The sequence below is a fragment of the Populus nigra genome, chromosome 2 (assembly GCF_951802175.1).
Source record: "Populus nigra chromosome 2, ddPopNigr1.1, whole genome shotgun sequence".
Taxonomy (NCBI): domain Eukaryota; kingdom Viridiplantae; phylum Streptophyta; class Magnoliopsida; order Malpighiales; family Salicaceae; genus Populus; species Populus nigra.
Genome location: NC_084853.1, coordinates 42010757 through 42080307, shown reverse-complemented (window position 1 = coordinate 42080307; position 69551 = coordinate 42010757). Strand labels below are relative to the sequence as shown.

The 69551-nt window shown below is 33.4% G+C and overlaps 8 protein-coding genes and 3 long non-coding RNA genes across 18 annotated transcripts in view; 6 read left to right on the top strand and 5 right to left on the bottom strand.

Moving 5' to 3' along the window:
• LOC133682409 (CDPK-related kinase 3-like) overlaps window positions 1–5501 on the bottom strand; it is a 7598-nt gene extending 2097 nt beyond the window's left edge. The window contains exons 1-7 of one of the 2 annotated variants that reach the window (XM_062105748.1): window positions 4682–5501; window positions 2232–2362; window positions 1977–2018; window positions 1654–1762; window positions 1476–1554; window positions 699–995; window positions 76–185 (exon numbers count right to left, since the gene is read on the bottom strand). In XM_062105748.1, the coding sequence (XP_061961732.1) occupies window positions 76–185; window positions 699–995; window positions 1476–1554; window positions 1654–1762; window positions 1977–2018; window positions 2232–2362; window positions 4682–5263 (1350 nt within the window). In that variant the 5' untranslated portion in view covers window positions 5264–5501. Of the gene's footprint in view, window positions 1–75; window positions 186–698; window positions 996–1475; window positions 1555–1653; window positions 1763–1976; window positions 2019–2231; window positions 2376–4681 lie in introns of both variants that reach the window. The other variant, XM_062105749.1, reaches the window with a different exon arrangement.
• Window positions 5502–17134: 11633 nt separating this feature from the next.
• Window positions 17135–18688, top strand: LOC133682467 (uncharacterized). The gene is made up of 2 exons (XR_009836692.1): window positions 17135–17462; window positions 18215–18688. It is a non-coding gene; the product is annotated as an uncharacterized LOC133682467 (long non-coding RNA).
• Window positions 18689–18811: 123 nt separating this feature from the next.
• LOC133682466 (uncharacterized) lies at window positions 18812–20264 on the bottom strand. Of its 2 annotated transcripts, none has more exons than XR_009836690.1 (3): window positions 19944–20160; window positions 19539–19684; window positions 18812–19167 (listed from the first exon to the last, which is right to left on the bottom strand). It is a non-coding gene; the product is annotated as an uncharacterized LOC133682466 (long non-coding RNA). The 2 variants fall into 2 exon arrangements; XR_009836691.1 differs by lacking the exon at window positions 18812–19167 and having other exon boundaries at window positions 19475–19684; window positions 19944–20021; window positions 20110–20264.
• An 88-nt stretch (window positions 20265–20352) lies between these two features.
• LOC133682465 (rho GTPase-activating protein 3-like) lies at window positions 20353–24456 on the top strand. 4 transcript variants are annotated; one of them, XM_062105809.1, is made up of 6 exons: window positions 20353–21015; window positions 21990–22182; window positions 22337–22456; window positions 22699–22929; window positions 23309–23543; window positions 24130–24456. In XM_062105809.1, the coding sequence occupies exons 1-6, from the start codon at window positions 20564–20566 to the stop codon at window positions 24150–24152; spliced, it is 1254 nt and encodes a 417-aa protein (XP_061961793.1). In that variant the 5' UTR covers window positions 20353–20563; the 3' UTR covers window positions 24153–24456. The 4 variants fall into 4 exon arrangements, with proteins under 4 accessions (XP_061961793.1, XP_061961792.1, XP_061961790.1 ...); XM_062105808.1 differs by lacking the exon at window positions 24130–24456 and having other exon boundaries at window positions 20353–20919; window positions 22062–22182; window positions 23309–24048; XM_062105806.1 differs by lacking the exon at window positions 24130–24456 and having other exon boundaries at window positions 23309–24048.
• Window positions 24457–33823: 9367 nt separating this feature from the next.
• On the top strand, window positions 33824–35930 carry LOC133681828 (transcription factor MYC2-like). Of its 3 annotated transcripts, none has more exons than XM_062104981.1 (2): window positions 33824–35448; window positions 35534–35930. In XM_062104981.1, the coding sequence occupies exons 1-2, from the start codon at window positions 33971–33973 to the stop codon at window positions 35628–35630; spliced, it is 1575 nt and encodes a 524-aa protein (XP_061960965.1). In that variant the 5' UTR covers window positions 33824–33970; the 3' UTR covers window positions 35631–35930. The 3 variants fall into 3 exon arrangements, 2 of the variants coding, with proteins under 2 accessions (XP_061960965.1, XP_061960966.1); XR_009836566.1 differs by having other exon boundaries at window positions 33825–35505; window positions 35609–35930; XM_062104982.1 differs by having other exon boundaries at window positions 33825–35448; window positions 35609–35930.
• Window positions 35931–39301: 3371 nt separating this feature from the next.
• Window positions 39302–40714, bottom strand: LOC133681414 (uncharacterized). Its single transcript, XM_062104456.1, has one exon. The coding sequence runs from the start codon at window positions 40435–40437 to the stop codon at window positions 39499–39501; it is 939 nt and encodes a 312-aa protein (XP_061960440.1). The 5' UTR covers window positions 40438–40714; the 3' UTR covers window positions 39302–39498.
• Window positions 40715–41524: 810 nt separating this feature from the next.
• Window positions 41525–44963, bottom strand: LOC133681507 (GRF1-interacting factor 3). Its single transcript, XM_062104558.1, has 5 exons — window positions 44823–44963; window positions 44585–44698; window positions 43426–43502; window positions 42309–42393; window positions 41525–42229 (listed from the first exon to the last, which is right to left on the bottom strand). Exons 2-5 carry the CDS (start codon window positions 44660–44662, stop codon window positions 41843–41845), a joined length of 627 nt encoding a protein of 208 aa, XP_061960542.1. The 5' UTR covers window positions 44663–44698; window positions 44823–44963; the 3' UTR covers window positions 41525–41842.
• Window positions 44964–49077: 4114 nt separating this feature from the next.
• Window positions 49078–52611, top strand: LOC133683145 (probable protein S-acyltransferase 12). Its single transcript, XM_062106677.1, has 7 exons — window positions 49078–49563; window positions 49659–49878; window positions 50077–50168; window positions 51000–51126; window positions 51226–51311; window positions 51650–51715; window positions 52069–52611. Exons 1-7 carry the CDS (start codon window positions 49375–49377, stop codon window positions 52183–52185), a joined length of 897 nt encoding a protein of 298 aa, XP_061962661.1. The 5' UTR covers window positions 49078–49374; the 3' UTR covers window positions 52186–52611.
• Window positions 52612–53515: 904 nt separating this feature from the next.
• LOC133681463 (uncharacterized) lies at window positions 53516–54376 on the bottom strand. The gene is made up of 2 exons (XR_009836522.1): window positions 54094–54376; window positions 53516–54014 (listed from the first exon to the last, which is right to left on the bottom strand). It is a non-coding gene; the product is annotated as an uncharacterized LOC133681463 (long non-coding RNA).
• A 5052-nt stretch (window positions 54377–59428) lies between these two features.
• On the top strand, window positions 59429–64782 carry LOC133682648 (CBL-interacting serine/threonine-protein kinase 9-like). The gene is made up of 15 exons (XM_062106082.1): window positions 59429–59813; window positions 59977–60039; window positions 60136–60207; window positions 60382–60489; window positions 60626–60706; window positions 60998–61051; window positions 61141–61266; window positions 61353–61442; window positions 61636–61758; window positions 62012–62119; window positions 62458–62574; window positions 62733–62789; window positions 63579–63653; window positions 63816–63886; window positions 63967–64782. Exons 1-15 carry the CDS (start codon window positions 59637–59639, stop codon window positions 63971–63973), a joined length of 1329 nt encoding a protein of 442 aa, XP_061962066.1. The 5' UTR covers window positions 59429–59636; the 3' UTR covers window positions 63974–64782.
• A 2756-nt stretch (window positions 64783–67538) lies between these two features.
• On the top strand, window positions 67539–69336 carry LOC133681438 (3-ketoacyl-CoA synthase 1-like). The gene has a single exon (XM_062104487.1). It carries the CDS (start codon window positions 67569–67571, stop codon window positions 69144–69146), a length of 1578 nt encoding a protein of 525 aa, XP_061960471.1. The 5' UTR covers window positions 67539–67568; the 3' UTR covers window positions 69147–69336.
• Window positions 69337–69551: the final 215 nt, after the last annotated feature.

Below are 69551 nucleotides of genomic sequence, written 5' to 3'. Positions count from 1 at the left end.
GATTAAGATGCAATACAAAATTCTTAAAAGAAGGCGCACACACGCATGTCCTCTTGTTAATAAGGGAGGGTGTACCTTTAGCGCTGCACGTTTAAAAGGTGTAGCATGTAGGTATGCCTTGACTAGCTTGTAGATTAATATGTCTAAATTTATAGGTCGGCTATCATCCCTCAACCATGGGTGAGCTGCAATTACCAAGGTTTTCGTTAGCTAAAAGAAATCAAGAAATAAGAAGCGTTAGATGTAAATTTCTCAAGATCATCAAATTGTCAATGAGAAAATAAGATGCAACATGCAATATAGGTATAGACTAAATTTCATACGCATGTCAAACATCCAACTATTGCAAGTGATGTACAAAAATATTTAAGTCACTTCCACCTCAACCACCTTTAAGCAGCATGGACACAACCAAATAGCTCCTGGAATAGTCCTTTTTGTTTAACTTCACAAGTGAGGATTGCTTCCAAAGGGGACCATTTAACATCCATCATCAATTAAAAAATACAATCCAGGATCCTTCTGATCTAACATACTGCAACTCATCCACTTTGGTTCTCCCAAAGACACTTTCTCAGCACAGGAAAGAATGCCATAACCTTGTAGAAAGACTTGCAAAACCATCTAGGTATATCCATTGTTTTGTCAATGTTATGGGCATTTGTTTTAATAAAATAATACAGGAATTACAAACTTACTTAGAGCTTGGACAGCAGTCATTCTTTTCCTGTAATCCTTGTTCAGAAGTCTCTTCACAAAGTCCTTGGCCTCTGGGGTGACAGAAGGCCAGGGTAGATCTTCAAAGTTGGGATCAGATCTCAGCACAGCACGGAAAATTCCTGATTCAGTCCGTGCCCAGAAAGGCCGGCTTCCACATATCAAGATATAAGTAATAACACCAATGCTCCATATATCTGCTTCAAGACTGTAAGATCTATGCAAGACTTCAGGTGCAACATAGTATGCACTTCCAACGATATCATTTAACCTTTCATCTGCAAATATCACACAGAATAAATCATTAAAAACTCTCCAGTATCAACTAATAAGTAAGAAAGTTATAAATATTATAAAAGCCTTATAGTTTAAACTAGAAAATCATGTGCACAAATAACATAGAAATCAAAAAATTGGCAGGCATGCTCATGCTCTTATATTATCAAGGCTACCAGCCTGCATCAATTTAGCTTAATAATGTAATTAGCACAATCAAGTCTAAATCGTTGTCACAACACTTGTTGCATCAGTCAATAATGCATATAGATGTCTAGTTAACAGGCAAGGAACAAGTAAAGATAGCTATGGCAGAGAAAATAACCAGAGTAATCAGGCAAAAACATAAAATCTCATCTCTGATTTAGGGACCCAACCCATTCAGTTAAATAAAACTAAATCAATCTACTTGTGGCATGGTGGAGGCAAGGATAGTATTTTCTGTGAGTTGACCCAAAAACATAGGAAGCTCTGCTTATTACCTGGCCTAATAAAGTCAGAGAGGCCAAAATCAATAAGCTTCATATCAGCATCTTCGCCGCCTGAAGTGAAAAGGAAGTTCTGTAACAAAAGAGGATCAGTTATGAGCAAGCATGGAATGAAAATTCCCCATAAACACTGTCAGCCCCCACAAAACATCAAGTTTATGAGGAAAAAAACCTCTGGTTTTAAATCACGGTGTACGACGCCTTGAAGGTGACAAAATGCAACCACACACAAGATTTGCACAATTATAGCTTTTGCATCTTCCTCTGTGTATCTTCCTCCTCTGCAGCAGAGGAAAATGTTATGTTTATATCAGTAAATAACACCTCAACCATGCAAGAACCATTCAACAGAACATACAATTTAGATCGGTTCTGCTCAGGGTAGGTAGATGATAATTTCACACGCAACATCCATCATGGTTATAATCCAAGGCCAAGGCAAGTAGTCAAAAAAAAAAATTATAGTTAATCACCCGTGCAAAGATATTGCATTACCTTGCCAAAATTCTGTCTAGAAGCTCCCCTCCCTCACACAATCTGATAAGCAAACAGTAATCCACCAAACATCAGAGATAAAAGTTCAAAATTGCACAACACAAACAAAAGTCAAGACTTCTAGCCAAGCAAAACATTCCAAAAGGTGCCATTTACAAATACTGCAGGAGAGAAGCTAAAGAAAAAGACGCAATGTTGACAAAGCTCAATTATATTTCATGCAGAACTTAGAACAGAAAGTAAGAAAAGACATACTCCATCACTATGTACACATTATTGGCATCCTCGCATGCATCATAAAATTTGACCAGATGCCTATGTCCCGATAGACCTTTCAGTATTTTTACCTCCCTACGAACATCTTCGATTGATATAGCGGTTGTCATCTGCCAAACAAGTCTTGTGAAATTTTAGATATTACACAATCCATAAGGCAATTAATCCTAATTAAGAAAAGAATTCAGAATTTCATAAATCTGATCACTGCAAATAAAAGAAAAGAGTAATAACTGAAGCGATTAAGGAAAACAACCAAGGATCAGGATTAGAAGATACAGGTTTAAGAGGAAAACTTTGATCATCAGCATATACAGACACATTTGATGAAGGAAAAGGCCACAGAATGTCTGTCATACACTGGCACGAGCAATTGGCATTGCCCAGGGGGGTAGATTGCCTTGAGTGTTCAAATGCACCCATGAGCACACATTCAAGAACATGTGTGTTACTATGCATTTGTACTGTGTCAAGTGAATGACAAGTTGGCAATTGAACCTCTTTTAAAGGGTTCAGGGGGGTTATAAAACAGTATTTAAAAGAAGAATGTAAATGTAAGAAAAGCAGGAACAATAAATTGAATTTCCAATGTAAAAGAAATACAGCAAGAAATTCATTTCAAGGCGCAGTGTGCAATTAAAGAGGGTTGAATGATCACTTTGCACGAAAAGAAAGTAATTACAGGTTTAACTACCGACCATGTAAACAAATTCAAGATGTAACAGAAGATTAGAAAGGACCTTGAAATAGAACATTTATAATTCTGAGTGTGTATGTGCATACTCGCATCTGTAAATGTCTTCAATACAAAATGACAGATTAAGAAAACTATTACAAGTACATATTTGATAGTCCGAAAGTAGGATGCCTAAGACCTATGAAGCATAATACATTATACATTTCCATGAAGATATTAAAGATATCTGAATTCTTTCTATGAATATCCGTATTGGATAGTTTTCACAAAAACAACACATTTCCAATGAGATTCAGTTTTAGCTAGTGAACCATTGATCTGGTTAATAGAACTTGTGTCATGAAACTAATTCCACTCACATATTGCCTGCATTTTCACAGAAGAATCGAAGAATTTGAGAGTTAGTTATTGTCTAATGCATGGCAATATAAACAAGATCACGCCATATCAAGTCCTATTTATCTTTCCAGGTCATCCTCACTGGAGTTTCATCTTTGATGACACAATTAAAGCTGAGAATGCTGTTTGTAAGTGAACTACCCTTTGTTTTATGCTTTCAGTATTTGAATGCTTATATGCTGCAATAATACAAGTGAACTCAATAAGTATCATCAAATTTGCAAACTCTGGCAGGGAAATATTCTCGTTACTGTTTCTCTCTTCAGATACAAAAGGCTAGGCAAAGACATGAATCACCATAAGGACTAAGAAAGTTTGTGTTGCAATACTGTCACAGCTCATAAGCTCATACAATGCTTTTATATCAGTATCAGATGCTGATAACCATATCCATGTGTGTCATCCTCATCAATATACAATTAACATCCTTAAAAGTAAATATATTTAGAGACAGCTAACATCAAATTAAAACTCGGACTGATCTTTATCCCTTTTCTTAAGGTCTAAATGATACACAATTACCTTAGGTGCTTAGTTATTTTGCAGAATTTTTTTACCGCTACGGATATTCCCTAAACAAGGAAAGCTCGAGCATCAAACATTTTTCAATGCCAACTTCCAGGTCTGCAAATGGCAAAAAATCAGCATGACCACAATCACATTTCATTTATTGAACTGCATATCCTTACTCAAATATCTCGTCCATTCACCCAACAATCTTCATTAAAACCCGTGTAATATATCCTCTTTGATCTTCCAAATAATGCTTATGAAGTAGTTTCTTCTCCTAGTGCCTTCAGTTACATTTCAGTTTCTGATACAAACTGTTCCAACCAGATACCTCGAATCATTATCAGATACTGACTAACACGCCTATGTCCCTTCCATTCTTCCCAAGATATTCACATCCATATTTTCAGTCACAAAACAAGCTAAGTTTGACTTAAGTAATCCATACCGCCTTTCAAAATTCTTGCAACACATGGCAGGAATACATTGCTGGTAAACTATACCTAAAAATTCTCATTGTATTTTCCACTTCCACGTTGACAAGTATTCAAACCCCTAAAAAAACGAATATGCTTCCATTCAAGTAAGCAGCACAGCCAAACCAAGCCCGAGAGTTGCGGCATATTGCCAGTATCTTGAATAACTGACAAAAATTAGCCCTAACGCATCAACAAGTTAAGCACAACATCTATTAATCTAATTACAAAAACAAACCCCTCGTTAATCAAATTGAAAAAATAGAAATATATATTAATCTAATTACAGAAACAAACCCCTCGTTAATCAGATTGAAAAAATAGAAATGAGAGCATTGAATTAGTACCTTAGCTTTGGATATAATCTTGACAGCAACAGTCTGATCTTTAAGTTCACCTTTCTTAACCGTAGCAGAGCAAGTATGACCAAAATGCCCTCTCCCTATTTCCTTCCCTAGCTCGTACTTAGCTCCGAAATTCTTGCTATATCCAAAACTCTTATCAAGCGACTGCTGTTGCTGTTGCTGCTGCTCCGCCTCCACTCCACCGTGCTCCGGAATCGGTCCCTCCTTCGGTTTCCCTCCACCACCAAGCCTCTTAACCAACGACGCCGCTATATGCTTCGCCGGAGACGGCGGAGGAAACGGCCTCCTAAAAAATCTCCTCGGCGTCGACGCCCTCGCCGGGGACGGCGACACTCCACCGGGAAGCGGACTTGCGGCCACACCATGCGGATACGTACTCGGCCAGGGGCTCGGATGCGTAGAGGAGGACCTCGCCGGAGTGTTTTTCACCGAGAGCACGCCGTTACGCGAGGTGGAGGAAGGTAACGACGTCGGTTGGTTGTGATCGGTGGAGGAAGCAACGATTGTGACGGTTGTTGCGTCATTTTCGTTAGCTGGACTGGTTTTACCGTAACACTGCCCCATCAAAAGAAATCTTACAGTCTCAGTTAAAGTCCACGCATCGGACGGTTAGTGAGATATTTCTCCTCCGGATCTGATCTGATCATCACCGGAGAGAAAATAAAGAGAGGGAGAGAGGGAGTTAGGGGCAGAGAGAGATCTGAGTTAAGAAAACGATAAAAGAAGAGAATGAAAAGAGAGTTTTTAAGTCAGAGAGAGAGAGAGGAAGAAAGACAAAGGGTTAGTTAGTTTTTGCAAGAAACAAAAGAAACTGACACATGTAGATATGTTATTTTATAAAGTGTTTTTTATTTAAAATAATATTTTTTTATTTGAAATATTAATACATTAAAATAAAACGAGTAAAAAATATAATAATGTAAAAATTTTATAAAAATATAAATGTTTAAGAAAATCCAGTGCGCCGTAGCTAGCACGCAAGTGAAGCAACAGTAGAAGTAGAAGAAGCAAAGAAAGGAAACTATCTGAAGGAATTAAATAAATTCTCGCTTAAAAATGCAAAAAGTTAAGGATTAATAATCTGCCGTTGGATTTGTAGAATCAACTGTATTTATACTCATGGAGAGAAACGAGTAGAGTCTTTCTCTCTGTTTTTTTTTTTTTGAGCCTGGTTGATAATGTTATAAATATTATTTTTTAAAATGTTTAATTTGAAAATATATTAAAATAATATTTTAAAAATTTTATAAAAATATATTAAATTTTATAAAAAATTTCAAAAATACACTTTAATAACACTAAGAGCGTGTTTGGCAGTGTGGTTGCGGGTGCTTTTCAAATAACTTTTCGTGCCAAAATACATGTCAACGATGTTTTTTTATTTTTTAAAAATTATTTTTGACATTAGCACATCAAAACGATCCAAAATATACAAACTATATTAAATTTTAAAAAAAAAAATTTCAAATTTTTTTGGGAACGGTGCCTAAGAATCACACCCTTGCCTTCAAATAGAGAGAATATTAGAAGTTGGATAAAGTAATGTACTTCGTACCAGTACTAATCACTTTTTTATATATTTGTAAACAAGTTGTCTGTCTCTCCCTCTCTGACTGCCAGTTTCTTTCTCTCTTTTTAAACGGATTATGGTCCAAATCTACTTATCTTGATTTTGAGCTTATTCTTCAGATATGGAGAAAACGGATTTTCTGTCTAATTAGCCATTTAGAGCATGTAAAAAATTTGAATTTTTTTTTTTTACTAAAATTTAATATATTTTATACGTTTTGGATCGTTTTGATGTGCTAATGTTAAAAATAATTTTTAAAAAATAAAAAAATATTATTGGCATGCACTTTTGCACGAAAAGTTATTTGAAAAGCAGCCGCAACTATACTGTCATATAAGCTCTTAACCCGCTCTGCCGTGGGCCATAATTTTGTTTTTTTCAAAAAAGTAATGGTTATGGAGGTTGTTTTAATGTATTTTTTTAATATAAAAAATTCAGATTAAAAATTAAAAAGTTTTGTAAGTATTTCATTAAATAAATTAATAATTATCAATGTAAAAAAACAAAAAACAAAATGTTAAGAATAACTAGAAGAGAAATTGATAAAATTAGAAGATGAATGTAAATTAAGATATTCAACCATATAAAATGAGATATTCACTTGATTGTATTTACTGGACATGTTTATTAAAATCAATAAAAGATAAATCTACAATTTAAAAATCTCATGACTTAAAAAATAAATACAATGAAAATGATTAAATAAATGTCATAAACTTTGTTTTAAATATTGAATTGAATACTAATAAAATTTTAATAAAAAAATCTAGGAATTAAAAAGATAAATCAAAAAAATAAGGACCGAATTTAAAAAAAAGTAATATATGATAAATTGTAATTTAAAAACCGAATTGAAAACAAAATTCTAAAAAAGCCAGAATGAAAATAAACAACAAATAATAGAATAATTTTTAACTATACAAAATAATTTAGAAAAACAATAATTTATCTGTTCATTCTTTAAATATCAATTTATCAGTACAAAACATCAAAATACCTCATATCTCAGCTTTCAAACTTCTCCATTGAAAAACATTAAAAAAATATATTATTATATGAATCCACCATAAATTATATCTAATTACGACGTGTTTTAGAGTTATTTTAAATTACACTCACGGAAAGATACCGAAGACTAATCATGAGATTTTGTAAATTTGTTATTTCACAAGTTTTTCCACTCAACGAGCTCCGGTGGTTGCTTCCCTGTTTTCGTCTCTTGCTACTTTTTTTTTTTTACGTTATTTCTATTTTTTAATTAGAAAGCAATTTTATGGATAAATGAGATTTTTATTATCCAGTGATTTCAGAACTACGTGTGAAACCGTGCCACCATTAATTACAACTCGTTCTTTTTTCAGGCTTAGAAATATCCCCCTCGTGGCTTACAAATATGCCCATTCAATGAAACGTGGCTCTGTTTCGGAGGTGTAGAGTATAAGAGATGATGGTGTGGATGGTACCGAATAAAGGCCAGTGTTAGAGGATTTCAGAAAATCTGAGCCGAGGAATGTTGACAGCTAAACCTGGTCCGAAGGTTCCAAATAAACGAGAATTCGCCACTTCGGCGATGCTCACGGGCGGGGTTGGTATGAGGTGGCATGATATTATCAGTTGAAAACTGAAATAAAATTTCCATAAGTCTTTGAGAAGTTAGGTAATTTTTTTTTTAGGTTTATTGTGGGTATCTGGACTAGCTTACATGTATCTTGATTAATTCTACAGGTCTTGAAGTTAACAATCATGTAAGTCTCTAGTGATCATCATATAAGCAATCACAGGGCTCGAGCTTAAAATCACAAAAAAAACAAACTTTTTGATCCCAAATTTTTATCACTGGACCACCATCTAAATAGTTAGAAGTGAGGTAATTTTAATTAAAAGAAAAGGTGTGTTTTGATATGACGGTGTCGTTTGAGTTTGTGTTCTTTGTTTTTGTTCATTGTTAGAATTTAAATTTTCAAAGTTATTATTTAAATAAATATAAATAAAAAAAATATCAACTTGACATGAGATTGTGGCCCAAGATATAAAGGATTGTGACTGAAACATTATATTTATATTTCCTGTTCTTCTCTGCAATACATAATGGCCTAGCTGATGGGGTAAGATTGTTTTTTCAAAAAAAATCATTGGTCATTAGCTAATTAATTAAAAACAAATTGGTCTATACACTTCTATTTAGCACAGTAAAATAACACTATCACCTGTTAAAATCAAATAACATATATAGGCTTTTTTTATATTTTTTATTTTTTTTTTGCACCGTAGAATAATATTACTAGCCTTGGAAGCCAACAAATATTATTCTGGTTTTTTTTTTATCTTTTTATATTTTTAGCATAATACAAGGACATATTTACCTTTAATATATATATATATAAATATAAATATAAAGTAAGGTTGTGTGAAAGGACGTTGTCATCTTTTCATTATATGTTTTTATATAATATAAAACTGCACTTGGTGGGTAATTTAACAAATATTAAAACTAATAAAAAAAATGGTAGTTGTGTGGAAGCCCCTTACACCTTTTTAGCGACGCATGATGGGCTACTTGGCAACCATATGCTGGCTTTTATGATGATGTTTTAATTGTCTCCACAGCTTCTCTATATTGCAGGCTTTTCCCTTCATTCTAATTTTGGAGCTCTTACTTGCCATGTTGTCATTAACGAAAAGCTGAAAAGAAGTGGCGGAGTGGCCCTTGCATATATCTTTGTCTGCCAAGTTATTATTATTAATTTTTTTTTTTTTTAACTTAAGTTATCTTGGCTCAGCTTATTTAATCCGTGATATAATTATTAAACTAGATCAGTCATCAGATCAAATTTCAAAACTATAATTACAATAGCTCGAATGGCCATCAAGTCTCGAGTTTTGCTCTAGTGTTTTTTTTTATGGCTCTTTCTTCACTTTAAATTTCTTTTAAATTTTCATGTTTTCAATTGTTTTTTCCTTTATATTTTATTTCTAGTTTTTTTATTTGTTCTATATAAAAATATTTTTTTATTTTTTTATCATTTTATTTTTTCATGTGTCAAATATGGTCTCTATTATTTTTATTTTGATTACTACTTATTTTATTTGGAATAGTTTTTAAAATTGAATTTGTTTTGTGATTTCATCATTTTATAGTTTTTTTTCTATCATTTTTAATCTATATTTTTTTATTTTAAAAAAACTTTGATAAATTTTTTTTATTTCATAATTTTTTCGGGTTTCATCTTTCAATATAAAATTAGTTGGGAATTGAACTTCTTATTTAAGTTTAGATTTGAGATTTAATAAATTGCAAGTTTGGAGAATCAATTTAAGTCTAAGAGATTCATTCTGGTTTGCTTGGTTTTTTTTTAGTTCATATTTTTTTTATTCTTTAATATTTATTTGATTTTAGATTGGGCTATTATTATTATTATTATTTATTTTTATTATATATTTTTTATTTATGTAGTTATTAAATTCAATGAAAACAATGATCGAGTCTTGATTTTTTTTTTAAAAAAAAAACACTTGTATCATATTAGCATTTTTATATTTAAAAAGCTAATCATGCGGTAAAAAACTATCTTTGTGATTAAAAATTAAGTAAAATTTAATTACATGTTTGAGAGCATGATTATCAACACTTGTAGGCTGAAATGTACGACATCATCATGAATTCTTGGTCAAGTCATCATTAATTTCTGAACTAAAAGTTCCATGCCATCGGTGCTCGAATTAATTATTTCATTTAATTTAATTCATCCACGTGATCCGTTATTTACTAACAGTTTCCGTTACTAGCATAGGCGAACACGTGAGTTCACGTGTTCCACTCTTCAACTCCTCCCTCAACAACAGTAATTATAAAATAAATAAAAAATACTCTAAATTTGAACCCAGCAAAATATGAGTTGCAAAGAAAAAAACAAGAACCCGACTCCAACCAATGAAATCGACTCCTGGTCTAGAAATTCTCAAAATTTGTTCTCAATATCCAGTTATTAAATCTCTGGTTGATATCCAATATTCCAGTTGTTAATAACTCAATAGGCATAGTTTGGAAGTGCAGGTGGACTCTATTTTTTAAAATTTTTAAAGTTTTATATTAATTTTTTTTATTGTTTTAATTTGCTAATATAAAAATAAAAAATATTATTTTGATATATTTTAAAATAAAAAATATTTTAAAATAATATTTACTATATTCTCAAACATACTAATAATCTCTTGCCAATGATTCATTAGATTTTCAAGAGTGTTGCGGAGTCATGTTACTGGAAAATGAAAGGTTGAGAGAAATTAGATTTTTTTTTTTTAGTTTAACGTGAGTGTCCGGGCCAGCTTGCGCGTACCTCGACTAATTCCACGGGCTCTGAAGTTAACGACCATGTAAGCCTCCAGTGGCCATCATATGAGCAACCACAGAGCTCGAACCTGAGACCACAGAGAAAGCAAATCTCTTGGTTCTAAACTCTTATTACTGGGCCACCATCTAGATAGTTGATTTTTTTTCTATTAAATCATGATTATTTTGAAATATAATTTTTATTGAAAACAGATGGAAACGAGTCTCCTAGAAGTCACGTGACTTGACCATATGGCTGATTCTGTTAACAATGAATGGAAAAATAAGAAAATAATTATTCATGGATTTTCAATTTTTATGTTTCAAATTTCACCGTTAGTTCCGAGTTAATTCGTGGCTATTTTTATCATGCACTAAAACCATATCTATTAATTTTGAATTATTAATCTAGACTCAACAGACAACGTGAATCATGAATAGAATATACCAGCTTTGTTTTAAACCTTTTCTTAATAATAAGAACCTTAATCAATCAAATTGTTAAACCAAATTGAGTACATAACTCAGGTAACAAGTTTAATTAATTAATTAATTTTGTTTAGGCAAGGCTTAGATTTGGTAATTTTTTTTGTTGTGTTAATATTTTTCAATTTATTTAATTAGATGTGTTTATTTTTTAAATTTTTTAGGATATTTTTATTTACAAAACACATCGTAAAAGTTTGTATATATATATTTTTTAAGGAAAAAAATATTTGACCTGCAATGAAATGCAGGTTAAATAGCCAATAACAACTAAAATGAGTGGCGGTCGCAACAATCGAAGTAGCCAAACTTGGTGTAAAAAAGTTTTATTCAACAAGAAGAGTTCAATGATCCTGGTTTTTTCCATTCATCTTACTGGATAAAATAAATTATCAGGCTCGAGATATATTTTTTGGTTTGATTGTGTTTTGGACCATTTTAGAAGTGTTTCGAGTTGAGAAATCTAAGATATTTAGTAATAAGGTTGATGCGTTGAATAATTAGTTGATCTTTTAATTCAAACAATTTAATCAATTCTTTATAGTGGATGTATTTAGTGACTTACCATGCAAAACCTAGAGGATTGGTAATTGGTAGCAGATCATATTTAGTAAACCAAGTGACCAGTAGCTAATACATGCAAAAGGTCTTTTTTAATAAATATAAGGACTCTCCGATGGTAAAATCAGTAACTTTATAGAGAGAGAAAATGCAATAATATCCTATAAAAAGATACTCTGAAAATACATATGCAGTAGAGAATGAAGAGATTGTGAATTTTTTTTTAAAAAAAGTTTTAGGGTATTTATATAGCTCATATATCTTGTCATTTTGTGGAGATGAAGGATTGAAGTGTAATTTTATATTTATGATATTTTGAGTTATATTTCACTCAAAATAATATATATTTGATCAATATAAAATACCGAGAGACCTGCATGGGTTTTGAAAAAAACTTCATGGTGAGTGTTGGGCTCGGGCAAGGTACCTGAGCCCATGAAAAATGAAATTGGATCCAAGTGCACAATCTAGATCTAAACACGTTGGGTTTGAGCGTGATAGCCTGAGATCATAAGAGGTGAAAGTAGATTCTGACACTCTATCCAGATCCAAACATGCTAGGCTCAGGCGTCCATGTTCCTTAGGTGTTTTTTTGAGCTTTTATCTTCGTAGAGAATTTTTTAGGTGTAATTTATTTGATCCATTGTTAATTAAGTAAAAGACGAAATGGTATATTAACATAAATAAATCATTATTTTAGAAATGATCAGAGCAAATTAACTTGCCCCAACTGGAAATGTTTCCAACAGTCTTTTTGGTCATGTAGAGCGTTCCTCCTCGACTTCAATCCATCATCAAATACATTAGACGTGCATAAACTTTAAATCTTAGTAACGATGAGTGGTTATTATTCAACCGCTATAAATATATAGAGATTGATACATAATTAGGCAGGAAGAGTTCCCAATCCAGCTTGGAGCCCATGAACAATCGTTCCTGTCTCTCTTTTCTTTTCTTTTCTTCAGCAAGGAATCACACTGTTCTCTAGTAACTTAGCCAACTCGATCCCCACCCTGAATACAAGAGCTCACCCGCAAGAATCATGCAACACGAAATCTGATTGTTGAGCCGTGATGATCCAGTAGCGACCAGCCGATTAATGGTCATTATAGAACCCTTAATTTGGCAAACCATATGAAATTAATGGAGCTAACTGTACTCCAGCACATTCTGACAAACAGACCGTCATCATTGAACTTGTAAAAGTGAAAGATGAGGTGTGCTGATGCTGATAATGATGCAACATGCATGGATTATCCCAGCGGAGCGTCACTACTCACAAGGTAACATCGAAATGGCGATAAAAAATGGCCAAACGCATGTTTTATTTTCTTAATTCCGGCACTCGATCGATGTTAGGATTATTAAATAACAAGGAAAACGTCATTAGAGAACCTAAGACCCTGAAACACCCAACAATTTTTTAGTTTTGTTTTTCAGTTTTTATTCTCTAATAGAAAATTAAAAAAAATGTTAATTTCTTAAAATTTCAGAATGTTTTTCTAACCCAGAAAACTGGGAAACGTGCTTAGGTTATTGTTTTCTATTTGGAGAAAAATTAATAACAAAATAAAAATTATGTTCAAATTAAACTTGTTTTCTATAATATTCTTAAAATTTTAAGATACACAAATATTTTTTTATCATTAATACGAGAGAAATCTTCCATCTAATTAAATTAAATGAGATACAAGAATAAACATAAAAAAAATAATATTTTCCGCTTTTAGAGTATATTAATAATAAAGTTTTATATCTGTGAATAATATTAATTAAGATACAGTAAATTTTTAATGACTATTATATATAATCATTCCACAATTGACGTGCAATGACTTCTCGCTGGAATATTTAATTTGATCCCTTTTTTTTGTCACCTTCACGTTGGCTAAAAAAATATTCTTAGTGATGTTTATTTCATTCGAAAACAAAATCTTTTTGGTGATATTTATTTCATTTCAAAATTAAATAAGAGTAACGTTGGAAAGTACTATTAATTATATTTCGAGCGTTCCTAAGACGAAGGGAATACATAATTCCAAATCTAGAATGCCTCCTCGAAAAGTATCAATCAGCCCACAAAACAAAAGATGAACTGCTGTCGTTTTGGACCTTTTGGAGCTTTGCTAGTCATGGGCTTGATGGAAATTTGGGCTGGACTGTTTCTACTAGCAGGATGGACTGCAGCAGAGGTTACACTGGATCTAGGCTAGTTTGCCCAACTTGGTCCAGGGATTTACTTCTTCTTCTTCTTTTTTGTTTTTTTTTTTTGTGGGGGCATCATGAAGACTGTCAAATCCGGGAAGATCGGTAGAGCATAATTCTTTGGAACTCTAAGGCAAAAATTATCTACCCAGAAAATCATGATTATGCAAAGAAGTAAAGTATCATTACTCACAAGGCAAATCACCTCTGCGTTCTTATCCAAATCTTCCATTTGTCTATCAATTTTTTTTTTGGTTTAAGTATATCATTCACCCGTGTTTTGCAAAATACACACCATGGAATCTATATTTGTTTTACATGGAAGAGATAAAATATAAACCTGACATAATATTTTACTCTATTAAATACATTGGAATATCTCGATGAATTATAAATTAAAAACGATAAAAAAATTACCATCTAGTTTTATATAATCTCAGGTAAGGGATTGAATATATAAATTAAAAAAATTAAGAAAAAACTTTTAATTTTAGTTTCGTAGGTGGGTTTATGGAGTAGTTTCTCCAGGAGAAAAGCTTGCATTTCTCAGTCTACACTCTACAAGGCTGATCTCTCTAACTTGATTCGTAAATTAACGGAGAATCATAGGCCTGTATTTTGAACATGTATTTAAGCCCACTCGGAAATAAATAACAGTGGGAGCCAGATTAGCCATCAATTATCTTTTAAATTTCTAGTTTTTGCACCTTTTCAGCAGGCAGTTTTAGTTACTTAAAAAAGAAATCTAGCTATAGTTTTTCAATTGGAGTCCGGTTGCGATACTGAAATAGTTTTAAAAATGTTTTAGCTGCGCAACAATCTTAACACGACTTCGGAAGGAAAAAATTAAGTAATAATTTGACCTGTAGCATGCACGTAAGACACCCAAATGTGCCAACGCCATTGTCTACTTGTAGTAATTGAAAATCCAACAAATCCACTTCGCTAATCGTTGAAACTTGAAATCAATTATTTGTCATCAATTATCTTAAGGTTTAATCAATGGGAGGTATCGACCCCAGATCATCATAGACATAGAAATACCACCATCTCTGGAGAGATCGAGTCAAAGTCTTCTTTAAATCTCAGTGGAAATTTGGGAAATCAACTCCCATTTGCTGCCTTAATTCTTGATTTCTAATGTCTTGAGACTCAAACATGGATCAGTTAAGATGCTTATTCTTGGTTGGTGGTTTAGTTAAGCCGTTACATAAGAGATTAAGTTACATGAATGTGGGGATTTGCGGATTTTTTGAGTAGCTTAAAAGGAATTCATTCAGAGATGGCAAAAATCATATTTATATATGCACCAGACCCCTTCGCCTTCGGCGTTTCCTTTTTGGCTTTTGCATGAAATGGCAAATAACATGGCCTGTGATGCTTTAAGAGCAAGCCAAAACAGGAAGCTTTAGATGGTAAAAAGAGTTGGTGGGGTGTTGGGATCAGCCATAACCACCCATCATCGATCATAATTACTCAATCATGCATATTTTGAAGATGCTGAAATACTGTTTATTGCAGCAACTACCATACTATATATATGTCTCGAAAGGGCAAATACAAAAGGCCTCGTATATCTACCACGTTTTGTTTAGTTCACGCTGACACTGAATTTATTAATTGCTCTGGTAATGGAAGTTAGATCGATGATCTGTTTCATGTCTTTATTCAATAGCAGCATTTGTTGGGAAATTTATTTAAGAAACGGTCAGTGTATGTGCATTTTAAATTTCAAATTAAAAGTAGGATTTACTCATTCTTAGTGTTAGAACAAGTCATTACGTACAGAGGGGTTCCTTGGTTCATTAAATGAGTAACAATAAAACAACTTCAAGGTCAAATAATTAATAATTAGCAACAACACAAACACAAAATTCTCAGGTTATATTTTAAGAACTTCAGAAAATAAGTGCACTAAACTAGTTTTGTTTAAATATATTTTTAATGCATGATTAATTAATATGCATACTATGTTTGTGCTATTTTTCAACTTTTTATACAAGTTTATACATATTTGTTTAATATATATATATATATATATATATATATATATATGCTATCTTTGTTTGATTACAAGATTATCATGTTCTTTTATATATATATATACATGGTTACTTGGTTAATTATCTAATATATAAATATATCTTGGACAACAACATTTGATTTCTTGCAGTTCACGTTAATTTGTGTGTAAATTAACAAGTAATTACAAGAAACTGACACTTAGCTAAAAATAGGAGAAATCTTTTTTTTTTTTTAGGATAACTTGGTGTGTTCGAACCAACTTACACATATCACAATTAATTTTCAGGTCCACCGAACACTTTATAAATCCAATAAATAGATAAAACATCACGAAAACAACAGACATTCACATAAAAAAAAATTGAACTGAAGATGTGAAAAAAAAAATCCCTTCCATCACTAGGCAGGAATCCTTCGACATTGACGTGATAGTATTCTTTTTCTCTGATATGCAAAAATGCCCAAGCCCGAAAAAAAGAAAGTTACGATCTGATTAGTTAATGATATGATTAGTTTATGATATGATTAGTCTACCAATACAAAAAAGAGAAGGTCAGTATACTAGGAAGAGTTTTAAGTCTATAAACATCTCACCACTTTTATTAAATTAAATCAAATCCATCTCCGTTGTCACATCAAATGAAAATCATTGACGTGTAAACATAAGCTAGCAAGAAAAGTAAATCCCACTACCCATCCATTTGGAGACTCTCATAGGGAAATTCGGACCCAGCAGCCAAGCAAAAAAAAAAAAAAAAGGAAAAATATTCTTAAATATAAAATCAAATACATGCACATAGAGATAAGGACGTGATTTATCTATATGCATTATAGCTAGGAGGGTTATTACAAACAGACAAAGTGCAAAAAAAGAACAATTTATATAAATACAATTCTCTCAGTGTCGAGGCTTGCGTTATTGAATCCATGCATGGTCTCCAACATTACTTCGTCAAAAGCGCAATAAACAAGTGGTACAATTGTCTTAGGATGCCCGCATCGTCTCACATGGAACAATATGTTTTGGACTAGGAAGACATTTGGAAACATTTTAAAAGACCAAAATTAGAGTAGTGGCTAATTAAACTAATAGCAGTGATTCCACCGAAAAAAACCCCAAGGAAGACAGGCCAAGCATGCAATAGGGGATTGCCTGGTAGACGCCATCGTCGTTGCCGAGTTCTGATCTCTACCTGACAACTGCTGGAACTATGTATTAACATCGATCGTAATATATATATATATATATATAATTTGGCCGGAATTGGAGTTATTCATGATTCGAATTACATGTGATGTTTTTTGTTTTTTCATATTTACAGGCAGAGTTGAGCTATGTATTATTGGACGTCATTCGATTTTTTCTCGTGACTTATAATACTGCCATGACAGAACTGTAGCTGTAGCGGGCAACACCAATACGACACATCAAGAAGGAGTCGCATTTTGGGACCATGTAGAACCAGCGGTAGATCAACATCGAGCACTTGTGATTTTAGCAATGCAAGACAGCTGCATTTACATGACAATACATGCATTCACAAGTCACACCTTCTCTTGGACCGAGTGTTTCTTAGTATTGTCAAGTAAGTGTACCAATATATATACGTATCTATCAAGGTAATTAATAAGATTCCCCGAGTAAAATTACACTTTTATAATTAGCAGAAACAATACACCTTTTTTTTTCATGTTCAAGGCGAGGTCAACTCGATTCTTAGTCACTAGGAGTAGGTTTTTGTTTTTTTGTTTTTTTTCGCAGGTGGGGTGAGCAAGATAGCTAGCGAGGAATATATGTTGTAAGAAAATAATTCATACAAATTGAATAATTGGTGTAGAGGATACATTTTTTCATGCTTACTATCATTTATTATCTTTAGAACTTATAACTTCTAATTAATGCTTTGCCAAATTAATTTTTAGGAATTTGATATGATTTCAGGTTTGTAAAGTGATGAAAAACTTCACGTGATAATTGGGTTTTTCATGGTTGTGTCATGAGGTGGTGACAAATATAGGTTTTTGTCCGTAATTAGTCCGAGTGGTTCAAAATAAATCCTTTGTGGGTAAAGGAGACACTCCAATACTTAATTAAATACACACAGGAGGAGAAAATAATATGCAATAAGAGAAAGTATAATGAAAATTATATGAATTGTGTATTTGTATGTTATGTATTTTTGTCTACAAACTTGTATGATTTGTTGTATAGTTGATGGCAGTTCTTGGAATTATTATTAGGTGATTAAGGCTCATGTATGAAATGATTTCCCTGGCTGATATGGCGACCAAAATATTTATATATATTGGTCACGTCTGCTTATCTTGTCTGTTGTAGTTGCAGGTATGTCGGATGTTTGTGGAGAATGAATTGTTATATAATTGGTGAAGGCTGTAATGCTTATGCTTGGTAAAGAAGATGATTGCCAGATATAGGAAACAGTCTTTGACTTAGAAATGTGGTGCTCGCTCTGCTTAAAAACAATGAATTTGCATACTGCATAGTCTTGGAAACTAAAAAAAAGCTTAGAGATGTGTGCCGAGACATGGATAACCTACACTGGAAATTAAGCAAGAAAATGAAGAAAAAGAAAGAGAGGGAAGGGGAGAAAAGAGAGAGATATTCCAGCCGTTTCCCCCAAAAGGCTAGAGATGAAGCTTAAATGACTGGAGTTTCCGGCCACCCCAGACGGCTTAGCAAAGTACTTTTTTTTTTAGTTTTTTGAATTTTGATGTACCACCATAAAGCAAAGATGATATCCCGATATTCCGTGTCGCCCTTGCTTTGGATAAGGATTGATGGTGAGCTACAGCCCAGTTATAATCATAATTTAAATATTTATTTTTTGCTTCCAGGAATCAATTAGAGAGAGAAAAAAACAGGGTGCTGATTATAACTTGAGGAATGCACTTTATGTATCTAGTAAAGATGACAAGAGAGAAAGGGTTGTGGATAATGAAATTGATGAATGGGCCCATAAGGACCAGTGTCCACACATAGCAGAAACTTAAATGTGACATTTGAGGCTATCCCTGCACAGAAGAGAGAGCCCACAAGGAACACGAAAGGAACACCTCCATGTGACCATGTGACCGGAGTTTGGGGATTGGCAAGCAATATACAAAACAGCGAAGCACAAGCAAGTTTCAGACATTAACTAGATCCAAATCCTCATTCCCAAAGCAAGGAATTTCGTAAGACCCACATACCTTCCATTTATAACTTGACGGGTTTGATAAAAAGTTCTGCAATTTGCAAAGTTCCGCAGCCAGAAGAAATTTTCTCGTTCCCTAATTCACGCTCGAAACAACGTCAGATAATTGAACTAATCAAACACCATTTGCAATATTATATATGCAAGGAAAAGGCAAAGAAGATTAGAAATGTTTTAGGAATCCTTAAAATTATAACTCAATATTTTTAGATTCAGATCAAGGCTTCGATCTCACCACATCATTAAAATAAACAATCAACTAAGATTAGTTAAACTACTGCATCAATATATATATATATATATATATCTACGGATACGAAAGGGATAATGATAGTCACTTGTGTGCTGTACAGTAGTTGAGGTATATGCTATCATCAAAGCTTCACTCTTAACCAGCCATTAATCCAGATTCCATGCTCCCCTCTTAAGTGCTTCTTCTATGCTCACCTGCAAGATGGCGCACTCTTCCAGTTTTGCTTTGATTAGGCGTGTCAGCATCGGAAAAACTAAACCTAGCCCGTATCCAGATCGATCTTTACCATCTTAACTAATTGACCGCCTGCTTTTCTTGTAACTTCTTAGTTTGTGTTTTGCTGAGTAAATGAAAGAGAAATCATGATGAACAGATTTTATCAGTTAAAACGAAGAAAAACTGTCGCATTGTACGGTCAAATTCTATCAAACCTCTCGATAAAAGAAATGTTTTTCCTCCTACAAAAATGATGTGTATTTCTTATCTTGATACTATTATGTTCGCACAAGAGCGAAAATATCATCCCTCAACAAAAAGAAAAGAAGAGAAAAGAAAGCAGAGATCTGTAAGGCAAATAAATAAATAAATAGAGGGTGTACCATGGTACAGAATCTCGCCATTCATTTGCTGTCTTCCTCCTTCCTGTCTGTAGCTACTTGCTAGACAGTCTCCTTATTCTGTAATTTACATGTCGAAAACCTAGCCATACTTTATTAACGAATCACCAATAAAATCCAAAAAACGAAAACACACTCACACGCATACATTGTCCTGTCTACTGTTACTGCTACTAGTCGTCTCTTTTTCAACTATCTTTCTTCATTTGCTTGCTTCCTCCCTTCCTTAATTCCGTGTCAAGATGCAGCCTTAACTGTCACCTCCACTTTTCGCTCGCTCGATCATTCACCAAAATACAAAGGGTCTTTATCATCCCACCCCACCTCAAAAACCATATCATCATCTCCTCCTCCACCAAACTTCTCTACCACCCCCTCCATTCTTCTCACCAAATCCCTTCTTTCGTATTACTCCATTAATATTATTATTAATAATAATACCACATTTCCACACCCTCCCCCCCCTTAATTATTAAGTCTTGACCTTCCCCATTGTTTTCATGAATAAAATATATTCCATCCCACACTCCTCGCAATTATATCACACTCACTAGCTCGCCATTAATTTTCTAAATAAAAAAAAAAAAACACATTCAACCAAAATGACTCGGCTTTTCCGATCCAAATCTTGCGGACTCGTCGGACTCACCGAGTCCAACTCTGCCCCCCCTCCATCTCCCTTCTTTCACCGAAACGGCACTGAAGACGGAGAAGAGGACGAGGACGAGGATGATGAAGAAGAATTATATAGTGATGCTTCTGGAAACCCGATATCAACGCCGTTTATTGGGTCGAGAGAAGGAACGGGAGGGAGTGAGAGAGGTCGAAACGGAAATAGCAATAAAGAGTTCGCAATTCTGGATGTTTTGGTAACGGCGTTAAGGAAGTCGTTGGTGACATGCAGCGTGGAAAGAGAGGATGTTTCTTCCATGGATATAAGCTGGCCTACTGAAGTTAGGCACGTGTCTCACGTGACTTTTGATAGGTTTAATGGTTTCCTTGGTTTGCCTACTGAGTTTGAGCCTGAGGTTCCTTGCAAGGTCCCTAGCGCCAGGTTTAAATTTATTTATTTTTTTACTTCCTTTTCTTATGAAACATTATTTGGAATAACTACGAGGTGAATTATGAAAGAAAATAATTAGTACATGATGTGATTAATTAAGAAAGCATAAAAATTATTTCAATATTAATTGCAAAGAAAATATATCATTTGGTTTCTTTTTTTTTTCAACTTTTTTTCCCGTGCCTGGTGAGTATTTCAGGAGATGTAACAGTGTAATAGCCTATAGGATATAGGCTATAAATGATACAAATAACAATATAGCTTGTATAAGAATTTTTTTTTTTTTTCTGCCTGAGCATGGTTAATGAAATAAGCAACTGTTACAAAGCTTCGGCAGTAGCAAGATCGCATGAAATCCTAAAAAATAAAGACCTGTTCTTGGACTGTTGATGTTATAAGGGAGAGCCTTCTTTTTTTCCCCTGTTGTAATGGAGTTATTTATATTGGATGTCTTGGTTGAGATATGGACCTGTTTTATAAGAAAAGATTACCGCTGATTTAAGGCTGGCTTGTGAACATGTAAATTAATATTTATCATCATGTTTTTCAAATAAGGATCTTTCTCAACAACTAGTTCAGCTCTGAGAGTAACTGAATTCATCGATATTTTCACTCAGGTAGAGGACAGTAAATGGCAAGTAAAAGACTTCTTTTTCCTCCTCCCTTTGACCGAATACAGTGAATGTCAACATATACCCACTGATGGTCTAGTTTATATGCACACGCAAAGACAATTTTTAGTTTGCATTGTTTTGTGGGGGTGTAGGATGAATATATGCACTGTTGGTTGTATGATCCTTGTGGATTAGTTGTGATTTCGTTTTTGGTCATATGAACAATGGTTTAACGGAGCTGATTTTGATGATGGAATGGAGCAATTACTTAAGATTTTGATTAAACATGTGATATCTGCTAGTACTGGTTCTGATTCTTTGAATTTTAAATTCCATTGCATCATTGTTTAGTCCTGCTTCTTGGATTAGTCAGCAGTGGATATCTTCTTGGCTTACACGATACATCGATCCTCTGTTTTCCAGTGCAAATGTATTTGGAGTTTCTGCCAAGTCGATGCAATGTTCTCATGATGACAAAGGGAACAGTGTGCCGACTATTCTTCTAATGATGCAAAAGCGTTTATATATAGAAGGAGGACTTAAGGTATGTTTATGTTCCTACTTTGCTTCCAAGGAAATTTATCTTCAGTCTGCTGCTTGCCATTTCTATATTAAAAAAAAAAAAAACTAGTATCGGTACTGCTACTCGTCACTCCTGTTCAAAATTGAGGCTTTTCTTTGCTGTGTTTGCTTCCAAGGCAGAAGGGATTTTCCGAATAAATGCTGAGAATGATCGGGAGGAGTATGTCAGAAACCAGCTAAACAAAGGTGTAGTGCCTCGTGGAATTGAAGTCCATTGCTTGGCAGGTTTAATAAAGGTATGCCATATGACATGTTGACATTGTTTGACAAAATGGTCAGTAAATCAGCTGTGGGGATATGATTCTGTGTCATCAAATTCTCTGTGTCTCTTTTATCACTTGACATATTTTCTTCGCTGGTTGCCATTATATTAGACATTTCACTTTATTTCATAATTAATCATATATTATTGTCACTTTGCCCTTTCCCCCCCACTTTCTGAACTGTACGCTGCATATATTTTTTTTGTTATATCCAGGCATGGTTTAGAGAACTACCCTCTGGGGTGCTCGATTCTATCACACCAGAACAGGTAATGCACTGCAACACCGAAGATGACTGCACTCAACTTGTGAAGCAACTTCCTCTGACAGAAGCTGCACTACTTGATTGGGCAATCAATTTGATGGCAGATGTCGTGGAGCATGAACAATATAACAAGATGAATGCACGCAACATTGCTATGGTTTTTGCACCCAACATGACGCAGGTTTGTTGAATTTGTATTAGTTAGTTCTAGTTGGTCGTTGTTGGAAAGTTACCCTCATGTTAAGCTGTATATTATTTTTCCATTAAATAATTTCTATGATTTTGAATGAAAAAATGGATGGGCCAACTGCTTCTTTTGAATGATCACAAAAGATGACCATATGTTCCATTAGCTCCTAGCATATGGACAACGGACTATTGACGAGAGCTAACAATCATCATTTCTAATTGATTTTATACACATTTAAATAGAACTCACAGATGTATGGGGTTTCACAAGCTGACGCTGTGGTTGTAACGAAGGAAATTCCCTTTTGTTTGCAAATACATAACATTTTTTAGTTATTATATATCTAAGATGTAATATTCTTATGATGCAGATGGCTGATCCTTTGACCGCATTGATTCATGCCGTGCAAGTAATGAACTTGCTCAAGACATTGATCTTAAAAACACTCCGGGAAAGAGAGGAATCCAGTACAAAGCTTAGGTTGCCCTCGACATGCTCAGATTCCCCAGGCGACAAGAGTGAACCGGCCTGTCATTCAAACTTAAACAGCAAAGAATTCTGTAAAATATCACTCAACGCTGGTGCACCTGAGATACCTTCCACTGGTAAGTTTTTGAGGTCTGCCACTATGAATAGATTAGAATCCAACACTGAGGAAAAATATTGGAGATTTCAGAAGAAAGGTGATGGAGAAGAGGAATTTAAGCCTGTTTCAAGTAGCAGCCCCCCTTTCCGTGAAATGGGCACCCTAGACAGTGGATGCAAAGGTGAATATGATAGTGGAGATTGGCTAAGTTTTAGAAAAGGGGTGAGGAGGCTATGTATACACCCTGTATTTCAGTTGAGTAAACCAGTTAAGAAGACTCGTGGTATTGGAATTGTAAATACTAGGGGAAGAGGCGGAGAAGCTTGGGCGTGATTTATCAGTTGTGTCCCGGCTTGTACCATATAAATGTTGAGTTCATGGTTGCTTGTCTAAAGATTGTTGTGGAATAGATGTCACTGTTTGCTTAATTCTGTAGTCAGATAAAAAAAAAATCTCTAATTTGTAGGAAGGCCCTAACTGCAGCTTTAGCTATATGAACAATAACTCTTGAGAGATGACCCTCACCTTTTATGATTCCTTATTTGTTTTCCCTCTTTCATAATCGTGTTGGAGGTTTTGACAGAAGTTTAAGGAAAATTATGCAGGTTTGACATCAACAGCTGTCTGAATCTAATGTGATGGGATTTCAAGGCCTAGAAGAGATGATAATGCCGCCGAATATTAGAGAGAAATCACTAACTAGATGATTTGCCGAGGCAGAATGTCTAGTGTATTGAAAACGGACTGTTCTCCTCTATTTAGCTTCGTTTTAGGCCAGGAAGGTGGAAGACTGCTCAAAAGAATTTGGAAGGATAAGCTAATTCAATTTCCTTGTGGTTTGGATTGAATAATAAGGACGTCGTCACCCCAAATGTGATCTAGTTTTCTGTATGTGTATACCTTAAACTGTAATGACACAAGTTATTGCAATAGTCAAAGTTTTAGGAGCAACACAAGGAGAAACTTGTTTTCCATTCATCGTAGTTTAGTGGCAAGTAAGAAAGAGGATTTGAAGTGAGCAGGAAGCCAGGATACATGTAACACAAGCAAGTCTGGTCCAGAAACAGTAGATGTTGGCAGAAAAGCAGGTCGGAAAATTCACATCCTGAAAACCTCCCAGTTATGAGTTACCTGGCATTGGATTTGCAACGTCATTTTCCATGGAAGTTGATCGATATCGTGTAATCAAAACCACCTCATCTGGGCGAAACCTGACTGTCTTAAGATATGATTAGGAAAGAACCTCGGTCTTCCATGCGCTTGAGCCCGGTCATGTAGTCGCAGCAGGCATTTTCTACAACGCTATAGCTATAAAAAAGGACATTTTCGTTAAATGCGTTTCATATATCACACAGAAATTTCAGAATGGCACAGAATTCTGAAACGATCTTGACTGATTTCGAAATGGGAATTACATTCTCCTATGTTTAGTTAACCAGACCCGATCAACTAATTCTAGACCATGACAAGATCTTATGATCAGCTAGTTCTAGACGATCCCATAGAAATCCAGAAAGAAATGATTTATTTTTTAAAATCACAGCTTTGGTGCCATTCGTGGACAGGGCAAAGCAGGTCATTATGGATGTTCTGTAATGGTCACGGCTTCGTTGCGTGCAGAATATGAAGGAATCCAATACCTAGAAATCTTATAAATTAAATACTATAATTGGTATTTTAAGATTGGTATTTGTATTACGTAATTAATTTAAAACCATTGATTGCAAATACATAACATAAATTCGGGTGAAAATGACAATTTTTCACACAAAAATAGAAAAATCCAATTTTTAAAATGTGTAATGGAAAAATGGTTACCAGCCTGCCACAGTAACCTCGCATTAAAAGCCCGAGGAGGTTGGATTCAACCAATCAAAGGCCACTACACGGGTTTTCTTTAAGCTCTAAATAATTGGGCTTTTATTCTCATAAATGGATTACGCTGTAAATTCCGTATCAGCCCGATTTTTTATTGGTTTTTGCCCCAACCCTAAATACCCGGGTCTTCCGCGGTGTGTTTTTAGTTACAATATACTTTTCAAGGTACTTTTTAAATTACTTTTTAACTGAAAAATACAATTTTTTTTTAAGTATTTTTAGTAGAAACACATTTAAAAAATATCCTGCAAATATTGTTTCAAGGCAAAGTTTAAACTTCAAGCAATCGTCCTTAAATTTAGAAATACCCTGTTAATCAACAAGATGAAATTCAAAGGGCATACATTAATTTGGAGCCATATCAACCTTTGATGCTTGAATATCTGCTGACTGATAAAAAACATTCTCGTCGATTTCAGTCTCATTGGTTCAAAAGTTATCCGTGGCTTGAATATTCAGAGAAAAATACTGCATTTTGTTTCCCTTGCTATTTATTTCCAAGTAAACCATCCGGAAAGCCAGGATCAGACATATTTACTGTTAAATGATTTAATTGTTGGAAGAAAGTTAATGATGGGGAACGATGTGCTTTTTTGACTCATATAGGAAAAGGTCCAAATTCAGCTCATAGATTTGCTATCAGGTGCTTGGAAAATTTGAAAAACCAGTCATGTCATATTGAGAAGGTAGTTAAGAGGCAAACTACTTAAGAAATTCAGAATAATTGATTGCGTATTAAAGCTTAAATAGATATTGTTCGTTGGCTCACATTTCAAGCATGTGCTTTTAAAGGGCATGATGAACGTCCAGAATAAAAAAACCGAGGTAATTTTCTTGAAATGATGGAACTATTAGCATTATACAATGAACAAGTAGGTGCTCTTGTTTTAGGTAATGCTTCACAAAATGTTAAATACACCTCACATCAAATTCAAAAAGAAATTTTGCATGTCTTTGTTAGAAATGTTCAGTCTTCAATTCGTCATGAGATTGGTGATGCAAGATTTTGTTTAATTGTTGATGAAGCTCGAGATAAATCTAGAAGAGAGCAAATGGCCCTTGTTATTAGGTTTGTTGATAGAAGTGAATTTATACGAGAATGATTTTTGGATATAGTTCATGTCAAAGATACAACTGCTGCAACTCTTAAGAAGAGATTTCCTTTGTTTTATCTCATCACAATCTTGATATTCAAAATATTAGGGGTTAAGGGTATGATGGTGCCAGTAATATGCGTGAAATGGTTTGCAAGCTTTATTCATTAATGATTGCCCTTATGCATATTATGTACATTGCTTAGCTCATCAATTACAATTGACTCTTATTGTTGCAGCTAGGGAAATATCTGATGTTCACACTTTCTTTTAGAATTTGATTTTTATTATTAACATTGTTAGTGCTTCTTGTAAGCGTAATGATGAATTACGGGCTTTCCAAGCAGCTATAATTGAACATTTAGTTGATATTGGTAAGATTGAAACGAGTAAAGGAGTTAATCAAGTAGGTGGTTTGCAACAACCTGGAGATAGCAGATGGAGTTTGCACTTTAAATTAATTTGCAGTTTGATAAAAATGTATGGGGCAACTTGTTTGGTTCTTGAAAACATTGCTTTAGATGGATATACTTATTCTCAACGTGGTCATACAGCTTTTTCATTTAAGTTGTTAATGTCATTTGATTTTGCATTCATCTTACATATAATGAAAGATGTTATGGGAATTACTGATATGCTTTGCTAAGCCCTGCAACAAAAATCTCAAGACATTTTAAATGTTATGTATTTGGTGACTATCACAAAGACTTTAATTCAGAAGTTAAGAGATGATGGTTGGAAAAGTCTTTTAGAAGAAGTGACAACATTTTGTAAGCATTAAGACATTGAAGCTCCTGATATGGATGCTTGTTTTTCTAATGTGGGATGATCTCGCCGTAAATAAAAATCAGTAATAGTTGAACATCATTATCGAGTTGATATATTTAAAGCTATCATTGATCAACAATTGTAAGAGCTAAATAATAGATTCAATAAGCAGGCGATTGAGCTTCTTAAGTTGAGTATAGCTTTAGATCCTAGAAATAACTATAAATTATTCAATGTTGAAGATATATGCTTACTTGTTGACAAGTTCTATCCTCAAGATTTTTTTGACCAAGAAAAAATTCATTTGAGACTTCAGTTGCAGCATTATGAGTTTGATGTACCCAATCATCCAAAGTTAAAGAGCATGTCATCGATTGCTGATTTATGTCAACGATTGGTTGAAACAGAAAAATCAACAATTTATCCACTACTGAGCGAGCAACTACTGAACGAGCTTTTTCATTGATGAAGATTGTTAAAACAAGACTTTGTAATCGGATGGAGATTGATTTTTTTGCAAATTATTTGATTGCCTACATAGAAAAAGAAATTGCTGAAAGATTCACAATTGATATGATAATAAATGATTTCTATTCTATGAAAGAACGATGAGCACAATTAAAATAAATATGTAAGAATCATTCTTTATTATTTTTTACTTTATTTCAAAATTTATCAAACATAAATAATGTTTCGCTTTAGCTAATATTTCTTATAGACTTTATATGTTTATATTTGATAGGTATAAAGACCAACATCATTAAAGTGATTGATACATCATAAAGAAGAAATTTACTTCATTACTGTGACTCAATTTGGTATTGCTCCAAACCTTTTACTTTATACAAAGGTCATTATATGTTTATAATAAGTTATTTGAATAAAACTAAATCATGCAAGTTTTTTTTTTACAACTTATGTACAATAAATTAAAACAAATATTATATCTTATTATATTATTTTTGGCCACCCCAAGTCTCTTTTATATGAATATTAATGATATCAATATGATGACTCTTGGCAATTGATTCTTTTAAAGAATTTATTAAAAAAAAATTGTAATTAGTTAATTTATTAATGGATGATTATTGAAATTAAATTGAATAACAAATATTCAATTAATATAAAAAACATACCTTTTTTCCTTAACAATCATATATGTTTCTATTGTATTTTATTGTTTCAGGTTTATTTTGTCCTACTTCTTATTCTAGTTTAAGATGTTTATTTTTTCTTAATAGTCATATGATTCCATTACATTGATTCAATTCTATAAATAAGACCTATTATTATACATAATTAACATGTACTAGACCATATTTTCTCTTGTCTTTCTTCTTATTCTAGTTTATACAGCCTTAGTTGTACTTTGAAGATATTATTTTTATACAAAACAAATAAACATTTACAAAATCATTCTACTGCATTTCTAAGCCAAATTATTATTTTTATTTCTTTAATTATCTCCCTTCCAAATTACTTCAACAACAACAATTATGTGGACCGACTTACTGATAGGGCTTCCCTTCACTCCTTTAGCAACCGTCAAAGAGTCTTTCATCATTGTTTTTAAACCATATAAAGCACTACTAGTTGATAATTAACATTCGTTGCGTGTAGTTGTATTTGGATCAAAGTTTTTTAACATAAAAAAAGAATTATTCAAGCATTATTAGTGTGTTTTCTAATAGTTTTTTTAATTATAAACTCAAAATTTTATGTATATATTAGATGATGTTTTTTTAAATATTGATATGGTTACATATTTGACGATATGTTTTTCACATATTGAGACTGTCATAAGTTAAATCAACAAAGTTTAACATGTCAGTCTACAACTCAGTTCATGAAACTGTTATTAAATTCAAACAAGAGAAAACTATTTTGTTTAACCTACCAAACCCGTAATCAGTCTTAAGATCAAGATAATCTCATAAAAAGCAAATAAAAAAAACTTCGAAGCTCAATCTCCAACCAACCCAATGTTGAAGGATGAAATAAAAAAAATCATTAAAAAAAAAAACAACAATTCAAGTTAATTTGAGCTAACATGTTAAATTTATGATCTGGATAATAAGATTGAGATAACTTCATAAAAAAAATATGAAACTCCATTTCCAACAGATCCAATATTGAAAGTTGAAACTGAAAAAACAAAATCTATAAGAATGGGATAACTCCACATAAAAAAACCTTGAAAAATCACAATTCTCAAACATCCTAATATTGAAAGATGAAAATTTAAAAAAAAAATTGAGTTGTTAAAGGTTGAAATTGAAAAAAAAATACATTCAATCAAAAAAGAACAAAAGGTAAATCGAGTCAACTCGGGTCAACTTGTCAAATACACTACCCGGTTCATAAAATTAGAATAACTCTATGGAAAGCAAATTGAAAAAAGTTATGATGCCTATTTAAAAAATATATATAAAAAAGAAAAATAGAGTCAACTTAGGTCAACCAGCTAAACCTTCGATCTAGATCATGAAATCGAGATAAACTCATAAAAAGTAAATAAAAAAAATACAAAACTCAATTTCCAACTGGCCCAATGTTGAAGGATGAAATAAAAAAATCAATTAGAAAAAACAACCCAAAAAAACCCGAGTCAACTCAAGTTAACCTGTTGAAGGTTGAAATCAAGGAAAAAAAATCCATGAGACTAATATTTAACCAAACAAAAAGGGAAAAAAAACACAAAACATAATTCCTAAAAAAATTCTAATATTGAAAGATGAAATTAAGAAAATAAAAAATATTAGTTTGTACTTCAAATTTGTTTATTATAAAAAAATAAAGATAGAAAGAAATAAAAATTTAAGTATGTATTTGAAAATTTTGTTAAGAGTTTTTTTATAAAAAAGAAATACATTGATTTTAAGCATTTTTTTATGTTTGTTAATATTTTTGTATCAAAACTATTGAAAAATATATAATAAAGCTTTAATAACTTTAGAAAAAACTTTTATAAAACACTTGAACAAGCAATATCTTAACACAACGGAAAATATTCCATACACTCGTCATTGCATCATAGATATAAAATCATAGTTGCATCACATAACACACAAAATAATGGTTACTTAGGGTATGTTTAGGAGCGCGGTGCAAACCGTGTTCTCAAAAATTTTGAATTTTTTTTGTTTAAAATATTTTTTTATATTCTCAGATCATTTTGATATGCTGATATCAAAAATAATTTTTAAAAAATACAAAAATTTTATTTTAATGCATTTCTAAGCGAAAATCACTTTGAACCGTCATCGTTACCACAATCCCAAATAGACCCTTAATATACGGGTTACTGAGTTTGCTTTTAGATTGATAATAATAGTAGGAGTGTTTGTAAAAAAAATGATGCAATAATGATGGTAAAACATATAGGAAAAAACAATTGGAAGGTTGATGTACCAAATTTATCAATATTTTTTCAAACTTTTTTTTAGCCCAAGCCCACTTTAATGATGGCCGCCTAATGCCCTTTAGGCTCGGGTCACGTGCCTGAGCCTAGCATCAACACACTATCTCGATGCCTTTGGATCCCGACTTACAACCTGAGTCTAATCTCGAGTAATGTTTGATTGACCTAGGCTTATTAGCATAGATCCATAAAACTAAGAGACCGTGTACTTCCTCTTGGAGAGTTGTTTATTATTTTACATATTGCATACAATATCAATGACTTACTCAATAATGACTTACTCAATAAAATTTGTACTCCACTTACATTTCTAAATGTATAAAAATCTTTCATGGCCTACTATATTTTTATTTTATTAATACATGTATAAAATATATTTATTTCTTATTAATGATTGTGTAAAAGATATTTATCTTTTATTAATGATCAAGTAAAATATATTTATCTCTCATTAATGTTACTAGGGCGAAATTGTTTCCCAACCCCTTAATTCCAGCAAAAATAGAAGATTTGTGAGGTATAAATACCCCATAAATCATCGAGGTAAAAAATTCATAATTTTATCAATTCTCAACATATACATGTAACACTATTTTCTTATAGAACATTCATTTCATACCAAAACAAGAACAAACAATCTTGTTTTTAAGATTTGAATGCTCTTTTACATATGTATTACACTTCTTATCTATAAGTATATTATCTTAAGCATTTGATGATCCTAAAATCTAATAAAAAATTATTATTTTACAAGTATCATGGCATGTATTAAGTTATCATCTTCTTGGACTATAAGGGAATATATCAAATAACAAGAACATTGGATTATAAGCTTATTATCCAATCACTAAAAAACTATATTTTTAAGCATTTTGGATTTTGTAATGCAAATTAAATTGCAAGTTCCATGGATTGTTTTCTTATGACAATGACAAAATTAATCTATTTCATTCATAAATCACAAATGTTGTTAAAAGATCTTGTAAAAATACAAGAAAAAATAAAATTTTGTACGTTGATATATTTTTTACTCATTTTTTAACCAATTAAAAGTGATTTAACTCGCTAGAGGTTGAAGTTGAAAATAGAATTATGATTCAGTCTTTATAACATTGAAAGATATCAATCTAGTCCCATCATATTGTTAGATAATTATTAGTTTGGTAAAAATAAATATCAATGTAATTTAGAAAAACAAAAGAGTGAAATATCACATGCTATGCATGCGTGGAATAGTTGGATTTTATTTTAAATTTTAAAGTGACAAGTGTCATCTTTTAATTATTAGTTTTTTTTAATTGGTAATAAAAAAGAAAAAATATATAAAAAATATTAATATATACAGGGACAAAAAAAAATACAGGTACAAAGAATTACACTATCCTCTCCTTGGGTTCTCCGAGTCAATTGAGCCATCACCAAACAAAAAGAAAAAAAAATGGAAACTTGGAGAATTTCCCAAACCTAGGGCAATAAATACCTATATAAATACGATGAATAAGTAATACCGGAAAAACAGTACCAGTCTGAAAACCGCAGTCCCTGAGGGCACCAAACTTTTCTTCGCCCATATGGTTTGGATTTGCAGCCATATATATTCTTTATTAGATAATTAATAATACTTAAATAATAAATACCTATATAAATACGATGAATAAGTTATATATATCTAAATTTTTTACCTATTAAATAAAATATAAAATATAAATATAAAAAAACTCAGACCGTGAATACTAGTATCATAAAAAGAAAGAAAGAAAACTTGGAATTGTACAAGGAGGACCCGTTGATTGTTATTGATTTGTTCTTGTGCTCTCTTACAAAGAACAAAAAAAAATCCCTTCCTGTGAACTGTAATGCTAGAAGAAGTTCACCGCGCCGAGCCCGCACCGCTCAGGAGTCACTGGCCCTCTCGCTTTCCATTCACGTGCCGGTTTTATGTCCGACGCTGACATATCTAATTAAGCTAATCTGAGACCCTTTGCCCTACCATCACCAACCTTCCCTGCATATCGTAATTATACTTCCCTTCTTGCAATTGCTTTCCCATCTCTGCCCCTCTAATTCCCTTTATATTATCCCATTCTCTACTCTCTACGAGTAGTGGTGACTCATCACCTGCCCCCCACCCCCCACCGTAGCCAGGAAGAACATTGCCAAACCTCTGGGTCTCCCTTTGTCTCGTTTTTTTTTTTCCTGTATCTTTACCGCATTGGATACTTTCTAATCTATTTCTGTAGCAAAAAAGAAAGTTTCATTTTCTTTCTTGAAAGAAATTTGTTTGATGTAACCTTAGCCATGACGTCGAGTGATTATAAGTGGTTAGGTATAGATATGTCATATCTAAATAGAAGTATATCTCAAATATATTGTAGAGATGATCTAACTAATGTATTTATAAACTACTGAAATAGATTTAGATCCAAGAAAAAATTTGTTCATAACATGTTAAAATAATGGTTTAAAAAATTCATAGTTTTTAATCCGACTGTTAGATTAAATTTAAATTTTTATAGGAGTTTCTAGATGTTGATTTTCTTACAATAGTCATTATATCGCTACGCGGACCATTGAATCTTTAAATATTAAAAATCTCGATGAGGCTCTTGGTTTTGGTAGTTTTGTTATTTTTCTTATTATTTTCGGATTCCATGACATATTTTGGATTTAATATTTCTTTCCTTTATATTTTTATATTTTTGTTTTGTTTCCTAATTAATATAGGATTATGACCTATTTAAAATTTTATAAACTTTCTATAGAGGTAAACTTTATTATTATTACTTTGATAGATAATAAACTAAATTGGGAGCTCACATCCATAATTCCTTTCACTTATAAAATTTATGTGTTATTTGTTTATTGTTGTATTTATCTTCCACATGTATAACTTCTACTTTATAAATATGAATTATTTTAAAAAAAACTAGCACATTAATTTAAAGTTTATGATAAAATAACATATTTTTATTTTATTATGTTTTTAAAGGGTGATAATATAATTATTAAATTTTGCTCTTAACACCAATTTTATTAATATCAGATATAAAATTAATAAATATGCGGCTTTATTTTATTTTAATTTTATTTTTGCTTATTCTTGATCAGCAATAAGTATCCATTAACTACTGGGCCATTGGCAGGTCCTCTCCTTCCCTACTGAACACAAAAGTCTCTCCTTTTTCTCTCACCAGCTCTTCTATCTCGGATTCCTATTTCTTACATAAACGCTCCGTTATATTAATTTCCTCCCACTGTCTTTCTCAACACAACTAGATTCCATACATGGAGGGGCTCATTATCTCTCCATCTTCATCTTCTTCGCTAGTCTCTTTATCCCACGAAACCCCACCAACTCTCCAACAAAGGCTTCAGTTTATAGTCCAAAGCCAACCAGATCGGTGGTCTTATGCCATATTTTGGCAAGCATCGAAGGATGATAGTGGCCAAATCTTCCTAGCCTGGGGTGATGGCCATTTTCAAGGCTCCAAGGACACTTCCCCAAAACTAAGCACCACTAACAACAGCCGCATGTCGACATCAAACTCCGAGAGGAAAAGGGTCATGAAGGGAATCCATTCCCTGCTCGATGAATGTCATGATCTTGATATGTCTTTGATGGATGGCACTGATTCCACCGACACCGAGTGGTTCTATGTCATGTCTCTTACTCGATCTTTCTCACCTGGAGATGGAATCCTCGGCAAGGCTTATACCACTGGCTCTTTGATTTGGTTAACTGGTGGCCATGAACTTCAGTTCTACAACTGTGAAAGAGTCAAAGAAGCACAAATGCATGGCATTGAGACCCTGATTTGCATACCTACATCCTGTGGGGTTCTTGAATTGGGATCCTCTTGTGTTATCAGAGAAAACTGGGGTATTGTTCAACAAGCCAAGTCTCTTTTTGGGTCAGATCTTAACTCGTGTTTGGTGCCTAAAGGTCCTCATAACCCCTGTCAAGAACCAATCCAGTTTCTTGACCGGAACATTTCTTTAGCGGATGGAGGCATAATAGCTGGTCTTGAAGAAGATGATCATACGATTGAACATGGAGAGAAACGAACACAAGAAAGAGCAGAAACAAAGAAAGATAACGTTAATAAACTAGGCCAATCATACGTGGACTCGGAACATTCAGACTCGGACTTTCATTTTGTTGCTGTGAATATAGAGAAAAGAATTCCAAAGAAAAGAGGGAGAAAGCCTGGGCTGGGCAGAGGCGCCCCATTGAACCATGTAGAGGCTGAGAGGCAGCGGAGAGAGAAGCTGAACCACCGGTTCTACGCGCTGCGAGCTGTGGTCCCAAACGTGTCAAGAATGGACAAAGCATCATTGTTATCTGATGCTGTATCCTACATAAATGAGATGAAGGCCAAGGTTGATAAATTGGAGTCACAGCTACAAAGGGAGTCCAAGAAAGTGAAATTGGAAGTGGCTGACACTATGGACAATCAAAGCACCACCACTTCTGTGGACCAAGCAGCCTGCAGGCCTAACAGTAATTCTGGTGGTGCTGGGCTTGCACTTGAAGTTGAGGTCAAGTTTGTGGGTAATGATGCAATGATTAGGGTCCAATCCGATAATGTGAATTATCCAGGTTCTAGGTTAATGAGTGCACTGCGTGACCTGGAATTTCAGGTGCATCATGCAAGTATGTCCAGTGTTAACGAGCTTATGCTCCAAGATGTGGTCGTTAGGGTTCCTGATGGACTGAGAACGGAAGAGGCGCTCAAATCTGCTCTTCTTGGAAGACTAGAACAGTAAGATCATGATCGTTGCTGTTATGATTCCTGTTACAAACATCATGTTCATAAGCGGTTTGTTTTTTCTTCTTCTTTTTTCCAGTTTTCAGAGATTTCTACCTTCAAATTATGTAATTATGGAAATTAATGAAGCAACAGCTCTTTTTTTTCCCAACAGTATTGAGATCTTGAGCCTGTAAGAGAATGAACCGAAACTTCACGTTTTATTGCTGTTCCCCGTGCTCATAGCACCTCATGCACATGACTGGAAAGGAAACCGTACTTCCTATGGAGTATGGATGAAGCTTTGAATAAGGCCATGATTCAGATCCTTCCAACCTTTATCCCCCCTTCTCCTCTTAGGCTAAAGGCGAGTTTTAAATTACTTGGTCTGAAATATCTATTTCTGCTGCTCCTTTTGTGTACCACGTTTAAAATATTAGAGAACTGGGTGTGTTTGGTTCCTGGGAATCTAGACCCCACCACACCCATTTGTGTAACACGTGCTTTTTTTCAATTAATCTAAGGCTATATATATATATATATATATATATATATATATAGGATGGCAACGTACGTATGACAACGAAGTGAAAACCAATAGAAACAAAAAGGCTGGTTGTCTGTTGCGACCGAAGTAAAGCAATGGTCCATGTTAAAGCAGGGGGTTAAAAAATTAAAGTAAATTTGTACGGGACGATGTGTTTTTCAACTTTTATATATATATATATATATACACACACACAGCTGGTGCACGGACAGAGTAAGTTTTTGAGATTGTGTTAAATTTTTTTAAAATATTCTTATTTGAAAATATATTAAAATAATTTTTTTATTTTTAAAAATTTATTTTTGTTATAGGTATATTGGACATATTAAAATAATTATCTTGAATGAAAAAATAAATTAATTTTTTTTAAAAAAATATAGTTGTGCCGCAAAAATCAACAGTACGAAACAAAGTATAACTCTTAACAAATTAAGGTCTATGAGCTAAGACTCGTGCAAGTGTAGCTTTATGAGTGTCGTAATATAAACTTTAGAGGGGATATGTATGAGGTGAGGGTTTCCATGACTTGAAGGTACTGGTAACTTCATCTTAAATGTGAGAAATAAAGGCATAAATAATGCAATTTTATTTATAATAATATCATCACGAAGTTGCTTGTTACAAGAAAACAATATTAAATTTAATAATATTATTTTGAATTTGTTTCTAAAATGAAGCCATAATATACAATTGTAGAAGTGTTTGGAAGTGTAATAGCAGCCGTTGTTTTTAAAAGTACTTTTCATTCTTAAATACATTAAAATAATATTTTTTTACATAAATATATTAAAATGTTTTAAAAATATCTAAAAAATTAATTTAAAATAAAAAATAAAAAAAATAAATTTTTTTAACCCAAAAAAGAAAAAAGAGGTTTCATTGAATGCAAATTTCATATCGATTGCCCCTTGGAGCACCTCAAAAAGTGGTGTCCCAAAGGAGTGAGTGCAGGCTTGAACGAGTTTCTTCTGTTGTAGAAAGAAGACAAAGGAAGTAAAGCAATCATGCACATGGGATTAATTAGTCGAGGCCCACTCTGGCGATGTTCACTTTTTGTGGTGGCAGTGATGCCTCCACTTGACAAAAAAAAAAAAAAAAAAAAAAAAACTATCACAAGTCACAACCGTAAATAAATGCAAAATGTAAAAGATTTTCCCACGTGCGTCGTCATTACCATTTATGTCATAACCAACGCTGGTTGCCTTTCTCGTAGGATTTTTACTAAACGCACGCTGAGCAACTACTTGAACCTTGACACTGAAGGGCTCGTTGGTAAATAAAGTTTTGGATTTGGACACGACACTAGCTAGTTGGCAGTAAAAAAATGAAATGGAATCACAAATTTCCAATCATGAAGTTTTGGATTTGGACCCGCCACATACTATAGGCATTTTAGTGACCTTACTCTGAAAACAACCACGACCACGGACCGTGACATGTTCAATACGCAGCAGAAGTTTCCAGGTGCATGTTTATTATGTGTACAATTTTATTTTATTTTAATTTGGGAGATATAAGATTGCAAATTAACGTATCCAGATTTATTTGATATTTTTTAATATTTGTTTTTTTATACAAATGAACTTTGAAAACGTTTTTAGACCCTTATCGACTGCCTCTTTTGGGGGCTTGGGTGCGATGCCCATCACCTAACATGTATCGAGATTATTTGATATTTTATAATATTTATTAGGAAAATATTTGTTTTTTTATACAAATGGGCTTTGAAAACATTTTTAGACCCTCATCCTAGTTGTAGGCCTAGTTAATGGACCCATATTGACTGCCTCTTTTGGGGCTCGGGTGTGATGGCTTCTTGCGTTCAATTTGAGCCCAATAACGTGATTAAATATTTATGGGCTCAATGAGCATCTTAAGCCCGATAATTATTTGTTCTTAGGTGTAAAAAATATTTATCTTTAATTAATGTTATTATATCAAGGTAATTTTTCAGCTTTATCACTCAAGTAAAAAATAAGATTCATTAGCTATAAATATTTATTGAACTATTGATGTGCAAAGTTAACAATTTAACAGGTTTAGGAGATATAATGTTGTAATTGATGTACTGAGATTTATTGATTTTTTTAATATTTATTAGAAAAATGTATGTTTTTTTGTGCAAATCCATAATGAATTCCGAGATTATGTTTAGGCCCTTGTTATAGTTGTAGGCCTAGTTGATATGCCCATATCGAGTGTTTTTTTATAGGCTTGGGTGTGATGCCCTTCATTTTATGGCTTTTGTGTTGAATTTGAGCTCAATAACATAGTTAAATGTTTATGGGTTTAATGAGCATATTGAACCCAATAATTATTTGTTATATTATTTATCATGTTATTCTAATAAGATAACTTTTTAGCTCAATCACTTAAACAAAATACAAAGTTTATCTGCTATAAATATTCTTTGAATTATTTACTTGCAAGGTTCACAATTTACATTATATCCAAAACAATAACAAACAAGCATGATGTTAAAATTTAATAATTCTTTAACATGTTTATTATTTTTTTATTACTAAATTTATTATCTATGGATTCTTAAGTCCTCAAAAGATAACTTTTTATAGGTATATCAAGAGTCATTCATGATAAGATATTTTTTTTTATTACGAAGAGTAAAGTTATTTGAATAAATATTTGATTAATCATAAATCTAATTACTAAAAAAAATTCATTCTCAAGCATATTTAGATTTTAAAACATTAAAATTAGTTGTTTCGAGATTTTTTTTTCAAGCAACATAATACATAGGAGTTAATGTTCAATTAAATTTTTCTCCACTTTAAAAGTGAAAAAAAAATAGTTTTTCAAGTTTGATCAAGTGGAAAACTTTTTTGATGCTTTTTTTTTAGTCTTCCTTTATAAGTTTGTCATAGTCTCTAACCAGAATTTTACACATACAACGCTTCTCTTCTATATATAATCTCATTTTTTCCAATACTAGTAATTTTAGCTTGTATGTCGCATGTTTATCAATGAAAATAGTCTAAAAATATTAAAATTAATTATAAGAAAATGAAAAGGTTCAAGAAATTAAAATCCAATCAAATGTTATGTGAGGATAAAATCTTAAAAAAACCCATATGTTTTAATATACACTAAAGATAATTGTTGAGGAAATATTACTGACAAAATAAATAGGATTTGAAAATATCGTTACATGTCTTTTTATTATTATTTAAAATCAATATATTTAATTTTTGAAATTGAATTTGATTATAAGGATTTCAAATAGCGTGTTAGAGGTGCTATTTTTTATTTTTATTTTTTTAAAAAAAGAAGCATTCTAATAACAGACCTAATCACTCTTAAATGTAGTGGATGAAGGTTTTCAAGCATGGCCTTCAAAAGCTAAAATTTATTAAAAAGATACATATCTTTGACTCTGGTCACATCACACACGTGTCCTTTTATGAAATTGACAAAATCTACCCTGTCACGACAACAGTTAACAAAAGTTTACAAAATTACCAACGGTAACTTTTAACGAACAAGCACAAGCAAACCCGAATTCAGGCGGAGTCAATCACCCAGTGTTGCCCATCAGTTTGGATCTTAAGCCCGTTCATTCGAGCAAACAAATTTACTGCTCTCCTCACGCCTCTATTGTCCGCTGCAGTAAAATAATCGTGTCCAAAAATTACCCCACCGGGTCTTAAGATGCGGTAGGCCCGATTAATATCCGCCCAGGCAGAGTTAAAATCATGACCCGCATCAATTTCAATCAAATCACCAAACACGCCCCACTCACATAATATCTCCAATGTTGACCCGCTCGAAAAGGGTATGGGCAAAACCGACCCTGTGGCATTGTTTTGAACAACATTCTGCATGAACTGATACAGCAACAGAACGTCACCGTTTACCATATTAACAAAACCAGCCAGGTCACGGAACCCGAGCCACCCGCGAAAATCGTCAATACAAAGAATGAGAGAGTCGAGCCCGAGTTTTCGAGTCAACTCGGCCATGTGGAGAGCTGAAGCGCCCAAGAAAGTACCCACTTCAATAATCACTTTAGGCTTCACTTTCTGGATAAGGTGTTCAAAAACTTCACCGTATGAGCCCCATCCCTTGAGTCTTTTATCTCTGAGGAGGCCTCTAACGTGCACAGGAGGGAAATTGTCATATGGCGACGTGGCGTTGTAAACTCGGTCTAGAATTGTTTCGCGGACAAGTTGGGGTGGAAGGGGTTTGGCACAGTGAGCCTTGACCCGGAAGTTGTCGAGTTGGTTGTTGAGGTTATCACCGTCGACCTTCAAGATTTCTGGAGATGGTAAAGGCCGCAGTGAAGAGCAGGAGCTTGGAGCTGATAAGTAACCTAGTGCGTAAGATAGCAGTAAAAGGGTAACGTAGAACGTTGGGGATTTCAAGAATCTGAATACGAATCTTGTTTTCTTCTTATTGTTGGTGTGGTGATGGCGGGGAGATGGTAATCGGTCTTCATTCATGTTTTTCTAAGGGAATGAAGTTTTTGCCTGGAGATAGTTCGAGTCGGCTGCGGCTTGAGTGCACAGATGGAGATGGTGATGGAGATGGGGAGTGTTGAAAAGGTCCGGGAAAATGTGATGGGCTTCAACAGAAGTAGTAAAGTTTTGGGGTTTTTGAAGGGTCAAAGTCATCGTCCATCTTGATATCTGTTGAGAGTATGCATGGCCTTTTATATAGAAGCCAGTAGTTCAATTCCAGTCATAGAAGGAATAACTCTCTCCTTGAGATTTAGCTATCCAGAATTCAACGAGCTGCAAATGTCATTTTCTTTTCAAGAAGTAATACTCAAATAAATAAAAAAGAATAAAAAACTATTTTTTTATTAATCCTCTTGATAAGCATGTCCTTGAAGCTAGCCCTTCAAACTTTATTTTAAGTTCTGAGGTGATACGCCAATCAAGTTTGAAAGGATCGCAGCAGTTGGCACATCAAATGATGAAATATATATTTCTTGGTAAAAAGATATTTGGTTTCTTGGTCAGCAATTTATCAAGCTTATGCAAAGCCGATCCGATATGGATTCTCACATATTCTTGTTTATTCAACCCAAAAATGTAATGTTTTGAGTGCAAATATGAAAAGGAAGATGGCTTCAAGGTCACGATGAAGGTCCTTTTTCACGAGGCTTTGCCTTCTACTAGTGAAGCTTTCCTTATTTCCCGCTTTCAGGTTCGTTGAAGGCCATCATCTCTGTTTCCTTTCCTCTCTTTCCCTAGATTCGTTCTTCCATTCCCTTGCTTCTTATCCTGTTCCATTTGTCTTTTTTATATCATTTAGACAATCTTATAGCTATAACTTCGGAATGGCTTCAATTATGACCACCGATGCTTTAAAGCAAGGAAAGCTGAATCAAATAATTCGATCGCCTATTTTACCAGCACTATCTGATTATTCGCAAGTCGAAGTTGGAACCCATAGTTGCTTTACTCATAAAGACATAATAGCTTGGTAGAGGCTTGCGGGCTGTGATGTGTGATCTAACGATACCTCTATTAACTCAAAAAGGGCCGGTTAATGATTCTGGAGGAAAATTGTCCCGACCAAAACTAACACAAAAAGGACGATTTCTTGAGGCCAAAATTCTACAATACCAAGCATCATCTTCAAGTTGTTACAAAAACAGACATACAGCTAGAGAACACAAGTTACAACGTCCTCTGTCTCACACCTGGTTTGATTTTGATTCGTTGGCATACTAAGACCTTATGACTTACCTACCTAACTTTTCAACACTAAAGCGAAACATATGAAGTCAACTCTTTGCTCAACCTAACATAGATCATCAGAACAACACCAGTTCTGCAATAAGGGGTGCCTACTATCAACAACGAAAGGGATTAAACACGAGTCCCTCAAGAAGCCACTTCATTTTGCATCCTCGGAACCGTCAGCACCATTATGCCCAGCAGCAGAGCCCCCTAGGCCATCAGCACCGGTTGTGCCAGCCTCAGAGGCATCCTGTTTGCTTCCCCCACGTACATCATTTGTGCCAGCACTTGCAGAAGGGCCACTGCTTCCAAGAGCAATCTCAGCGTGCATGGGATGCATGCCATTGTTAGCCCCTATAGGTCTAATTCCTATTTGCCCTTGCATGGCTTGTTGGTGTAACTGCTGAGGATCCTGCATTTGATGTCCAGCATTGAATTGTAATAGCATCTTTTGGGGGAAAACACCTGGCTGCTGAGCCATTGCTGCTGCCTGGGGATGTTGCATGTAATATGCCCCTTGTTGCATTGCAGGATGCGGGGCCATCTGAAAGCAATGGTATTAATGAGCATATGCAGAGTAAGAGAATTGAAAAAGACCAGTCACAGTTATGACTACTATCCACCTGGGGAGGCATTGCTGGTGCCTGTGGTTGGGCATCAGCAATTGCAGCCAAATACATCAAATTCTTCTGCAGCTGGGCTTGATACCTAGTTCATTGAAATTTTATATGTACACCTTAAGAAAGTTGGCAATGAAATTACATAAATAAATAGGAACCAACATGCATTTTTTCCATACAATTTTTTTTTTTTTGAAAAAATAAGCATTCTAAAAAAGGGAAATAAAATTGAAGTTCTCAGTGATTTTAATATGAGCACAGCCTATCTATGGCTGATATATTCAGATCCACAGTTCAATCTAATGGCTCTCCTCCATTTCATCTGGTCTGCCAACTGACTTTAAGCGCATATTTTATAACACCAGATCCTACCTTCTTCAAGTGACGTTTTTATTCTTGCCAAGAACAATGAACCACTAGCAGTACACCAATAACCAAGATCTCCGATAATATGATACAAAAAATCTGTAGTAACAAGGTGATTGAGCTTAGAGCAAAGATAATTTCATGCACTCTGGGGCAATGGCAGCAGTAGTATGTGTCATGCACTATAACCATCCCCATTGTTATTAACAAAGAAAAGATTATTTAAGGCATGACCTTGTACTGGCCAGAGTCCACAAGTTCAGTCTAATATCCAACAGGACAAGATATAACTGACCCAAAGTTAGATTTGGCAATAAAGAATACATTCTGAGATATGCCCAACACCAACTACCAAATCAATGTATTGGATTTGATTGTTAGGCAAATTTTAAAATGCTTGTGGGTGATTTGGAACCCAGGAGACTGATCCAGTCCTGTTTTGAACTGGTCCAAGAATAAGAAATTCTATGTTTTTGCCCTAATTCTGTCAGAGATTTTTAAATATTTGATGCAGTTTTTTTGTTAGAGAAAAGTTACCAAACTTAAATTTAAAACAACCTCACCATCCTTGAAAACCTAGATTTTTTTTTCCTTTTTGTTTCCTAAACAGCCACAAATACTGCTAATAACTCACAAATACTGCTAATGGATCAGACCTCACACTATGCTTAAAATGCATGCTAATAACTCAGTAACTAAGAAAGCATAGAAAAGCATGGGTGTAGACTTGCATGCATGAGAACAAGTTACTTACTGGGCACATTCAGCAAGTTTTCCAAGGTTTTGGTTGTCCAATATAGCCAAAATCAACTTTTTGTTTTCGTCGAGGTACTGCAGCAAGAATTAACAAGGACAGATTAACCATCACGTGAGGAATATCAGCATATAATCCATTCTAGAGTTCTGACAGCATGAAGAAGCAGCTAAAAATGGAAACAAGATCAGATATTGCTCAACATGGCAGTAAGAGGAAGGCAAAACTTGAATAGGTACGAGAGCCTATAAATAAAAACAGCTATTAGCACACCCTATAACCATGAATTTGAATTCATGCATGGAATGGTAAATTCTCTACTATTCTCATGTATTGCTATATAATAGCACATTTGGTCATGTTTCATAACTAGGAGAACACATTTACTGGCAGCAAGAATGAATCTGCATATATGAATATTGAGGATTACTTGAAGATAAAATGGGTTCAAGATACAAGCATGCACACGATAAATGCAGAAATTTGCAGCGATAGAAGGTTCTAAAAGATTGCTTTGACACGTACAAATTTCAGTAAATTAATTCCAAAACGAGCTTGAATAGCTGAAACTTCTAAGATCTAATGTAGAACTTAATAGTTTACAAACAATCCCCTTCTTTCCTCCTATTCTCAACTATCATGTGTGGTTTACATGGACAAACAAAAACTCACAAATAAACACCCTGAGACGAAATTAACTAGACTCCCTTCTTAATTGGCACTAAGCTGCCATCCATACAAAATCTGTCACGATAGCCACAAATCTGCATAACCATTAACCAACTAGTTTAAGCGTCATGGATTTTTGGAAAGCTATTAGTGCCACAAGATAAAGAAAAAGACAATGCAGCCTTGATTATAGTGATGACAAGTTATATGAATAGAATGAATAAAAAAAAAGCCCATCTCCTGAATTGGAGAATATTTAAGAGGTAATCAATTGGCTATTTATTGACTCACCTAACGATTACTCATTACTGGTGCCACTTATCAGCTTCGAATATTGGTTTAATAAAGAAATAAAACCCCCAAAAGTCCAAATCGAATACAACACCGTCATCAAAAACCCCCAAATCTATCAGTCAAAAAAACAAAACCACCCAAATACCATAACACAGTATATGCATGGAATAAAGGAAGAAATACAAAAGGATACTACCTTTTGGATCTGCTCAGTGGTGATGTTTGTTGGTGGAAATGGAGAAATGACAGGAATCATTTGCGGTGGCTGCTGCATCTTGTTTAATTTACTTTGCTTGCTCAAGCCCTAACCCTAATTCCCAGAAAAATCCCCAAATTGATAAACCCTGATTAAGGAGAGGCAGAGAGGCAACAAAAAATAGAGCTTTTTTATATATTTAAAAATATATGGAGAGAGAGGTGGGGTAGGGGAGCACCTGTGAGATGGCGAGAGAGTATATTTTGAAGAGAGGGGGTGGATCCACAAGGTTTCTGGAATTGAAGACAGAGCAGGCAGAAATAATAGTCTGCTATTTTTTTTTTACCAAACACGATATACTAGATTTGATCCGTTTTTAAAATAGTGTTCGACAAACAAAATCTTTCTAATTTTAGCCCTGATTTTTTAAAAAAATAAAATATATATTAAAAATAAAATTTTAATTTCAACACATTAAAACTATTATAAAACACTAAAAAAATTAATTTAATATTTTAAAACTAAAAACATTTAAAATAAACATATACACTTCAAACACACCTGAATTCATTCGTATAAAGACTTGGAAAAATAATCATGAAGCGACTACTTAGCATCGTTGGGTATTGCATTTCAAACGGATTGAGCAAAGTTTTAATTTTTTTTGTTTAAAATTAATCTTTTTATATTTTTAGATTATTTTGATATGATGATATAAAAAACATTTTTAAAAAATAAAAAAAAAATATTCTAATATATATTCAATTAAAAAACACTTTAAAAGCAACTACTATCATACTTCCAAATATTCATATTAAAAGAGAATAGTTTGTCAATCCCCTAGTTGTGGTTAATTACTTTAAATTAAGCAACTTAATTCCATCATTATAATTTTATTTTCTAAGTGATGTTGACAAGGCAATGTAAAATACAATGAAAATATCTTTTTTTGGTTACCAATTTTTTTTTACTTGTATCTTAAATCTTATTTTTTTTAAAATCTTAAACTCTTTAATAAAACACAATATCCTTTTTCTAAGTTAAGAGTGATGTCTTAATAGTATATTTTTTTGGATATCAATCCAACTCAAGTAATTGAGTGATTAAATAGATTTTCAATGACTTACCTAAATCCTTGTTAATGAACCAAGATAATAATTTCTAAGTTTATAAAAATTGAAGTTAGAAATCAAGAAATTAAATTTTAATCATTTTTGAAAGCTTGTTAACTAGTAGAAGCATCAATAAAAGAAAAATATGATTTATATGAATCACTCACGTTATTAGTTGATCTTCCTGATTGGATTTCATTACTTACAATGTGGAAAATGGAAAGAAGATGGTTTAAATATCATAGGAGTGTCTATTAGTTGATCCATAAATAAAAACGTAGCACGTTTTATGTACACCTTCGATCTAAAATTCATAAACCAATATAAAAATAAAGTGTAAATTCTTGACAAAAAATTTTTAAATAAAATAATAAACTTGGGAGAAAATTATCATAAGTAGGGGTGGAAGTCTCTGGTGAGTTAGTTAAATATCTCGACAAGATAAAACAATAAATCATTATGTAGAAAGCATTGATGGCCTATAACAAAAATTCCTTCTCCTCCTACAAATAGTGGCAGATGGCTATTGGAGAGAAAGAAATCTTCATTTCCTTTCTTTATTCCTTCAGATTTTGCCTTTGTTCTATCTAAATGGTGGGTCTGGAGAGTGCAAGGAGTGATTATAAGTAGAGAAAACTAATCAAATAGGAAATTTTAGAGAGAAAACAAGTTAGGGATTTGAAAGTTATAGAGAAAGAAAGTTTGAACTGGTAGAGGAGAAGGAAAGCTTGAAAAGATTGGCAAAAAAACTTGTCAATTTGGGTTGTTTTAGCTAGGGTAAAGGACTCGTTTCTCTCTAAAGTTCATTTTATCTTGTTTTGGGAGAAAAGGAGAAAATCCCTAATTCTAAGGTTTGTGATGAATTTTAAAAAATAATTATTTATAAGTAGTTTGAGTAGATAGGCATGAAAGGTTTTTTTTTTTTTAGGGAATTCAAATAAGGATTTGAATAAAAACAATGATCAAAATGTTAATATATAGCTAGCCATGAGGAGTAACTGGGAGAGATAAGAATTTTACTTAAATGTTGTGATAGTGTTTGTTCATTAAATGTACGGGTTTGAGAAATTATGTTTGGGATAAGTTTTTTGGTTGAATATGTAAATTACATGCATGTGTATTTTGAAAAAGTTATAGATATAAAATTTTGTGATATTGAATTATTATGAATCAACGTGAAAGCCTTTTAAATTTAATTGAAATATAATTGCTGGTTGAATATATGATTAACATGTATGGAAGTTAAAAATTGTTTAAAATGTATGAGTGAACATGATTGGCATTTATAAAAAGTTTAGAATTTATTTAAAAGGTATTAAATTTCATTGTGTTTGGTAAAGAGTTAGTTAAAGATATTAAATTGGATTGTGTTTGGTGTTATTAAAGCGTTAGATATTGAAATAAATGTGCTTGAGAATGAAATTAAGAATGATATGATAAATTATAGGCCATCAAAACTGGCCAAATTGTTAGTTAGAGAATTTTAGGGTGAAATCTGAGAAGTAAACTTGATAAATTGGTTAATTTGTATTGTTTCAATGTTTTATGTGTCGATAGTGATTTGAATGAGATAGAGTTAAATTAAATATGTAAGTTAGAGAAATTACATGTCAAGTTTTATTGATTTTGTAGAGTTTGAAATTAGTATGTGTGGAAGTATGAAGTGTTTGAGCATGGATAATGTTTTTAGCATGGTTATTAAATTTGTGAGTTAAGTTATTGGTATATAGGTAAGGATATCTCTCGTTGATGTTAGGAAAGATATTTATAGCTAAAACTTTCACGAAAGAAGCTCGCGTGATAAGAGTACCATGTAAGTTAAGTTTTTTCCAGCGTTAAAAAGGATGTTTAGGGGATAATAGTTTTTTTAAAGAAGAAATAAAAACAAGAAACATTGGTTATTGATTGACTGGATTTAATAAGTTTAGTTAATTTAATACTATTAATTTAAAAATTTTATCAAGCAAATTCAGACGAATCTCCTAAACCTTGGTTAATTTTCCAAACTCACTCATGAAATTTTAAGCTTGAACTTAATTAAGAAGCTCAATTATCAACCAATTTAATATTGAAGGATGGAATAAAAAAGTCAATTTAAAAAATTTGTCAAAGTAAAAAAAAAACAATCAAAAGAATGATGATTGAATTTGATAGGAAAGAAAACTAAAATAGTATGAATTCGTAAGAGAAACTCAATTTTAAAAACTATCTCATATAAAATAAATAGTAATCAAAAAAATTATGATCAAATTTGACAGATAAAGAATTAAAAGATGATGAAATTGAAAAAAAAATATAAATTTATAAATTATTTCAAATAAAACAAGTAGTAATCAAAAGAAAATAAACTAAGTCTGAAGAAAAAATAAATTAAAGGGCTTCATTGAAAACTTGGAGAGTTAGATAGGAAAATCGAGGAGAAGAAAGAAAATAAAGAAAAAAAAAGTTATTGACGTCAAACTAAAGGTTTGTTGGCCATACATGTCCCTAAAGAATGGAAGAGTAGTCGAGATAATTCAAACACTATCATGAAAGATATTTTTTGGTCATTGCACAACCCCTCACATGTCGAATAAAGAGCGTGGGGCATCCCAAATGCTGGCAGATATCTTATGCTAACCACTTTTGGTTTTAAAATAATATTTTATATTTATTAAAATACCAAAGTGCTCTTTATTTAACTTGATTATAACTAAAAAAACAAAATGAAATTATGAAAAGCTCTTAGACTCCAGTTCAAAAAGCTTTGCTTTTAAGAATAATTAAATTATTTTATTCTTCTTCAAAAAGTGAAAATTCAAAAAAGCTTCTTTATGTTATTTAAAATTTTTTTTAAGATAGTTCAATTATTTTACCATGCTTAAAAGAAGGTTGAAAAACTGTCTTGTACCCCATCAATTCTAAAATAATTAATGGATCTTAAAAAAACTCGTATTACCCTCAATATAGGTTTAATTTTCTTTTAAAAAGACAAAATGATCATTTCATTAATTTGAGCTTAGTGTATAGTAAAAAACTAAATAACTATCCAGGTAGTGGTCCAGTAGTAAGAGCTTGGGACCAAGAGGTTTGTTCCCTTTGTGGTCTCAGGTTCGAGTCATGTGGTTGCTCATAAGATAGCCACTGAAGGCTTATATGGTCGTTAACTTCAGGGCTCGTGAGATTAGTCGAAGTATGCGCAAGCTGGCCCGGACACCCATGTTAAACTAAAAAAAAAATAAGTATTTTTTTTGGTTAATTTGCAGTGGGGGTGATGTTTGGAGCAAACTAATAAAATAAAAAGGTTTGGAACTCAATTAACAAAATGGTGATCTATCAAGGACTAATTTGTGGTTTCCTTAAAATTGTAATGACGAGTTAATAGAAAGGGGGCCACCGTTCACTTAAGTGATTATGAAGGCGACCACCGCCAGTACACCCGCCTCGACACCAACCCTCCCAAACACGTTTTCGTCTCCCTGCCCAGAATTAAACCTTCTGATCCACTCCTTCCATAAACCCGAAAATCAATTAAGTTGAATCCCATCCTCAAACCTGGCTCGGAATATCTTGAAACGCCTATTCCCTCCTCGAACCCGAAGACCCGTTCCAGTCATCCCTCTCGAAATCAGACCGCTCACTGCAAGCAGCAGCAGCAGCAGCGGCAGCAGGAGCAGCAGCAGCAATTGCCTCTTTAATATGGAAATAAACGTATTCAAATTATGTTCTGGCCTCAAAGTCCTCGGCTACTTAATGATCCTTCTAGTTGCCGCCATCGTCGCCGTCTCATACCACGCCGTTGTAATTGTTACCTGTGGCCCACAGTTACTTCGCGGTGGAGCCCATTCTGTTTTGGCTTTTGCTATTATCATGATCTTTCATTTTCTGGTAATCTTGAGTTTTTTTGTTTAACTGTTGGGTTTTTGGGAGTAAAGTGAAAAATAGAGGGTGAATCTACCTTATTTTTTATTTTTTTTCTGCAGCTTATAATGTTACTGTGGAGCTATTTTACGGTGGTTTCCAAGGACCCTGGTTCTGTGCCTGAAAATTGGAGAGCTGTACTTCCAGAGGAGGCTTTGGAGACTGGTTCTTCATTGAATGATAGGTCAGATTGTGTAGTTGCTACTGATGGATTGGATCGCAGAGCGTTTTGCAATCACTGCCAGAATGGAAAGCCGCCGCGTTGTCATCATTGCTCTGTTTGTAGGCCATCATTTTTAACTTTTAAGTGCTTGGTATTTTCAATGTTCTTGGTTAGTTTCTGTTATGCTAATATTTTGCATGTGCTAGATGTGTCATTGGATGTTTTTCTTTGCATCACTGCAATTTTGTGGACCGCTATTATGTCATAAAGAATCAATTTTTTAAGAACTTTTTGATGTTGTATTCTCTATTCTGTAGGCCAAAGATGTGTTCTCAAGATGGATCACCATTGTGTTTGGGTGGTGAATTGTGTTGGAGCACGTAACTACAAGTTTTTTCTTCTTTTCTTGGTAATTTCAATTCTACCTTTCAAGTCAACTTATAAATTACTTGTGACTACAGAAACTATTTTTTTTCAAAACTGGTTATTTATATGACTGGATTGCATCTTCGAAGTTGATTTATAAACCTGTAGGGATAATTGGAATTTATTATGAGTGAGTTGGTAAGATGTGTTTGGGAGCTGAACAAATGAATGCACCCCCAGTTCTGCACTTGAAGTATTGTTGATGCTATGCAATCAGACATCATTTTTTAACTCTGTTGAAAGCCCATCATAGGACTAGCAGAAGAAATTGATAGATTTATTTCTTTCTTTGATTTGCCTTCAATGATACTTTTGATATTTGGCAAGTTGATGGATTCAGTAGATACTGAATACTTACTGAAGATTGGGAATGCTGGTCGAACTACCTGACTTTAGGTGGTTCTTGAATGTCAGAGGCCATTTGATTGTATTATATTTGGCATATGTGTTTGAAGTACATGGAAAGCTCGCTTGATTGTTCATTGAATATCTAGAAGTTTTGGATAGATTTATTTCTTTCTTTGATTTGCCTTCAATGATGCTTTTGACATTTGGTAAGCTGATGAATTCAGTAGATACTGAAGATTAGGAATGCTGGTCGAACTACCTGACTTTAGGTGGTTCTTGAATGTCAGAGGCCATTTGATTGTGTTATATTTGGCATATGTGTTTGAAGTACATGGAAAGCTCGCTTGATTGTTCATTGAATATCAAGAAGTTTGGATGTTGGTTAGGCCATTAGGGGTTCTCTCTTCTTTCTGTTCTTCTCTGACTTAACTTTTCATAGCTATCAACCTCTTTCTTTTCCCTGAAGCTATACACATTCACGGTGACGACAATGGATACTCTAGTATTGTTGCCTGGTTTCATCAACTTCTTCGGCAAAGCCAAGAATCATTCCAGCTCTCCCGGTGATCTAGCAGTCATCTTTTTGGCTTTTGGTAAACTATCCCTTCATGTTAATGATTTTCATTTTCATGTTTTAGCCTGGCATTCTCATTGTTCCCCTTATGCCTCACAGATTGTGTACCTTGATGCAGTTCTTAATTTGGCTTTTGCTCTCAGTCTTCTTTGTTTCCTGGTTATGCATGCATCTCTTGTATCAAGCAACACCACCTCAATAGAGGTAAGAAAGAAAAAAACTGTTATTTTCTGTGTAACTGCATGCTTATTGATGTATGTCCCTCAAGCTGCAAGAGGTCATGATACGTGAAATTTGTGTTATTTTGATGAGTGTCAGCTAAATCATGACAAAGCAAAAGCATGGTTTTTTTTAAGAGCGAAGGCATGTCTATGAAATGCATAATTAATGGCCTCGTATGCTGTGAAAATGCTGTGATGGCCTCTTTCAACTATTTAATTCATTTTTTGACATGCCACACATTTAGCATAAGAGTAAAAAAATAGGTCCAGCATGTGTTCCCCTTTGAATACTGCGTGTAATCTTTCGAAGATCACGTTCAGGTTTATGAGAAGAAAGGAGCAGCCAGGTGGAAGTACGACTTAGGCAGGAAGAAGAATTTTGAACAGGTGATACCTGTTGTGCTTCTTTATCTTTATCTTTCTTGTATCTGCATAGTACCTGGTGAAAGAATGTCTCTTGTTTGGCAGATAATAGACAACTTTAACTACCAGTTTATATGTGCTAATCTACAATTTTGCACTCGATGATCACACCTCTAAACAATTGATCTGTGTTTGCAAGATTTGGAACTGAAAAAAAAGAAGGATTATTCTGCTTCTAGGGAACTTCATATCTTAGCTTTCGGGGTGAATATGTAGTTCTGAAGGCTGCCATTTCTAGAGATAGACTTTTGGCCCTTGTTTTCAGCTCTTTTGCGAAGAATAAATTTGTCATTGCTCCTATTTTTTTTTCTTAAAAGGTTTTTGGCACAAAGAAGGCACTGTGGTTCTTTCCATTATTCTCCAAGGAGGATGTGGATAAAATACCTGCACTTCATGGCCTAGATTTTCCAATACGCGCAGATCTTGAATCCTGAGGCTTGGTGAGGTCATGATCCTTCCTCTTTCCACTGCTGGAGTTTCTGGAAACGCAGTGAACACGGGATGAAAAAGGTTCAGTCCATTCTACTTCATTTATTCATAACCTTGGTTATGAGAAGATGCACCTGAAATTTAGGGGCAGCCACGAATATTTGCTTTGCCATGGGATGTTGATTTTTGGAGTGGGTATCATATCAGAAGGATAACTTATGTACTATATAGCAAAGTGGGAAGTATGTAGTATCTGATGATATAACTATTACACTGGAATGGCATTGCAAAATCTACAATTTTGGCCATTGCACAAGTGTGTGCAGTTATGTAGATTTGATGGCAATTTTTCTGCCATCCTCTTTATTATGTGGTCTCCTTCTGTGTTCATCAATCATGTTGCAAATCCAAAATTTATTTACATTGACTTCTGGATTCTTCTCCATTTAAATTCCGCAAAATATTTGGTATATTGACTTGTTGATTTCTCTTTCATATTATGATTCATCAAAATGTATTAGATATGTTGGTGTTATTTTGTTCGATGAACCAGTTTTCAAACCCCTGTAAGGTAACATGGAATTCTACTAGCATCTTTTGCTCTCTATCAAAATTCTTTTGATTTCCTTGCACAAACTTGATCAAACATTCATAATCTTGCTTTGGCGTTGGTCCTTCACCCCCAGTTGCACCATTTTGTCTTGTTATGAACGAGAGTTTCAAACCCAAATTATACTTACTGGAAATTCGGAAGAGGGGTGTATGATGAGTGCCATTTGAGCTACCAGCTATTGACATTAGAGTTCCATGTTTTTCTTCGAAATTGAGCTTGCACATGCATGTAAAATCTTCGTGAATCCTTTCAATCAGGACATACTCGTATTTGAATAAACTATAACCAAAGAACAGATGGGAAGATTAGACTGGGGGAGGCAAGGTCCTTGCCTCCGCTAACCATTCCTGATATAATGACCCTTGATTTTCAACAGATTATAATATAATTGCTTCTATATCAGTTGCTGTTATTGTTGTATTAAAACGACAAGTTGATGCCCACCGTCACATTCCACGCCTATGATCTGAAACAGCTGTCCTTTATTTGTTCTTAACTTCATTAGAACGCAAAAGACTACTGAGATGTTCGCTTAGGTTATCTATTAACACATGCATCCACCAACTAATCAACATCTCAAGATACCACGGTTTGTTTGTCACATGGCATTGCCCTAATAAACTTAATTTAATCTGCAGTGTAAGTTGCTGGTGAGCATTTTAGCTGGTCCCCCATGGCAAGGTGGTCTCCAATTCAAGTCTTACTCTCTCTCTATATATAAATTCTTAAGAACTGAAAAATGGCATTAAGCATATATAGTTTCTAACAAGTAGAAACCTACACGAGTAAAAACCTACAAGTAACGTTTCTAACAAGTAACCATCTAAAACACACATGTATCGAATCACTTGCGATTTCTTTATAGTTTCTTTCAGCATCAACTGAGTCACCTAACCTAAACATCAAGTCCACTCGTTTTCTGAGAGTTGTCATCATCTACCTTATAATTACAGGCCTCGGAGACGACAACAGCGAAACAAGCAATTACCGGAGTAACAAACAGAATGAGACCGAAGGGCACCAACCACAGCTGACTGTTTGTTGGGTGATATTCATAATCCCACCAAAGCAGTAGTAATCCTCCTGCCATGCTTACCAAAAATGACCACACACAAATTATGTATGCCTTCACTTTCTTCTCGGAACACTCTTGGATTGCCTCACACTTCTCTTTCTTGAATGCTCCCATCAACCAAAACCAACTGATCGGGCCTGGATCCCCTGGAATTCAAGAACGAAGAAAAAGATTGAACTACCATTCATCATCTATATATTAAGCACAACAAACTGTAGAACTTACCTTGGTTTGCAGGAGAATTGGAGGTGTATTGAATTTGTTAAATTAATATGGTGTTAGAGAGACAGATTAAAGAGCCGCTTGCAAAATGAGACGAGCAGTGATATATATATATATATACAGGACCTGCTAAGAAGGCAAGAGCCCCATGACGAAGGTATTGGTCTCTGTTAAGTGGTATAACAGAAGACTGATATTTGAGCTATAACCAGACGTGCCTTTTTATCGAAGTTGTCATTTGTAAAATGAATACTTATTTAAAGAAGAAAAGGATTACGTCGTAGGCTTTAACACTAGTGATCAATGAAGCTATGTGGGGTAGATTCGATTTGTCTTTTTAATATTGATGACTTTGTGGATTTTCTGACCGGTGGCTTGTTTGTTTCCAGGAAACAGTTGGGTTCAGGTTAAAAAAATTTCAAGAAAAAAAAAGGAATAATCTTTATTTCCTTTTTTTAAAAAAAAAAAACTACTAACGAATGTACTAATATTTTATATAATTTTATTTAAAAAATATTTATATTATTTATATATAATATTTATTTAAAAATTATTTTTATAAAAAAAATATGTTCATATATTATGTAAATTTAATAAGAAGTCACGAATCATTTAATGTATTTGTTTAAATATTTTTAGCTAGAGTCCTTATTAGTCATTTAAATTTAAATAACACAACAATAAGATTCAACTAAATATTATTTAACTATTTTAAGTATTTATAAGCATAATTAAATAACTAATTATATTATAAGCACTGTTTTTATTTCTCGGTACAATATCAAATAATATACAAGATAATGCAGCACAATATAATAGCATATTGAGAATACTATTTTAAAAAGTTAAATTGATAAAATAGTATTTTAAATAGTATATATATGACTTTTTTTATCCTATCTACTTTAATAGAAAAAAAATTATTTAAAAAACTAATTATATTGGAGTGAAAAAAACAAATGTTTTATTATTTTTTTAATAAGTTTGATGTTATTTTTTTTACGTGACTATATTTAATTGGTTTATTTTTTTAATAGCTCTACTTTATTAGTTTTGATTTTTTAAAAGAAATATAGGAATAATATTTGTGTGAGAAAAAATATATTTTAACATTTTGTTTAATATTTTCTTTAAAGTGTGCAAGATAAACATAAAAAAATTAAAATAATATTTTTTAATATTTAACTTTTCATTTGGCACATCCATAATAACCCCAAATAACGTAACACGGTAATACGAAACATGTTCCAAACATCATCAATACTCAGATCTTCATTTTGTGAATACTAATTTATATTCTTTAGATGTTTAGTGACGGGACTACCAAGAAAATAGTAATATATAAATGAAAGAAAAATAAATAAATAAATAAATGTAAAATGTCATTTTTACTAACACAATCCTTTTCTTTTAATAGATGAACTTGGTTTCTATTACAATTACAATTAGTATTTTTATAATTTGTTTTAATTTGTATTTTTATGAGGTTATTATAATCTAAAATAAATATTTTATAATTGATTGATTTTTAATTTTATCAATATTTATTTTAGTTAATATATCATTAAATAAAAAATAATTTAAAAATTAGAATTATTAAACTCAGTGGAGTCTTTAATCCAAATCACTAGTTTTATAGGTTAAGTTTTAAAATTTAGATCAACATAATTGGTCACCTTCTAAATATTATAAAGAAAGATATTATATTGAAAAAGAGAGGGTAAAATCATGTTTTTTAATGATAATTTAAATTATTTTTAAATTTATTAAATCAATTAAATCTGATGAAACTAATTCTTAAAAATTAATTCTAAACTAGAACCAAACAAAAATAAGGTTCATAAAATTTAAAATTAATTCGTTGGTCAGTTTAATTACACCAAATAGTTCATTGGAGTGATAATATTTTTTAATTTTGTTTTTTACCAAACTCGTAGATTATCATATGTCATAAAAGTACTAGTCTCTAATATGTACCAAATACCAAGTAGGTTTTACCTGTGGAGCAGGGGATACAATACAACAGTACTTTAATATTAAAGGGTGTAGTGATTATATTTTAAAGTGTTTTTTATTTTAAAAAATATAAAAATAATATTTTTTATTTAAAAATTTTTGTTTTAATATTAACCTATTAAATTAAATGATATAAAAATACTAAAAAAATTAATTAAAAAAATTAAATTAAAAAAAGGAGAAGACCGAAACTAGCTCCTACATATCACGATTCGTGAAGTGCTGTAGCCGCACCATTTGCACCGGACGTATTAGATTAACTTATACCGAGCTCTTCTCCGATCGAAATGCATTTTGCCTGCAATGCCGTAACAGGCTTCATCTTGGTCAGTTATATTTAGGGATGCTTTGCTTTATTTAGGGAAGGTGAATTAACAATTTGCCTCGGTTTCTATTCATCGCCAGATCTAGGGCATTGCTTTTTTTTACTTAATGTATTTTAAGCCCTTTAAAGTTTTATTTTTTTAAAATCATCCCTTGTTATTTAAACATTTATTTGATACTTACAAAACATGTCATTTTGTTTTTCAATCCTACATGCTTATTACGTTTATTCTTGTTTTTATTTTTTAATTGGATAGAAAAAGAGTCCTACGTGCCTGTTTCCTGGTTGTTGTGTAGTTAAATAAAAAATAATTAAATCTAGTATAATAAACGATCCGAATCATAAGTTTAACAGGTTGATTTAGGTTCACTTGATTTTTTTTTTATCTTTTTTTAATTGAATATTTTTATTTTAAATTTCACATTTCAACATCGAGTTATATTGGGATTAGTCATCATTATTTATTTTAATTTATTTTTTATAGAGTTGTTGTGGTCTTATAATCTGGATCGTAAGTTTGGACGATTAATCCAAGATAATTCAGAGCAATCCAATACATAGTTATCTTAATATTTTTTTTAAAATCTAATATATCATAATTTTAATGTTAAAAAATATATCATGTGATGATTAAAGGTGTCATTCAATATGTGTAAAATCTTGTATTAATGATAATTATTTTTTCTTTTAAAAAATACAATATAATGCTTAGATATAATTTTTTTATATTAAAAAAAATAGCTAGCGGTGTAGCACAAGCTAATGAATTAGTGTAATCTATGGCTAGAACTTATGCTTGAATATAACTTGGAAAAAAAAGAAGAAGAAACTAATTCTACCCGATCCTTAACAAGTACAACAAGCGTGGTAATAGCTCCATTATTTTTTGAAGTTGATTATAAACAGCTGATCGGCTCTAGTTTCGGATCTTTCGGATAATAGACAGAGAAGAGGAGGACAAATTACCAATGACTATGAACTCTTAAAACAAGGAACTTTGGCCTTGGGCCTTGGCCTGCTCGGTGTAATATCCCTTTGCAGAATGGAAGCCCATTTGTTATGCGGAATTAGCAACGGAAAACCCCCAACTCCTATCTACTATCGGATTCTTATGGCTTTCCGGTTCAAAGCAACCCCTCATGTACACGTAAGCCAAGCCTGGGCCAAGCAAGCTCAGCAAGATTGTCTTATATAATTGGCAACCAGTTAGAAAATCAGCAGATCTAGTACGGTCCCTTTGGGTCTAGGCTTAGTCATCCCTCAAGGAGCCATTCCACGCCTAGTAACTGAAAAGGGTCTCCACAAACAAGTCATATAAAACTTCGTACTTGACAACAAATGTGGTAAGTAATCGGAAATGAACTTTGGTATGGAACCAGGTTAGGTCTAGAATGATACAAAAAAAACTTGCTTGTGACACCAGTTGGCGTAAAAAAAATTGTACAATTCATTTGTTACATAGCATTTGCTCAACTAAATGAGGCCAAATACACAACAATTCAACCTAGTACGTTACATCGTCATCTTCTTGTCGAGTCCGATAATTACAGTCACATAAACACCTCAGATTCGTTTGGTCGACCACCACCACCACGGAGGCCTACTCTTACTCTCTTTTCTTCTGGGTCACATTTTATCATCGCAGTCGTGGTCACGAGAAATCTGTCTCCACTCAAGAACGAGTGGGCAAAGTTCGTCAAGGTCCCATGGAGAGTACCCAGATGAAACCGCTCATGGAATGGAAATGGATATGGAAAAGGAAGGGATTGAAAAATCAAAGGTTTCTTTTCACGTTTTAAAAGATTTGTATTTTTAAAAATTGATTTTTTTATTTTAAATTGATTTTTTTATATTTTCAATCAGAATAAATTTTTTTAAAAAATTATTTTAATTAAATAAAAAACACAATAAAAAGTAAGTAAAGCCTCGACAGGGGAGGCTCGTGGTCAACAAATTCCCCATCAGAGAGTGACTAGAAACCTCTGGACGTTCTCCATTATTGAAACAAGACAAAATTGCATTGTAAGTAGTTTCTATCTAATAGCTGCGTTTCAGTTATCTTCGTCTTTGTGATGGTCCCCCTATTACGCGTAATGTCCAATCAGGACATGTACCCGCCTCATTTGTCCACCCTCTTATGTGTTTAGTGAAAATGTGACAGGCACACGTGTGGATTTTCCTTCATACGATAATCTTTTTTAACTGAAAGAAAAAAGGTGAGAGTAAATTGGTTTTGAGAATTATATTAATGATTTTTTTATTTAAATGACGATGAATAATGTTTATTAGGCCAATTTTAAAAATATAAAATTATATATTTAAATTGAAAGTTACATGCTAAATTTGATGATTTAAATTAAATAGTATAAATTTTATAAATATACATGTTTGGAAGTGTGGTTATAATTACTTTTCATTTAGAAAAGTATGAATTAATTTTTTATTTTTTAAAATTAATACATTAAAATAATTTGAAAACATTAAAAATATATTAATTTAAAACAAAATAAATTTAAATTTTTTAAAAGAAATTTTTAAACACGTGCCAAACGCTCTCACTCCTTGCAGAGCATAAAAAAGAGTAAACGGCAGGTTAATTTTTGATAACTAGGATGACACGACACTTTTAACGTATGGAAAACGCCCTTGTAAGGAATTAAGCTATTTTCCTTTATTTTATCTTATTTTGTAATTCAATTTTGGAAAGAATACGAGAAGCTTATGTAAGGGCCGAGTAGGTAAATTCACAGGCTCTACATATCCGAATCCTCTCTTGGCACCCTTTTTTTTTTATTCAGTTCAACCTGTTTTTTCCGGTTAAAATTAAATTTTTTATAGGTTGATGGGTAAAATAAATTTTAAAAAATAAAAAAATATTTTAAAAAACAATATTTCTCATATCACCGTACGAATCATTAAAAAATACAAAAATTATATATAAAAAAATTCAGACACGGAAACATTGATATCTTGATTGAATGGTGGTAGATTACATTACGTATAATAATATTCTTTCCTCTCTGCTCAGGGACCCGCGTTATCTCTCCTGCAGTATCGCACCATCCTCGAAATTTCCCTCCTCTCTTCTTCTTCTTCTGATCCAAACAAAAGCCACTCCGTTTATATACAACAACAACAACAACAAAAACGAAGTCAGTAGTTGATCGGACAATTTCAATCTCTATTAACAAACAAATAAATAATCATGAGTGCTAAGGTACAGGGGACGAGAACACGAGTAGGTAAGTACGAGTTAGGGAAGACCATAGGTGAAGGCAGCTTTGCCAAGGTCAAGGTCGCTAAAAATGTTGAAACCGGTGATGTTGTTGCCATTAAAATTCTCGACCGTGAGCAAGTCCTCCGTCACAAGATGGTCGAACAGGTTCTAATAATATTCATTTTGATTTTTTTTTATATCGAGTTTTGTTTTGGTGGTTTCTGTACCGTGTGAACCAGGAATATATCATGTTCTAATTATGATGATTCATTAATGTTAGACCAGTGATTAAGAAAAATGGTTGTGCTGTTTCAATTTTTGTTGGCAGTTAAAAAGAGAAATATCAACAATGAAGCTGATTAAACATCCCAATGTCATCAAGATTTTTGAGGTACGTAAATTTTGTTTTTTTGAAAAAAGGAAAAGTTTATTGAAATTTTTATGAATGCGACTGACTCTACTTTGCTACTTGTGGATTTGCTTGCAGGTCATGGCAAGCAAAACTAAGATTTACATTGTTATCGAGTTTGTTGACGGAGGAGAGCTCTTTGACAAGATTGTAAGAAATTAATTTTTTGCTTGAGCTAGTTTCTCTGATTTATCATTACGTTTTGCATTTCGCGTTTCGAATTTTCATTTCAGTTTTTCTTGTACATTAATGATGTTTTTAATTAGTTAGCAGTGTCCGGTAATTAAAAAAATTAGGAGTGTTTGATTGTCCCTTTGCTCCTAGGCTAAGCATGGGAGACTTAGAGAGGATGAAGCCAGGAGATATTTCCAGCAGCTTATTAATGCCGTGGATTACTGCCACAGTAGAGGCGTTTTCCATAGAGATCTGAAGGTTTGCCAAACTTCCTTAATTTTCTAAATTCATTTTTCTGATAATGGGTGCGTGTGTCGAGAAATATATTTGATTCCTGCCTCGTTCAACTAGGAGTTTGGTTGTTTATCACTAATGGCTACTCTGCATTTTGCAGCCTGAGAACCTTCTTCTTGATTCACACGGTGTTCTTAAAGTCTCGGATTTTGGATTGAGTGCACTGTCACAACAATTGCAGGTAAGCATGATTTGATTGTTGCTTACATCCTATCCTGTAGGTTTATGTTGTAAGGATCAGCTTTCTCTGAGTGGATTAATTCAAGAAATGTGTTATTTGATACTTGGATTTATTGCATATTTCCTACCATTTACATTATGAAAATACACGTTCTGTAAATGTAGACTCTGGCCTCGTTCTCTTGAATTATAGAAACTGATAACTATTCAAAGCGTATGACTGGAGATAGATTTTTTCTGCAACATACAATAATGAAGGCAGACATTTTTCTTACTATTTTTCTAATTTTAGGGTGACGGGCTGCTTCACACTGCCTGTGGAACACCAAATTATGTCGCACCTGAGGTATTTCACCTTTAATTTGGCGGAAATAGAATTCTCGGAATGATGCATTACTGCACTATATTGATAGCATATGTTATTTTTCTTTCCAGGTTCTCAAAGACAAAGGTTATGATGGCACAGCATCTGATGTATGGTCTTGTGGGGTCATTCTCTATGTACTTATGGCTGGATACTTGCCTTTTGATGAAACAAGTCTTATGGCCTTATACTTAAAAGTAAGTAAAATTGAGCTTTTGTTTCACGATTACAAGTCAAGAGAATTTCCTTATACAGACTAATACATGTCCGAAAGTAATTTCAGATCTGCAGTGCTGATTTCACTTTTCCATCTTGGTTTTCATCTGGTGCAAAGAAACTGATAAAGCGTATTCTTGACCCAGAGCCTCTTACAGTGAGATCTCTATCCCTCTCTTTGTTGGATGAACATTAAATACTACTTATACATTTTGAGTTTTCTGCTGGACTTGTGTTAGTAGCGTCATTAGAGATTAGCCTATAAAATACCTAATGCAATACCTCATGACTTTGTTCTTGTCTTAATTGGATGCTTATAGTCACTAATATCATGATTGCATCTGCCACAGAGGATAACAGTTGCTGAGATTATAGAAGATGAATGGTTCAAGAAAGGATACAGGCCACCACAATTCGAGCAGGAAGAGCATGTAAATGTAGATGATGTTGATGCTGTTTTTAATGATTCGAAGGTTAGAATTTTAATCACAAAAGCTAACTAATTTACCTTAGACAAGGCATAAATACAATGTGTGCTAGCACCAAACCTTCTGCAGATCCGTGTAGAAATATCATTCAGAATGTTTAATCCCTGTGTGCAAATCTTGGCACTGGATTTTTTTGGTCTTTGATTTGTGTTCACGGCATTGTAAACCAACAATGCATTCAACCTGAAATGGCAATACATTAGCAGAACAATTCTAATTCTAGTTATTTACTTTGCAGGAACATCTTGTTACAGAAAAGAAGAAGAAACCTGCATCGATGAATGCATTCGAGCTTATTTCTAAGACACAGGGATTTAGCCTTGAGAATTTGTTCGGGAAGCAGGCAGTATGTATAACTAGAATTCTTTCATTGCTTTTAAAATATTAAATTCCTGGTGCCACTAATGTGACAGTGACATATCATGGTGGCAAAGTTTTGAAAATTGGAAAGGCATGGTTTTGCCAAGGCGATGTTTATGCACTTGCCATTTATATTTTTGTTTAAGAGTATGAAGCCTTTTGGCCCTTAGTTTGAATCGGTCCTGACTCAACCCCTCTCCATATTTGTATAGATAATTAGTGATTACTTTATGCCGTCTATCCTCTGATCTTTCTTTTCCAATGAAGTTAAAGCTCGTTATTGCTACCTGAGTTTTCCTCTTCGCCTCTCTTTGTTTGCTCTAGGGTGTTGTGAAACGAGAAACCCGTATTGCTTCTCATAGCCCCGCAAATGAAATTATGTCTAGAATTGAGGAAGCTGCAAAGCCTCTGGGGTTTAATGTCGACAAACGAAACTACAAGGTAAAGTTTTCTCCCTCCAGTTATGTTTATGCATTTTAATTTCCTTTCTTTCAATTTCCATGTCCCTCCTTTTTTAACCAACATTTACGTAAACAGCTAGCTTTTATATTATAATTCTGTTATCTAAATTGAATGCCTTCATTTCCAAACTATTCCAGATGAAGCTGAAACGAGACAAAGGTGGGAGGAAGGGCCAACTCTCTGTAGCAACTGAGGTAACATTGAGTTAATTCATGATACTTTTGAATCCCTTCAGAATGAAGTAAACAATAACTTATAACATATGAAGAATAATGTTTTTCCTTGCTCTTAAACCTCATTGTTGATATTATATTCTCCAAACCCCCGACATATGTAATTTCACAATCATGTTTGAGCACTCACGACTGTCTTATCCTTCTCTTTAAAGAAACGAAAAGGTGTCTGTCCACGCTATAATGCAAGGCAATTACATGCTAACTTTCTCAGTTATAAAAATGCATGTCCCACATCTTACACGGCAATTAGTAGGAATCTGTTTTTTTTTTCCTGATTTTTTTGTAGTTTGGATTTTATTTGTTTTTGTGCATCTTCTGGGCAGTCCTTTTTTTCTCTCATCAATGTTGGCCACATGTTAATGCGTGTTCAAAGCCATTCTTTAGTGTGAATCACGGGGTTTTGGTTTAAAAAAATGATAAATCCATTGTGTTTTATGCAAGCACTCAGTCGTGTGCTGCATTTCGGATGTTCAGCCACTTCTGGCTATGGACCGATAAAGGTACTCCTGTCTGCACTGTTGGTTTAACAGAAGTTCCGAGAGCTTATTCTCATTGAAGTTTTTAGCCATTAGACCTTGTTCTAACTAACAATCCAGGTTCAGCTTAACTGAAAGCCTCAAGTATCATTTCAATTATTGAATGGTTCTCTGGCGCACCCGATCAGAACTATGTAGGCTAATGATTGTGCATTTCAAGTATTTGATGCCACACATGGTAGTTGACAATTTGTTGCTTGTGGACTTCCAGGTGTTTGAGGTAGCTCCCTCTTTGCACATGGTGGAGCTCCGGAAAATTGGTGGTGATACGCTGGAGTTTCACAATGTATGTCAACATTCCAATTTTTACATATCGGAAACCAAAAAAAAAAAAAAATGAAAAATGAAAAAAGAAGTAAAGAATTCCTTGTGGACAGGATGGAAGAATTTTAGCAGGCCAAGTCTGTGGTTGACTAATATAGCATACATTTCTCTTATCATGTGGCAGTTCTACAAGAGTTTCTCGTCAGGTTTAAAGGATGTAGTCTGGAAATCTGATCAAACTATAGAAGGATTAAGGTAAACTCTCTGTGCTTCTACACAAGTGCGTAAGCCTGTATGGAGTGCACATTTAATTGACACGCGATTCTCTTGTTCAGGTCATAGCAGAACCTTTCCTGCTGGGTCCAGTACTTTACTCATTCTTGGTATTTGTTTTATAAAAGTTTTGATCGGTTGGCGTGGTGGTAGGGAGAATTGGAATTGGAGCTCCCAAAAGATGGACCCTTGTTCCTGCAACGCGCCCCCCCCCCCCCCCCCCCCCCCCCCCCCCCACACACACACACACACACACACACACACACACCGGCAATTCATCCTTTTCCCTCTTCTTTTTCGCTCACTCTGCATTCATTTCCTGACCTGAATAAATCGAGGTTTTTCAACTTGATGATGGTCCATTCAATGGGAGAAACCCACCATTTGGAACGGAAGAATTTAAAAGATGGCTCTTGTGAGTTCCAAGAGGTTCTATTTAATGGAATTTATTGAAATCTCTCATCGGACCTGTTACCACTGAACCAGTGGTTTTCCTTCCCTCTTCCTCCTGTGTTTTTTCTCCGTGGTGGTTCATAAATCCAACATCAGAGAATTGAAAGTAAAATCCCACAAGGATTTCAATCCCCAGTTGAAGAAATCGAAAATAGACGATGAAAAGAAGAAAGCATGTTTTATATGATTTGGCTAAGGAAATTTGTAAAATATATGTTGCTTGGGCTTATGAGTGCCATAAGAATTAAATGTAAAATATACGATGCCTGGGCATATGAGTGCATATTGTTTCCCGGGAATCGGAAACATCAACGTAATTGTGAAGCCTGGTATGCTGAGTTGCAAGCAAGGTCATTAAAACCATTTTTCCAACTATGATTTCGTAAAATTGTGAGATTTTATAAACTATATTGTTCATCCACAAACTTTATTTTTGTGTCATTCATCCTCGCACTTGATGTTTTCTTTGATTTATGCACTATAATTCTCTATTATTTGTATTTCATCGCATGTGCAAGGTATCTGAAAGTGTTTCGTCCATGAATTAGCCATCCATTTTATGAAAAAAAAAAAAAGGTTTAATTTATTCTTGGAAAACTTAAAACAATAAGGACCGGGATTAAGAAAAAAACATGCATCTTTTTTTTACTATTTAAGAAGCGTGAAAAAAAAACCACAACTTGATATCTAGAGTTTCAAATTCTTACACATTTGATCTCTATGATTGGAGGATTTTATATTTAAACCCTAAACTTTATCTTGTTTGTGTTTGGATCCCTGTGTGATGAGAGAGGAGAAGAAAGTCATGGAAAAAAAAAAGACATTAAATAAAAAAATATTAATTTAAAATTAAAAAAAAATCAATTTTGTTTTTAAATACGGAACGACCGAAAGCTGGTTTTGCATGTGCTTTGTCGAATCCAACCACCTCTGTCGATCTCAACCACCTCGTCTTCATCTGTAAGAAGTTATCTCATCATAATAAGCTCTCCACCTCATCAAGTTCAACATGACTGTTATTTTTTAATGCTTTATAGTGTGAGGTTGGCAAATTCAATGCGTCTTCATAAGCAATTAATTTCGCATGCACTTTAAATTAAAGTGAGTTTAGTTAGTGTTAGACAATGCGATCGAACCTATTCTTTTAAATTAAAATGAAAGTTTTTAGGTATTTTTAATTCTTAACATTAACACGTCAAAACAATAAAAAACATTTTAAAAAAATAATTTAATGTTTTTTTAAATAAAAAATAATTAAAAAACAGTAGCTATTACAATATGGATTTTTACTTTACAGTTTTGTTCAACAACTTACGTTTAATATAGAATAATTATTTAGGTAATTTAATCTTTTTATTATTATTATTATTCAAAATTGTTTTTCTATTTAATAAATATATTTTTATAAGTACACGTGATTCTCATATGTCAATTTTAATTTCTCATGAGTGGAACCTCGGAAAAATAAAATATTTGACTGAATTAAATCAAACAATTTGTTTTGGGATTGTTGGCATTTAATTTTTTTCTCTCAGTAATTTATGATATTTTGAGTTTTTACGGAAATTCTATATAGTTTATTTTTTTTATTTGTATGGAAACTAATCTACTTCTCTTAACATTAAAAATCAAAATAAAAATAATGATAAACTCATAAAAAAAAAAAAAGAATTGTGAAGATTCAACTAAATTCTGAACATCCTTTAAAATTACAAACTCACATTCAATTATTCGCGGCCAACTAATATAATCCATACCCACGGAATTTATCTTATTAATCTACAAAACCTTATATTTCAAGAAATTAAATTTTAGATTTGTTAGTAACAATATAACACTTGCAACAGACAAAAAAAATAATAATAAATCATACACTACTTTCTTATATTATATGTTATCACCTATTTAATTTAGGTTGCGTTTGTTATTTTAGTGGCGGTAGGTTTTTAAAATATTTTTTTATAAATAAATTAAAATAATATTTTTTATAAATTTATTTTTAACATTAATATATTAAAAAAATTAAAAAATATTAAAAAAATAAAATTTTTAAAAATAATTTTCTAAAAAAACACGATTTTACCATAAAAATAAATACAGTTGGATTTTGAGTTTGAAAAGTGAGCAGAAAAGTTATTTGACCCTCTTATTTATTGTTCCCCGAATAGGCCAGACACCATCCTCCCCATTATTCATGGCTTTCTTTTCCCTTCTCCTGGATCTGATAGCCTCCATCCATTTCCTTTCCTTTCCTTTCACATTCCCATTCGGCCTTCACCTTATTGCCTTGTTTTCAGTTGTATTCACTATTTTTTACACGTTGACTCGTTGCCGTGAACAATTTTCAGACATGTTTGTTTAGCAGGTTGATTCCGATCGATCCTCATGAACTTCTATCTCGCATCCTGTCATGTTTATTTTGCTCACAAAAATTAGTGTAGTGATTTCGAATAAATTTGCTCACAAAACCCTAAAAAGTAAATAAAAAACACAAAAGAAAAGGAATAAATGAGGGACTCAGACTCTTTTCTAGCTAGGTTATTGCTTGGAAGAAACCTCCCATCGTTCGATCTCTCATGGACATGGGACAGTAATTGCCCCCACTTCCAATGACAAAAGAGTAACCAACATTTCCTAATCCAGGTATGGAAATTTTGGACTCACAATTGGATGTGCTGTTTTCATTGCTTTTATCGATTCCCATGCGTGGTTGTTGAGCTCTCCATCCTTTTTTTTTAAAAAAAAAACTACTCACCATAAATTCAAGAATATCATCCCACCTTTCCTGTAGTCAATATGCTATAGCCTTACTCATAGTTGATTTGATATAAAGTTTGAGTTATGAATTAGACATTTTAATGCATTGATGAGTTAATTTATATTTTTTTAATGTAAAATAATTATAATTTTAATAAAATTATAATTTTTACATGAAATAATTAATGATTAATCAGTTAGTAGTTATTGTATTTTAAAAACATGACAATATCATGATTTTAAAATGTGAGAAGATAAACTGTGTTATTTTATTAATTTTTTAAAATGAGATCATTTTATTAAAATTTTTAATTTTATGTTATAATTTTTTAAGAAATCCGATTTCTGCCAGCTTCTTATGGACTTTTGTTTATAAATAAGCAATGCCTCTCATCCATTTTATGTCAGACAAGCAAAACAAAAACAGAGAGAAACACTCACACGTACACACAAAATGGATTGTGTAGAGATGGATAAGGAGAGACTCACAGCGGAGATGGCCTTTAAGAACTCCTCCGCCGTTATCAAAATCCGTCAACGTTTGCCGGACTTTCTACAGTCCGTTAGGCTCAAATACGTCATGTTAGGTTATGGCTACTCTTGTAACCCTGCTATTCTCATGTTTCTCATGGTTGTACCTTTATTCATAGCCACACTTGTTCAATTCACTGGTCTAGAACTAGACCGGTTTTATGAATTGTGGAGGACCCAATCCCTTCATGACTTCGATGTGACCACAAGACTTGCCGGTTCAGCCATTTTGCTCTTTCTTCTTGCAGTCTTTTGGACTAAACGGTCCAAGCCAGTGTATCTAGTCGACTTTGCATGTTACAAACGGGAAGACGAGCGTAAAACGTCGTTCGAGACAATTTTAGAAAAGGCAAAAGAACTCGGGACAATTGACGACGAGACTCTTCGATTTCAGAGAAGGATATCAACCCGGTCCGGTCTTGGCGAAGAAACATATATCTCAAGAGGATTATTGTCTCAGCCACCTAATTTGTCTATGGAAGAAGCCCGGTACGAGGCCGAATCGGTCATGTTTGGTGCACTAGATGCTCTTTTTAGCAAAACCGGAGTTGAGCCAAGAGATATTGGTATCCTTATCGTGAATTGCAGCTTGTTTAATCCCACACCGTCTCTGTCTTCAATGATAGTGAATCACTACAAGCTTAGAACGAATATCAAGAGTTACAATCTTGGTGGCATGGGTTGCAGTGCAGGGCTTATCTCTATTGACCTCGCTAAAGATCTACTCAAAGCAAACCCCGATACGTATGCTGTCGTGGTAAGCACTGAAAATATTACTCTTAACTGGTATTTTGGTAACGATAGGTCAATGTTATTATGCAACTGCATATTTCGCATGGGGGCTGCTGCTGTTCTTCTCTCGAACAAGGCACGGGAGCGTGCCCGGTCCAAGTATCAGCTGGTCCACACGGTTCGAATCCACAAAGGAGCAGATGATAAAAACTACCGATGTGTCTATCAAAGAGAGGATGGTAAAGGAAATGTCGGGGTGTCATTAGCTCGTGAATTAATGGCGGTAGCTGGCGATGCATTGAAAACGAATATCACTACACTGGGTCCTTTAGTACTGCCTTTAAGCGAACAATTCAAGTTTTTTGTCACACTTGTTAGAAGAAAGCTGTTGAAAGCTAAAGTTAAGCCTTACATACCTGATTTCAAGCTCGCCTTTGAACATTTCTGCATCCATGCTGGGGGTAGAGCTGTTTTGGACGAGATGCAAAAGAATTTGCAACTCAGTGATTGGCACATGGAACCATCGAGAATGACTTTGCACAGGTTTGGCAATACATCGAGTAGTTCCTTGTGGTATGAACTGGCTTACGCGGAGGCAAAGGGTCGGGTCTCGGGGGGAGACCGGGTATGGCAGATTGCATTCGGGTCGGGTTTCAAGTGCAACAGTGCGGTTTGGAAAGCACTGAGGAAGATTCCAGCTGGTGAGTCAAAGGGTAACCCGTGGATTGACTCAATTGACAGGTACCCGGTCAAGGTCCCTGTTGCCTAATTGTGTATGTGGTGGCACTGTATCACTGGATGCGGCAGTACATTTGGATGTTGACGTGGCTCTGTGGATCTTAGATTTTACTGTTTTTATTTTTGACCTTTCTTCCTTCTTCGTGTCAAAATATAATGACATCGTTGTCGTTTGTCTATCTTTGGCGGGTATTAATATGCTGAATCAATGTGCATGGGCCCAAGGGATCAAGATCATGAGTACGGGCCTAACCCTGTTTTGGGCCAACTCTCTTTCTTTCTTTACATATGTTTTTTTTTCCATTTTTTATAGGACAGAGTGATACAAAAGCAATATTCTTTTTCTTTAAAAAAATAAGCATCGCTGATAGATTAATATTTAGAAGATAAATGGTTTAAATAATAAGGACTTAATTAGTGATAATAATTTCTCATT

What these genes read in the sequence shown, in the direction of transcription:
- LOC133682465 (XM_062105806.1), top strand. Translation starts at nt 20,564, where the DNA reads ATGACTCGGCTTTTCCGATCCAAATCTTGCGGACTCGTCGGACTCACC. An exon ending in ATATAGAAGGAGGACTTAAG is followed by an intron (nt 22,183 to 22,336) that starts GTATGTTTATGT and finishes TTTGCTTCCAAG; the next exon opens with GCAGAAGGGATTTTCCGAAT. An exon ending in GCTTGGCAGGTTTAATAAAG is followed by an intron (nt 22,457 to 22,698) that starts GTATGCCATATG and finishes TGTTATATCCAG; the next exon opens with GCATGGTTTAGAGAACTACC.
- LOC133681828 (XM_062104981.1), top strand. Translation starts at nt 33,971, where the DNA reads ATGGAGGGGCTCATTATCTCTCCATCTTCATCTTCTTCGCTAGTCTCT. An exon ending in CTTCTTGGAAGACTAGAACA is followed by an intron (nt 35,449 to 35,533) that starts GTAAGATCATGA and finishes TCTTTTTTCCAG; the next exon opens with TTTTCAGAGATTTCTACCTT.
- LOC133681414 (XM_062104456.1), bottom strand. Translation starts at nt 40,437, where the DNA reads ATGAATGAAGACCGATTACCATCTCCCCGCCATCACCACACCAACAAT.
- LOC133681507 (XM_062104558.1), bottom strand. Translation starts at nt 44,662, where the DNA reads ATGCAGCAGCCACCGCAAATGATTCCTGTCATTTCTCCATTTCCACCA. An exon ending in AAACTTGCTGAATGTGCCCA is followed by an intron (nt 42,394 to 43,425) that starts GTAAGTAACTTG and finishes TCAATGAACTAG; the next exon opens with GTATCAAGCCCAGCTGCAGA. An exon ending in CACCAGCAATGCCTCCCCAG is followed by an intron (nt 42,230 to 42,308) that starts GTGGATAGTAGT and finishes CATTGCTTTCAG; the next exon opens with ATGGCCCCGCATCCTGCAAT.
- LOC133683145 (XM_062106677.1), top strand. Translation starts at nt 49,375, where the DNA reads ATGGAAATAAACGTATTCAAATTATGTTCTGGCCTCAAAGTCCTCGGC. An exon ending in AGTTTTTTCTTCTTTTCTTG is followed by an intron (nt 50,169 to 50,999) that starts GTAATTTCAATT and finishes TTTTCCCTGAAG; the next exon opens with CTATACACATTCACGGTGAC. An exon ending in GGAAGAAGAATTTTGAACAG is followed by an intron (nt 51,716 to 52,068) that starts GTGATACCTGTT and finishes TTTTCTTAAAAG; the next exon opens with GTTTTTGGCACAAAGAAGGC.
- LOC133682648 (XM_062106082.1), top strand. Translation starts at nt 59,637, where the DNA reads ATGAGTGCTAAGGTACAGGGGACGAGAACACGAGTAGGTAAGTACGAG. An exon ending in TTTTCCATAGAGATCTGAAG is followed by an intron (nt 60,490 to 60,625) that starts GTTTGCCAAACT and finishes TGCATTTTGCAG; the next exon opens with CCTGAGAACCTTCTTCTTGA. An exon ending in AACTCTCTGTAGCAACTGAG is followed by an intron (nt 62,790 to 63,578) that starts GTAACATTGAGT and finishes GTGGACTTCCAG; the next exon opens with GTGTTTGAGGTAGCTCCCTC.
- LOC133681438 (XM_062104487.1), top strand. Translation starts at nt 67,569, where the DNA reads ATGGATTGTGTAGAGATGGATAAGGAGAGACTCACAGCGGAGATGGCC.